We start from the raw sequence: 69,630 nt of genomic DNA on the forward strand, positions 1-69,630 counted from the left end.
GGATGCTGCCTGAACTGCTGTGCTCTTCCAGCACCAATAATCCAGAATCTGGTTTCCAGCATTTGCAGTCATTTTTTTTACCCAGATGATGTGAGTAATGGTGGAGTGATTAAAATGATAGACACTATGAACAGAGGGGTAGAAATCATGCATGGGTAAGAAGTAGCAGGTCTAAATAAGGAGGAGGAATTGGCGCAGGCTTGGTGGGCCCAAGGGCCTGTTGCTATGCAGTATTATTGTTTGGTTGTATGTGCAAGAGGCCAGAATTAGAGAAGTGCAGAAATCACAAAGGATTGTGGGGTTGAAACAGATTTAAGAGATAAGGTGGAATGAGGCCAGGGAGAGACTTTCAAAACCAAGGCATTGCCAGACATAGGTCAGTGAGCACAAAAGTGATGGTTAAATGGTATGTAAATTCAGATTATGGACTGCAGAGTTTTGGATGAATGTTGGGATTTGATTCTGTGTTCGAAGGGCCCCTGTTGGAGACTGTACCCCAACAGCTGTTACCAGATAAGAAAGGCAAAAGGGAACAACAATAAGGGAAACTAAAATTCCACCAAACTCATAGCAGAATCCTTAATGCCTCCCAGACTTGCTTGATTCGTTAGAAATTTCTGTCATTTGCTGCCTAATGTAATGCATGTCCTGCTGCCCTAGTCACTGTCTCCCCATGGGGAGTATGGCAACCTTTCCACACTCTCTGCAAATAGGCCTAAAACAAGCAGTGTTGATAAACAATTCCAAATTCCTCACAGCAAGCCAGTTTGTTTTGCTAGGCTAACCAGAAGCCTCTGGAACCTTTCTTTTGCAAATGAAGCACAAGCTAGACTTTAGACTGTTTATCATAACCTTTGCCTCTCTAGAGTTGCTGTCATTTTAGCCCCCGTGTCCCACCTTGATTCTAGCCTTGCTCATGTTTCACTTCAGCAGGCGTCACTGCACTGAGGGACACAGAGGCCAATTTTTCACAAAGGCCTCAACAGTCACTGTGCAGCAGCTGGGGTAGGCATCGGACCCAAAATTGCTCCAGCGTGCTGACAGCAAAGGCTCAGTGGTTGGTACCTTACTTTCTGAAATAAAAGCAAAATACTGTGGATGCTGAAGATCTGAAATAATAAACAGAAAGTGCCAGAGAAACTCAGTAGGTCTGTTAGCATCTGTGAAGAGAGGAACAAAGATAACAGTCCTAGTCCCGCATGACTCTTCTTCAGAACATTCCAAAGAAAAATCATTTTGGAATAGATGTTGTGAACTGGAGCCGTGTGTAGGCCAGACCAGGTAAGGATGGCAGATTTTCTTCCCTAAAGAGACATCAGTGATCCAAATATTTTTCTTATGACAAATAATAATGGTAATATGTTCGCCATTAGATTAAGTTTAATTCCAATTTCTTTACTGAATTCAAATCTCAATACCTGCCATGGTGGGATTCAAATCCACGTCCCCAGAACATTAGCCTGGGCCTATAGTTCACCAGTCTAGTAACATTACCACTATGTCGCTGCCTTCCTTTACAGCATTAGACATCTGTCAGTTTCTACTTTAAACATTCCCAAGGACTAAATTTCTACAGACCTCTAGGGAAGACAATGTCAAAGATTCACGAACCTCTGAGTTAAGATATTTCTCTTCAGTTCGGTCCTAAGTGGTTTCACCCTTATTTTGTCTGCTCTGATTTCAGACTCTCCAACACAGGGGACCTCTGACCTGCATCAACCCTGTCTATCCATTTAAGTATTTTGTAGATTTAAGTGAGGTTACCTCTCATTTTATGAAACTCCAGAGAATACAGGCTCAGTTTGCTCAATCTCTCTTCCAGCCACTTCAAGAACAAGTCTGATGGCCTTCGTTATACTCCTGCTATGGCAGTAATATTCTTCCTTAGGTAAGTGGACCAATACTGAACACAATATTCCAGGGGCAGTCTAACTAGTGTTTTGCACAATTGAAGCCAGACTCTATTACGCCTGTACTCAAACCATCTTGTGATAAAGGCTAATGCACCATTAGTCTTCCAAATAGCTTCACGTTTGCCTTCAGTGATTTATTGACAAGAACTTTCAGATCCCTTTGCACATCTAAACTTTATAACCTCATATTATTTTAAAAAATACTCTGTACCTTCTACCAAGATGGATGACCTCACGTTTTTCCATGTATATACCATGTTCTTGTCCACTCACTAAGTCTATCCAAATCTCCTGAAATCATTTTGCAAGTTCCTTATGGAATATGTTCCATGAAGTTGGAAATACTAATTTGTTTCCCATGCCCAAATCATTGATACATATTGTGAACAGCTGGGACCCCAAATATTGATCCTTATGGCACCATCTAGTCACAGCCTGCCAATGTGAGTATTACCTATTCGTTCCTACTTTGTCTTTTCCACCTGTTAGCCAAACCTTAATTTATACCAGTATATTACACTTTATCTAACATGCTTTAATTTTGTTAACCAATCTCCCGTGGAGGACTTTACTAAAAGCCTTCTGAAAATCCAAATACATGGCATCACTGTCTTTCTTTTATCAATTCTGTCCATAAGATCCTCAAAATATTCCAACAGGCTTATTAAACATGATTTTCCATTCACATATCCATGCTGACTACACCCAATCAGATTATTATTACCATTTATTACCATTAGGCGGAGGTGGGTACTTCAGATGCTGGAGATTAGAGTCAAGATTAGAGTGGTGTTTTTGCCTGAAACGTCAATTTTCCTGGTCCTTGGATGCTCCTGACCTGCTGTGCTTTTCCAGCACCACTCTATTACCATAACCCTAGTACATTTACTACTTGATTAGATTCTAACATTTTCCCTTCTACCTGATATAAGACGAACAGGTTTGAATTTCCCCCATTCTCTCTCTTCTTCCCCTATTAATCGGTGGGAGACATTTGCTCCCTTCCATCTGCAGGATCTATTCCAGAATCTATCGAATTTTGGAAAATGATCGGCAATGCATCCACTCTCCAGGGAGATTACATAGAAATCCATAGAAGAAATGTCAAATTGGACTCAAAGTATTCACATATGTTGCCAGACCTGCTGCATTTGTCCAGCATTTCCTCTTTTTGCATTTGTCAGAGGTCTGCACTGTCAAGGAGTCTGTACTCAGGGAGTGTTGCACTACTGAAACATCAATACTGAGAGAGCATAACATTGTTGGAGGGTCAACGTAAGATTGTGCAGTTTTGTCAGAAGGTCAGTACTTAAGAAGTACTGCTATATCGAAGTGCGACACTGTCAGAGGGTCTGTACTGAGGGCACGCTACATTTGTGCAGCATCAGTACTAACATAGCTTAGCACTCTTACAAGATCAGTGGTGAGTGATTGCTATATTGTTGGAGTGTCAGTACTGAGGGAGTGCAGCATTGTCAGATAACCTACAGTGAGGGAGTACTGCATTGCTGGAGCATCAGTACTGAGAGAGCTTAGCACTGTTAGAGGGTCAGTGCTACGGGGTTGCTGCATGGTTGGAGGGTCAGTAATGTGATAGTGCTACCTTGTTGGAGGGTCAGTACTCAGGGTTTGCAGCACTGTCTGAGGGTTGGTACTGAGGGAGTACAATCGTGGCTGGAATAATTCCTATCTGATAATAGACAGGATAGAATACTTCACCTATTGTTGTTTGTTTTTTAAACATCTATTTACTGGTGAACTGAGCTAGAGGTGAGGCAAACGATCATAGTATTCAAAAACCTAACCCAACCTGTGCAACAAGATCACACTTAGACATTTGAAATAAAAAAGGGAAGTACTCATCTGTAAAGGCAGATAGATAATGGTCATGCTACCTTCTTGTCACCATAGATCCTGTGTAACCTGCTGTGTTTTCAGCTCTTCCAGTTTTTGTTTTCCAGAATCCAGAATTTCTTTTTGAACATTTGAAAGGAAGAAGGATATGAATTTCTATAGCACCTTTCAGGACCTCAGGATGCCACAAAGCACGTTACAGCCGACGAAGCACAGTCACTGCCATAATGTAGGAAATATAGCTGGAAATTTGCTAACAGCAAGATCCCATAAGAAGCGATGAAATAAATGAACCAATCTGTGCTTGGTGTTGGTTGAAGGATACATATTGACCAGGACACCAGTGATAACTCTTCTCACGTTCTTTGCAATAGTGATGTGGGATTTTTCACATCATCTGACAGGGCAGACATAGCCTCCGTATAATGTTTCATCCAAAAGTCAGTTCCTCCGACTTGTCCTTATTACTGGCCTGGAATGTTAACCTGGACAATGTGCCCGGGTTTCTGTTGTAGGTGGTGTCTGAACCCACAACTGCTGATATTAGAGGTGAAAAAAATTGTTCACTGAACTCATCAGCAGAGACAGAAAAATCAGTCAAGGTTCCTTCGGCTGCTCGTCCTCATTGAAATGTGAGGAATGTTATTTAGAGAACCGAGATTTACTGATGTAGAGCCTTCCACCAAGTGTCACCATACAAGTGTAGTTGGGGCCAACTTCAATTGCTCACACTTTGAATTAATTCCACCACCCAGATAGAGAATGGCTCCAGATCTCCGACCTGTGACTGGTACTGATACACCAAGTTAAGATGTCGCCAGTTAGTTTGCGTGTGTGTGTGTTTAGGACAGGGCTGTACATCAGCACAAACATTGGATAAACCTCTTTTATTTCTCCCCAGTGAGTCCTGGACAACATGTGTGGCATCCGTGCCTGCAGTTGTCACTAAACTCTGGGGAAAAACACTCATAAAACCCACTTAAGCTGAACAATTTCACTGGGTTTTTTTTTGTTCACATCTGCCAGGACAGTCAGGCCATAAAGTGTTGGAACAACACTTTGCTTGTTTGTTGAAGTGCTGACCAACAGTGGGGCCTCACCACACATCCCAGGGGCCAATTGGAGACCCCTCCACTCCCTCCCCCCTTGACATCAGGGAGTCATTAGGCCCCTGAGGAGCTACAGAGGCTGATCCCACCATAAACAGAGAAGTATTATCAGCTATAATTTGACAATGGAAGGTCAAATGTGCATTTATAGAACACATTTCATGACCTCTCAAACTGCCTTACAGCCAATAAAGTACCTTTTTGATGTGCAATCGATATGTTATGAAGCTGATATGTGTGTAGCAAACTCCCACAGAAAGAAACATGATAATGATAAGATACTCTTCTTCAATGCTGTTAGTTCAGGGACAGAGACTGTCCAAGAATCCAAGGATAGCCACATCACCTGTGACAGTAGAGAACATTCTTGGTAATGCACTGTAAGTGTCAGCCTAAAACCCAGGTGATACATCTGAAACTAAGGCCATGGTGTACCAGATAGCAGTGACTCCCTGCTACTCTACAGGCTTGCATCTCAAGTACCACCAGCAATGGGACCTTCACCAGATCCACTAAATCCAGTGTTGAGAAAGGCTATTCAAACAACAGTGTCCTCTCCCAAGCCAACATGCTTAGCATTGAGACAGTAATCACTCAAAACCAGAGTTTTTGGGCAGGACGAGGTGATTGTATGCCTGACACCAGATTCCCAAAAGAACCACTCTACTTGGAACTTGGTTGTGGCAGGAGGTCAGTGAAAAGGTTTTAGCGATCTCGACAAAAGGTTCCTGAAAGGAGCAAACATTTTCCACTGACTCCTGGCTTTTTGACTCATGAAAGTGGAAGACACTGAACTCATCGAAAGACTTCATCAGGAACACACAGAGGTGAAGTCAGGGTGTTGGAGGGAGAGCACAAACCTCCAAACAAAGCATCTGCCCAATTCTTCGAACATTAACTGCCCCATACATGGCAGAGTCTGCAAGTTACACATTGGGCATATTAGCCACTTATGAATGTCAAACTGGAATGGCAACAAGTTATCCTCAATCCCGAGGCACTACCTGGGAGAAAATGTGTGACACACACTTATTTGTGTTGATGTATATTTTTGCAAACAGCCTGTCATTCATTTGTTTTACGAAGGGGATGGCACGATGGCACAGTCGTTAGCACTGCTCTCAGCACCAGGAGCCAGGTTCGATTCCAGCCTCGGGCAACTGCCTGTGTGGAATTTGCACATTCTCCCTGTGTTTGCGTAGGTTTCCTCCGATTTGCTCCCACAGTCCAAAGATGTGCAGGTTAGGTGAATTGGCCATCGGAAATGCAGGGTTTTGGGGGGTGGATCTGGTGGGATGCTGTTTGGAGGTTCAGGGTGGGCTGAATGGCCTGCTTCCACACTCTAGGGATTCTCTGAAGTGACCATTAGTCATCCAGCAGTCTGGGCTGTAAGTGTTGGGGATGGACTAATTTGACTATTGCAGTCCAACGCAGTTCTGTCCTTATTCCTATGCACCACTACATAAAGTTTTCAGGAGCAGAGAAATATATCTTTTTTGCTGTAAGCCACCAATTGGACAGATTTATATCCTAATGTGGCTCACTAGTATACAGACAGCACATTGACAATTATAAAACATTTGCTGTGTGAAGTGGTCATGCCTTTAGTGTACAATTTTAAATTATTGAGTGTTGAGATCACCTTTCAGTCCAAAACAACCACACCAATTCCCCGAGTCCTCACTGTGGAGAATGGTACTTATACATTTGAACTCATTCTATGGTAGAAATTTCAAACTATTCCTTTCTCAACCCCAAATCCTTAAACATACTTTTTATGCACTAGTTTGAGGTTACTCATGTGACCTCAACTCTATCCTATCTTTTCCATTTGATGGGGTGCTGTCCTACAGGCCTCAGCGCTTGTCCAAGATACCTGAAACAAGTTAAAAAAACATTACACTGGCCCAGTTCTCATTCACAAAGTGTATCACAGGTCCCATCTACACCTGAACAGGGCCCTAATTAATGATCTGTTTACAAGAGCTTAGCATGAAATGCTATCAGCATCTCACATACTGTGTGAACTAACAGAGATGTGGCACAACAGCCCACTTTGTCAAGGCTGGGTTACTGTTTGATGTGTTTTCTGAAACAAGATAGTGTCCATTTTGTCGACAGGATTGATCAACAATCAGACCCTGTCCACTATTCTTTTGTCTGCTTGCCCGCCTTGTTATAGCTCTAGGATATTCTCCATCATGAACTGCTCTCTGAAGGGAAATTGGTCGATCTTGGAGACTCATTTACCTTTGAATGTGGAAAAGACAGTCACTTTTGGGAGCCTCATGAGTTTGTTTTCTCTCTTCCCCCACAACAACTTGCATTTACATGATAACTTTAACTGGAGAATTCGTCTTAAGCAGCATTATCAAATATAGTTTCAATCTGAGCACTTAAAAGGATATTAGAACAGGTGACCAAAAGCTCAGTTAAAGTGTTAGATTTTATGGAACGTCTTAAAGGAAGAGAGAGAGAGAGAGAGAGAGAGAAAGAGAAAGAGAGAGAAAAAGAGATAGAGAGAGAGAGAGTGAGAGAGACAGGGGCATAGAGGTTGGGAAGGTGATTCCTGAACATGGGGCCTAAGCAAGGATACCCAGTGGTGGAGCAATTAAAATCAAGGATGTGCACTAGGATACGTCTGTGGGAATGTAGAATTATTGGAAAGATGTAAGGCTCGAGAGAGATAGGGAGGGGTGAGACCACAGAGGAACATGAAAATAAAGATGAGACTTTTAAAATTGAGACGATGCCAGACCGGGAGCCAATGTAGGTCAGTGAGCAGGGAAAGTGATGGGTGCACAGGACTTATTGTGTGTAAGTATACAGGTTTGGAATTGTCAAACGGGATGGGGTTGCAGCAACAGCTGATCTGAGGCAGGAGCGGATTGAGAAATGCACTTAAGGTAGAAGGTGGCCTCTTGGTGATGAAATGGATGCAAAGTTGTAAACTCAGCTCAGGATCAATTAAGTTTATTCCTCCTTGAGATGTGCAATGTTGTGAAATGTCTGACAGCCTCAGACAGTTGGTAACAAGAAGGATGGAGTATCCGGGTGGGAACAGAGTTTATATCAGGGACCAGAAACAATGGCTTCAGTCTTTCCTGATATTTAAATGGATGTTATTTTTAATTGTCCAATACTGAATGTTGGACGAGTGATATGATAAATCAGAGGTGGTGGAGGCATGTGTCGGGGGGGGGGGGGGGGGGGGGGGGAAGGGGTGTAATATGAGGTGGTGATGTACAACAGAGAGCATTTTTGGGAGTTGGTGCTGGGGTATGCTTGCTGAATTTGAAATAGAAGGTTCTATTGAAAAATCTTTTGGGATCTGTGGGTAATGGTGCCAGAGCCAGAGCAAAAACTGTTGCAGATGATATTCTGACTATGTCTGGATTGGTAAAGTTCGCTCTACACTGTACCCATCAAACACTATGTCTGGATCTAACGTGGGGTTAGATACAGAGTGAAGCACTGACCCCCACCAAATACTCCCAGGATAAGAACAGCGTAGGGTTACATACAGAGTAAAGCTTCCTCCATTATTTTAAAGTTAAAGTAAAGCTCCCTCGCCACTTTTCCCATTTAATACTCCCAGGACAAGTACAGTGCGGGGTTCAATACAGAGTAAACCTTCCTTTACCCTGTCCCCATCAAACATGCTACAGTAGGTCTGCAGTTTGTTTGCTGCATGAATTGGTTGAATTACATACTTCTAAGATTTCAATGCAATTTTACTCTCTGATGTTTTCAAAATTTTGAGGGATTTTGAACAGATAAAACTGGAATTCTGATGCAGACTGAAAATGATAGCACGTTAGAAGATGGAGCAAGTGAATGAAGGGAAATTTATATCCAGTGAGTGTAATTTGTTTTGTTCTTTATTGCACCAGATGCCAGGGAGTGTGTATCATTCCTGGGTGTTTAAAGCAGTAAATTCACAGCGAATTAATGCACAGTGTGAAGGGCTCTGTGTATATCATGAAGCGAGAGAGAGAGAGAGAAAGAGAGAGAGTGACTGTGGCTGTCAGATTATAGTGGAGAGCCCTGTTGATTTTCTCAGTCTGCCTGTTTATCTCTGAGTCACAGGGCACAATTAGGTGAGACAACTGGCTGTGAATCTTTCTGTTTTACAGCTCCTGCACATCCCTTGGCTATTATTACACAGAAATGAGCTGGTCCCTTCTTTGGAGTCAGTTTTGAGATGCCGATTGTTGGCATTGCCTAAAGACACCAGCCTGTCTGGAATCTGGTAACGGGAGCATGTGTCACCACTTCCCAATACATGCTCTTCCTTCAAATGCATTCTACTTCCCAACTCAGTCAGCTCTTACCCAAGCTACAAACAAATAAAGCACCTCCAGAATTGGACCTGTAAAGTTCCGTGTATCCTATTCACTGATTGGACAACCACCTCAGCCTATGTTTGAGTTTTGATCTTCTTCTGTCTCAAGGGAAATTAGGGTTTGACATCAAGACCTTGCCAGCAATGCTTAAACCCTGACTATAAAAGTAAACAGAATGAGCAGCCGTTCATCTCATTTGAACTTAAATCTGATCATTCACTCAAGTTACTTCACTCTGCATTCCCATTCCCTGAGTTCACCCAAATCTCTGCTGCTTGTGTCATAACTTGTACCAACTTTCATTCACTTATTATTCTCCAGGCATGCTGCCCTGCGCTGGTGCCCACTCAAACACAACCTCGACTTTAAATTCACAATGTTGTCTTCAAGTCGCTTCATGGCCTCACCACTCATTATCTCTGTAATCTCCTCCAGCCTGACCACCCTCGAGGTCCATGTTACCCTGCAATTGCAGCCTCTTGCACTTCCCAGTTTTAATTGTTTCATCCATTTGTGACTGTCCCTTCTGTTGTCTGGGTACCAAACACTGCAATTCCCTCTCAATACCAATTCATGTCTCCATCCTCAGTTACAATTCTTTTTAGAACCTACGTCTCTGACCAAGCTTTTGTTACCTTCCAAGTACCTCCATGCTTGCTTTCGTCTCAAATTTTGATTTATTACTCTGCTTTGAAGCAGTTTGGAACATTTTGCTATATTATTGGTATCATAAAAATGCATATTGCTCTGGGTGGAGTTTGGGAAAGCACCAGAGGTACTCAATCCGCATTCGGAGATGATCAGAGTTGCCTGGGTAGAGGGGTAAGTATCCCCACTCTTAGCCTTTGAGGAGTTCAGAAAGTTAAATTATTAGCAGTAGGCGAAACACAGTTAGCATTAGGTTATATGTGCCAGACCCTGAGGTGCGGCTCACTGTGCTGCTAATTACAGGATGAATATTGAAGGCAGTGAGTCGGAGAGAGATGGTTCCACTTTGTGACAAGATAGTAGAAAATGAAAGCTTTGGGGGATTATAAGGTACATTGTCATTCAAAAATCAGGTATCTCATCAGTCTTTAAGCCGTCTCTCACCTTCCAGCAATTTATCAGTGTGGAGCTAGAGTTTACAGATAGAGGAATGTGTGATCATATCCAGTGGACTGAAGGCAGTAAACCAAGACCAGTAATTTACACATAAGATTCCTTATACAGACTTCAACCACTAGTTTGAAAGTGTCAGCCATAACTCAGTGGGTAGGACTCTCACCTCTGACTTGTGACTTTAAGCTCACACCTAAGAATTGAGTTTGCAAACAAAGTTGTCAAGTCCAGCTCAAAGAGACCGACTTTAAGAAACCAACTCTAAGGAGATAAATGGAAAGAATTAGCGAGGGAATTCCAGTGCTTAACAACCTTGTTATATCAAGGCAATTGAAATTGGAGATGAGTAAGAAGCCAGGGTTGGAAAAGCACAGGAGGCTGAAGGCTCGTAAGTTACAGAAATAGCGATGAGACCTGGAATTGGAATATCACAACACTCTTGTAAGTTAAAAATCACACAACACCAGGTTATGGTCCAACAGGTTTATTTGGAAGCATTAGCTTTCGGAGTGCTGCTCCTTCACAAGGAGCAGCATTCCAAAAGCTAGTGCTTCCAAATAAACCTGTTGGACTATAACCTGGTGTTGTACACCCCAGTCCAACACCAGCATCTCCAAATCATGACAATGCTGTTGAATTGGGAACCAATATTGATCAGCAACAACACAATGGATGAATGGATGTTGTTGTGAATTGAGACACAGTTGGCAGATTTAGATGAGTTGTAGTTAACAGAAGATATAAGCTGGGAGACTGACCAAGGAAACACCGGAATAGTCAAGTCTAGAGGTAACTACGGTATGGATGTGCTGAGGTAAGGGAGCTGATGAGTTGATAAAGGGTGGCGCTGGAAAAAGTACAGCAGGTCAGGCAGCATCTGAGGAGCAAGAGAGTCGATGTTTTGGGCATGACCCTTCTTCAGTCCTTCAGTAACCCTACATCCAGTCCGGAAGAAGGCTTATGCCTGAAACCTTGACTCTCCTGCTCCTCAGATACTGCCTGACGTGCTGTGCTTTTTCCAGTACCACACTTTATTGAGTCTGACTCTCCAGCATTTGCAGACCTCACTATCTCCTAAGGGAGGTGATGGGCAATGTTATGAAGATGAATATAGACAGTCTTGGTGACGAGTGGATACACGGGTGACGCTCATCCACAAGTCAGAGGACAGATTTGCTTTTTCCATCTCAATCTATTCACCTTGAAAACCCTTGCTCCAATTTCCACACCAATGAACTAAACACCAGGTACAGAAATTATCATGAAAGCAGAAGGCATACAAGAACTGAAAAGGTTTAAAAGTGCAAACATCAAATTCTATCAATTAGCACAACAGCTTAGTATGGATCCTGAGCAATCCATTTAGCTGCTGCTTCCTGGTCTAACTTATACAAGCTAGTCCGAGCAGAGAGGGCTAATGAGTATTTTTGTTAGACTCCAGAGTCCTGTGGGCAGACTTGCCAATCCTCTCATACATTCCTCCCTTCAGGCATCTTAGCTCAGAGTCAGTACTGCAGTAGCCCATGGCTATGGGCTAGCAGTGTGAGGAATCTTATACAATGTCCCTTACCATATTTCCATATAGAGGTGGCTGCTTGTACAGGATAGGATGCACATTGGACGCCTTCTATGATACCAACCTACACATAGCAGAAATGGAGTAATTCTCCCTATCTTCTTCGACTTTTAAAAATTAATTCACAGGATAAAGGTGTCATTGGCAAGACTAGTACTGATTGTCCATCCTTATTTAAACAGTGCCATTTTAGAGGGACAGTTAAAAGGCAATCACAAATAGTCCCGTACCAGGCAAGGATAGATTTCCTTCCCTTAAGGCCATTAATGAACCAGATAGGTTTTTATGCCAATCAATAGTTTCATTGTCAGCATTACTGAGACCAGCTTTTTAGTTCAAGACTTTATTTAATTAACTGAATACAAATTCCCAGTTACTGTGGTGGGATTTAAACTTGCTGGAGATTGCAATTACGAGTCTAGTAACATAACCCTTGTGCTACCTTACCTCCTTACACTTTATCGCATTCCTTCTTTCTCTTTCTCTCCTTTTTTCTATCTCTCCCACAGATTGGAGAATCTTTATAGTCCTGTTGCATTGAAACATGTAGCAGCACTGCCACCATGTGGTACAAGACAGACAGGGCACTTGGCAGATTGGGGAGAGAGCTTAATGAGATTCAGACATTTCTTGGACTGGCGAGGGTGTTGGAAGGCAATTGTGCAAAATATCTTAATGGAAATAATTTAACTGTTGTTACTACATTTTTAATAGACAAATTCTCAGGATGGTGGCAACACTTGAAACAATGGCATTTATTGTTGTCAAGATGATGCTAGATGCAGGTTTGATAGGAACAAAGTTAAAAATCACACAACGCCAGGTCTGTTGGACTATAACCTGGTTTTGTGTGATTTCTAACATTGTATACCCCAGTCCAACACCGGCACCTCCAAATCATGATAGAAACAAAGGGAGCACTTTAGGTCAAGCACATTACTATGGGACTGGAGTCCCATAGTAGACTTGGATAATGGCATAAAATGTCATATATCCAAATTTGCTGATGACACAAAGGCAGCTTTGTAGATAGTGTAGATAGCATAACTTGGTGAATGAAGTAAACTGTGTTAGATGGATTTCAATGTAAGTGAGTGTGAGGTTATCCATTTTGGAATGAAAATGGAACAATCAGGGTACTTTCTACATGATATGAAGTTAAATACAGTGAATGTCCAAAGAAACTTTGGGATTCAGGCACATAGATCTTTAAAATACCATGAAGAGGTGCAGAAAATAATCAAGAAGACTAATATAGTTTTGACTTTATTTCTAGAGGACTGCAGTGTAAGTACGCAGAAGTTATGGTGCCTATACAAAATCTTGGTCAGACCTCACGTAGAGAACTTGTAAGGACATATTAATAGGCCTTGGAGGGAGTACAGCATAAGTTTACAAGAATGAACTAAGGGACACAGTTAGGGCCAGACCAAACAGGAGATACGTTAGGTAAAAGGTAAAGTCCCAGTAGACTACAGGGCTACTGTCTCATAAGGAAGAGTCAACTGGTAGTGGTTTAACCTGATTATGATTAGATTCCTTACAGTGTGGAAACAGGTCCTTTGGCCCATCCAGTCCACACTGACCCTCCGAAGAGTAACTCACCCAGACCCATTTCCCTCTGATTAATGCACCTAACACTATGGGCAATTTAGCATGGCCAATTCACCTGACCTGCACATCTTTGGACTGTAGGAGGAAACCAGAGCACCTGAAGGAAATCCACACAGACACAGGAGAATGTGCAAATTCCACACAGACAGTCACCCAAGGCTGGAACCGAACCTGGGACCCTGGTGCTGTGAGGCAGCAGTGCTAACCACTGAGCCATTGTGCCACCCTTACAAAAATTCATAACGAACCTCCAAAGAGTAACCCACCCAGACCAATTAGGGCGGCACAGTGGTTAGCACTGCTGCCTCACAGCACCAGGGTCCCAGGTTCGGTTCCAGCCTCAGGCGACTGCCTGTGTGGAATTTGTACATTCTCCCCGTGTCTGCGTGGGTTTCCTTCAGGTGCTCTGGTTTCCTCCCACAGTCCAAAGATGTGCAGGTCAGGTAATTGGCCATACTAAATTGCCCATAGTGTTAGGTGCATTAGCCAGAGGGAAATGGGACTGGGTGGGTTACTCTTTGGAGGGTCGGTGTGGACTTGTTGGGCTGAAGGGCCTGTTTCCACACTGTAGGGAATCTAATCTAATTCCCCTACCCTATATTTACCCCTGACTAACATAACTCTCTGGGCAATTAAACGTGACCTGCACACTTTTGGATTGTGGGAGGTACCAAAAGCACCCAGAGGAAACCCACACAGACACAGATTATCACCAATCCTCAAGCGAACAGAGAGGTTGAGAAGGACAACCCTTCATGGTAACCTCAGTCGGTGCCACACAACTGGCATCGCTCTGCATTGCAAACCAGCTGTCCAGCCAACTGAGTTAACCCAATATCCTAGATGTTAGAAAGCACTTCTATACACAAAAGGGTGGCACGGATTTGGAACTCTCTTCCAACAAAGGCAGTTGATGCTAGATCAATTGTTCATTTTAAATCTGAGATAGATAATTTTTTTGTTAAGCAAAGTTCAGGGGCCAAAGGCAGGTATATGGACTTAGGCCACAGATCAGAGTTGAAGTGTGTTGCTGGAAAAGCACAGCAGGTCAGGCAGCATCCAAGGAACAGGAAAATTGACGTTTCAGGCCGGAGCAATGAGGCCTCAGATCAGTCATGATCTCACTGAGTGGCAGAACAGGCAGACAGGAGTGAATTGCTTATTCCTGTTCCTATGCAGACCCAGTGGGTAAGGAAATGCAGATTTCCTTCCTTAAAGAATGTTAGTGAACCCAAGGAATTTTCCTGATAATCTGACAGCTTCTTGGTCACACTGAAATTGGGTTTTAATTTCCTGAATTTCAAAAGTGAATTTAAATTCACAGGCATGCCCATTGTGGGATTTGTTCTCTAGTTTTATAACTCATCATGAACCCAAACAAATTGCAGATTGCTGCAATGACAGAGTCCAAAACTCAAATCATCTATGGGTGTCTCTGCTGGCATTTGGGATGTGTTGGAGTTTGGGGGTTGGGGTATTGGGTTTTAAGAGGTTTATTTGGGCTATATTTTAGGGGGTTCTTGAGGTTTGAGCTGTGACGCATTGAGTGGAGGAATTGCATTGGGTATGTGTAGGGCTTTGGACAGCTTTAGGGTGTCATAGGTCATAGAATCTGTATAGGATGGAAGCAGGCCCATTTGGCCTATCGAGTTCACACCAACCCTCCAAATTACACCCTACTCACTTACCCTACCCTGTAATCATTCCCCATGGCCAGTCCACTTAACCTGAATATCTTTGGATTGTGGGAAGAAATCAGATCACCCAGAGGAAACCTGTGCACACACAGGGAGAACGTGCAAATTCCACATAGATAGTTGCCTAAGAGTGGAATCGAACCTGGGTCCCTGACACTGTGAAACAGCAGTGCCAGCCACTGGGCCACCATAACTCCCTCAAACTTGTGAGTGTTGGGGTTTAATGTAGGGGTTAGGATTTTAGGTGTATTGGGCCTTGGGTAGAGTTTTGGAGGTTCCTCTGGAGCAGGAAGCTGGGATGGGGACTTAGATGGAGGGGGCTGGGGATTTCTGGGTTAATAGTTGGATGTGTTGGGATTTTGGGTTTGGAGGGGGTTTGGCTGGAGTGCTTTAGGCACTCCTCAGAGCAGTATGCCAGGTTGTTGGGGAGGGGGGGGGGGAGAGACGGTGGCGTTGTGTGTTTCAGTGGGGGTAGGATGTAAGGATTGTATTTGGGATGAGGGGCTTGGGGATTCATGGATTGGATTTTGTGGTGGAGGGAGATATCCTTGTGGGAGTCAGGATTTGGGGCTATTGGGGTATGTTTAAGGTTGTGGTTGAGTGTTTTGCTTGGGGAGGTGCTGCTTGAGGTTTCATGGTTTGGGATTTAGAACATGTTGAGGTGCGTGTCAGGTGTTGGTTTTGGAGATGAGTATTGGGGGTGTCGGGGAGAGGGGTGGAGCTGGCTGGGAGATTCTGGGGGGGAGAGGGGTGGGATTTTTTGGGAGTTGTCCAAAAGGTGGGGAAAGTTGGTTTTCAGAAAGTGTAGTGGGAGTGAGATTTGGGAAATGGGGGGCAGGTAAGGTTTGAGGGTTGAGGGGTATTTCAGGAACGGGGAGCTGAAGGTCAACACGGGCCCTTGAGGAGAGTTGGGGATTGTTTTGGATTATTGAGGGGTTACTTTTGAAGGGGGGATTCGGATTTAGGGGCTATTTTTGGGTTATTGAGGCAGTTTTTTTTGGGAGAGGAGTATGGATTTGGGAGCTATTTTGGGGATATTAAGGTGTTTTTGGGAGAGGGACTGGATTTGTGGGCTATTTTTGGGGTTATTAAGGTGTTTTTGGGAGGGGGTATTCAGATTAAGTGGCTATTTTTGGGATTATTAAAGTATTTTAGGGAGGGGGTTTGAATTTTGGGGCTTTTTTGGGGTTATTAAGGTGTTTTTGGGAGGGGTGTTCAGATTAAGCGGCTATTTTTTAGGGTTATTAAAGTATTTGTGGGAGGGAGTTCAGATTTAGCAGCTACTTTGGGGTTATTGAGGTGTTTACAGGAGGTGCTTCAGATTTGGGGCAATTAATGGAGTTATTAAGGTGTTTTTAGGAGGTGGGTTTGATTTGGGGGCTCTTTTTGTGGTTATTAAAGTTTTTTTGGGAGGATGGTTCGGATTTGGGGGCTATTTTTGTGGATATTAAATTGTTTTTGGGAGGGGGGTTTAGATTTGGGGACTATTTGTGGGGTTGTTAAGGTGCTTTTGGGAGGGGTTCAGATTAAGTGGATTTTTGGGGTGATTGAGGTGTTTTCAGGAGGAATTTTGGATATAGGGGCCATTTTGGGGGTTATTAAGATGTTTTTGAGAGGGGGTTTGGATTTGGGGAATATTTTTGGTGTTATTAAAGTGTTTTTAAGAGGTGGGTTCAGATTAAGGGGCTAATTTTGGGGTTTTAAACTGTTTTGGGGAGGATGGTTCAGCTTTGGGGGCTATTGTTGGGGTTTTTGAGACATTTTTGGGAGGAGGGTTTGGATTAGGCACATCATCCCTGTGCCTAAGGAGGCTCATGCAGCATGTCTCAATGACTACCGCCCAGTGGCCCTAACTTCAGTGCTCATGAAGTGCGTCATGAAGTGCTTTGAAAGGCGGTCACTGCATTAATCAACTCCAGCCTCCCCACTACTCTTGACCAATTCCAATTTGCCTATCGGACCAACAGATCCACATCAGATGCCATATCACTCGTCCTTTACTCCGCCCTGGAACATCTTGACACCAATAACAGCTATGTAAGAATCCTACTTATTGACTAGGAGAAAGTAAGAACTGCAGAAGCTGGAGATCAGAGCTGAAAAATGTGTTGCTGGAAAAGCGCAACAGGTCAGGCAGCATCCAAGGAGCAGGAGACTCGACGTTTCGGGCATAAGACCTTCTTCAGGAATGAGGAAGGTGTGCCAAGCAGGCTAAGATAAAAGGTAGGGAGGAGGGACTGAGGGGAGGGGCATTGGGAATGCGATAGGTGGAAGGAGGTTAAGGTGAGGGTGATAGGCCGGAGAGGGGGTGGAGGCGGAGAGGTCGGGAAGAAGATTGCAGTTCAAGAAGGCAGTGCTGAGTCCGAGGGTTGGGACTGAGATAAGGTGGGGGGAGGGGAAATGAGGAAGCTGGAGAAATCTGCATTCATCCCTTGTGGTTGGAGGGTTCCTAGGCGGAAGATGAGGCGCTCTTCCCCCAGGCGTCGTGTTGCCATGGCCCGAAACATCGATTTTCCTGCTCACTGGATGCTGCCTGACCTGCTGCGCTTTTCCAGCAACACATTTTTCAGCTCCTACTTATTGACTACAGTTCAGCCTTCAATACTACTATCCCCTCGAGACTGATTACTAAACTTAGTGATCTCAGACTAAGCCCCACTCTCTGCAACTGGATCCTCCATTTCCTGACCCACAGGCCACAATCAGTGAAGATTGTGGACAATATTTCATCCTCACTAACACTCAACACTGGAGCCCCCAGTTATGTGTACTCAGTCCACTACTGTACTCACTGTATACCCATGACTGCGTCGTCAAATGCCAGCCAAACGCCATTTACAAGTTCACTGATGGCACCACCATAGTCAGTCAAATCTCAGATTGTGACGAAACAGACTACAAATGGGAGGCCAAAGACCTGGAAAAATGGTGCACAGAGAACAACCTAGCTCTCAATGTCAGAAAACCAAGGAATTCATTACTGACTTTCGGTGGGATGTTACTCATGCCCCCCTACATTAACAGCACAGAGATGGAACGAGGAGGGAGTGTCAAGCTCCTAGGAGTGGTTAACAAGAACAAGCTTTCTTGGACTCTTCATGTGGACGCACTGGTTACAAAGGCCCAACAATGTCTCTTCTTCCTCAGGCAGCCGAGAAAATTTGGTATGACGACGAAGACCCTTGCCAACTTTTATAGGTGCACCATCGAGAGCATTCTGTCTGGATGTATCACTATCTGGTATGGCAACTGTACCATTCAAGATCGGAGACGGTTACAGAGAGTGGTGAACTCGGCCCGGACAATCACAAAGGCCACCCTCCCATCTAGAGGATCCATATACCAGGCCAGCTGTCAAGGAAAGGCCGCCAGTATTCTCAAAGATCCGTCCCACCCTGGCAATGCTTTTCTACAACCTCTACCATCGGGGAGAAGGTACAGAAGCCTGCACACATGCACCAGTTGGTTTTGAAACAGTTTATATTCTGGATTAGTGGTGCTGGAAGAGCGCAGCAGTTCAGGCAGCATCCAAGTAGCTTCGAAATCGATGTTTCGGGCAAAAGCCCTTCATCAGGAATAAAGGCAGTGAGCCTGAAGCGTGGAGAGATAAGCTAGAGGAGGGTGGGGGTGGGGAGAAAGTAGCATAGAGTACAATAGGTGAGTGGGGGAGGGGATGAAGGTGATAGGTCAAGGAGGAGAGGGTGGAGTGGATAGGTGGAAAAGAAGATAGGCAGGTAGGACAACCCTACTGCGAATCCTCTTGCAAGGATGCCTGCCTTGAAGAAGTTTTCCTCCTCTCTCTACAAGAATCTCAGGGAATCCCTCTCCCACTGCAACTCCCAGGTCATTTCAGTAACTGTCCCCATAACTTGTCCGGACTTGTCCTACCTGCCTATCTTCTTTTCCACCTATCCACTCCACCCTCTCCTCCTTGACCTATCACCTTCATCCCCTCCCCCACTCACCCATTGTACTCTATGCTACTCTCTCCCCACCCCCACCCTCCTCTAGCTTATCTCTCCATGCTTCAGGCTCACTGCCTTTATTCCTGATGAAGGGCTTTTGCCCGAAACGTCGATTTCGAAGCTACTTGGATGCTGCCTGAACTGCTGTGCTCTTCCAGCACCACTAATCCAGAATCTGGTTTCCAGCATCTGCAGTCATTGTTTTTACCTCGTTGAAACAGTTTATACCCTACTGTTGTTAGAATGATGAATGGACACAAACTCTTAGCATTTGCCTGTACCTGTGTTTTGGTTTTTGCTGCTGTTTACCTATTATTTCCTATCTATGCTATTTAACTCTGTGATCTGCCTGTATTGCTCACAAGATAAAGCTTTTCAATGGCCTCGGTACACATGACAATAAATTCAATTTAATTCAACTTGGAGGCTATATTTGGGGTTACTAAGGTGTTTTTGGAAATGGAGTTTGGAATAAGGGGCTATTTTGAGGTTATTAGAGTCATAGAGATGTACAGCACAGAAACAGACTCTTCGGTCCAATCCTTCCATGCCGACCAGATATCCCAACCCAATTTAGTCCCACCTGCCAGCACCTGGCCCATATCCCTCCAAACCCTTCCCATTCATATACCAGATGCCTTTTAAATTTTGTAATTGTACCAGCCTCCACCACTTCCTCTGGCAGCTCAATCTATACACGTACCACCCTCTGCGTGGAAAAATTGCCCCATAGGTCTCTTTTACATCTTTCCCTTCTCACCCTAAGCCTATGCCCTCTAGTTTTGGACTCCCCCACCCCAGGGAAAAGACTTTGTCTATTTATCCTATCCATGCCCCTCATGATTTTATAAACCTCTATAAGGTCATCTCTCAGCCTCCGACGCTCCTGGGAAAACAACCTCTCCCTGTAGCTCAATTCCTCCAACCCTGGCAACATCCTTGTCAATCTTTTCTGAACCCTTTCAAGTTTCAAAACATCTTTCCAATAGGAAGGAGACCAGAACTGCACGCAATATTCCAACAGTGGCCTAACCAATGACCTGTACAGCCACAACATGACCTCTCAACTCCAGTACTCAATACTCTGACCAAAAGCATACCAAATGCCTTCTTCACTATCCTATCTACCTGCGACTCCACTTTAAAGGAGCTATGAACCTGCACTCCAAGGTCTCTTTGTTCAGCAACACTCCCGAGGACCTTACCATTAAGTGTATAAGTCCTGCTAAGATTTGCTTTCTCAAAATGCACCTCACATTTATCTAAATTAAACTCCATCTGCCAATTCTCAGCCCATTGGCCCATCTGACCAAGATCCCCTTGTAATCTGAGGTAACCTTCTTCGCTGTCCACTATATCTTCAATTTTGGTGTCATCTTCAAACTTACTAATTATAACTCTAATGCTCAAATCCAAATTATTTATATAAGTGATGAAAAGTAGTGGACCCAGCATCAATCCTTGTGGCACTCCAATGGTCACAGGCCTCCAATCAGAAAAGCAACCCTCCACCACCACGCTCTGTCTTCTACCTTTGAGCCAGTTCTATATTCAAATGGTTAGTTCTCCCTGTATTCTATGAGATCTAACTTTGCTAACCAGTCTCCCATGGAGAACCTTGTCGAATGCCTTACTGAAGTCCGTATAGATTATGTCCACCGCTCAATCCTCTTTATTTTACTTCTTCAAAAAACTCAATCAAGTATGAGCTTTTTTGGGAGGAAATTTGGATTTGGGGGCTATTTTTGGGATTATTAAGTTGTTTTTGGGAGAGGGTTCAGATTGTGGGTGGCACGGTGGTTAGCACTGCTGCCTCACAGCGCCAGAGACCTGGGTTCAATTCTCTGCCTCAGGCGACTTCTGACTATGTGGAGTTTGCCCATTCTCCCCGTGTCTGCGTGGGTTTCCTCCGGGTGCTCTGGTTTCCTCCCACAGTCCAAAGATGTGCAGGTCAGGTGAATTGGCCATGCTAAATTGCCTGTAGTGTTAGGTTAGGGGTATGGGTGGGTTGTGCTTTGGCGGTTCAGGGTGGACTTGTTGGGCTGAAGGGCCTGTTTCCACCCTGTAATGTAATCTAATCTAAGTGGTGTTTTGAGGTTATTGAGGTGTTTTCAGGAGACGGTTCGGATTTAGGGGCTAGTTATGGGGTTAGTAAGGTGTTTTTGGGAGGGGGGTTGGGAGTAAGGGTCTATTTTGGGGTTATTGAAATGTCTTGGGGAGGGTTTTTAGATTTGGGGGCTGTTTTTGGGGTTATTAAGAGGGGGTTTTTGGGAGGGAGTTCAGAGTAAGTGGCTTTTTGGGGGTTATTGAGGGGGTTTAGGATTTGGGGGCTATATTTGGGGTTATTGATGTGTTTTCGGGGGTGGGATGTTGGGGAGTGCGGCGATTCTCGGGGGTTTCCCCCGGGAGCAGGAAGCCGGGACTCGGTCGCTCCGCCCCGCGCTCTGTCGTCGAGAAAAAACCCGGAACAGAGAGAGCGGGAGGCCGAGGCCTGAGGCCTAGAGGAGGGAGAGACAGAAACAAAAAGGTAAAGAGAATGTGAGTGAGAGAAATAAAAACAGAGAAAGAGAAAAAACAGAGAGAGAAAGTGAGTGTGTGTGAGAGAGAAAAAACAAGTGTGTGTGAGAGAGAAAACAGAGAAAGTGAGTGTGTGAGAGAGAGTAAACAGAGAGAAAGTGAGTGTGTGAGAGAAAACAGAAAGTGAGTGTGAGTGAAAAGAGAAAGTGAGTGTGTGAGAGAAAACAGAAAGTGAGTGTGAGTGAAAAGAGAAAGTGAGTGTGTGAGAGAGAGAAAACAGAGAGAAAGTGAGTGTGTGAGAGAGAAAACATAAGAGGGTGTGAGAGAAAACAGAGAAAGTGAGTGTGTGAGTGAAAAGAGAAAGTGAGTGTGTGAGTGAAAACAGAAAGTGTGTGAGAGAGAGCGAGAAAAACAGAGAAAGTGAGTGTGTGAGAGAAAACAGAAAGTGTGTGTGTGTGAGAGAAAACAGAGAAAGTGTGTGTGTGAGAGAAAACAGAAAGTGTGTGTGTGTGTGAGAGAGAAAACAGAGAGAAAGTGTGTGTGTGAGAGAAAACAGAAAGTGAGTGTGTGAGAGAAAACAGAAAGTGAGTGTGTGAGAGAAAACAGAAAGTGTGTGTGTGAGAGAAAACAGAAAGTGAGTGTGTGAGAGAAAACAAAGTGTGTGTGAGAGAGAGAGAAAACAGAGAGAAAGTGAGTGTGTGAGAGAGAAAACATAAAAAGTGGGTGTGAGAGAAAACAGAGAGAAAGTGAGTGTGCGAGTGAAAAGAGAAAGTGAGTGTGAGTGAAAACAGAAAGTGTGTGTGAGAGAGAAAACAGAGAGAAAGTGAGTGTGCGAGTGAAAAGAGAAAGTGAGTGTGAGTGAAAACAGAAAGTGTGTGTGAGAGAGAAAACAGAGAGAAAGTGAGTGTGCGAGTGAAAAGAGAAAGTGAGTGTGAGTGAAAACAGAAAGTGTGTGTGAGAGAGAAAACAGAGAGAAAGTGAGTGTGTGAGTGAAAACAGAAAGTGTGTGTGTGTGTGTGAGAGAGTAAACAGAGAGAAAGTGAGTGTGTGAGAGAAAACAGAAAGTGTGTGAGAGAGAAAACATAAAAAGTGGGTGTGAGAGAAAACAGAGAGAAAGTGAGTGTGTGAGTGAAAAGAGAAAGTGAGTGTGTGAGAGAGAAAACAGAGAGAAAGTGAGTGTGTGAGAGAAAATCAGTGTAAAAGAACTAACAGTGAGTGTGAGAAAAAAACAAACTGAGACAAAAACAGGGAGAGTGATTGTGAGAGAAAAAAAAGTTTGTGAGAAAAAAAGAGTGAGTGAGTATGAGAGAAAAAGAGAACCCAGAGGGAGGGAAAGAGAAAACAAGGAGAGAGAGGAAGAGAACCCAGAGAGAGAGAAAGTTAGAAAAACTTGTTGGGAGAGAGAGAATGAGGAAAACCTCAGAGAGAGACAGAGAGAGTGAGTGAGAAAGCCCGGAGAAACAAAATACCGAGAGACAGAGAACCAACCTGGGTGGAGAGAGAAAGTGCAAGAAATCCTGAGAGAAAAAAACCTCAGAGTGAACGAGTGAGGAAACCTGTAGTGGAGAGGAGGAGGAGGAGGAGGAGGGAGAGAGAGCAAGAATGCAAGATAAAATCTGAGAGAGTGTGAAAGAAAATGGAAAAAAAACCCAGGAGAGAGGGAGTGAGAAAACCTGTGGTAGAGAAAGAAAGTAAATTAAAGAGAGAGAGGGTAAGAAATCTTGGGTAGAGCAGGCAGATTGAGAAATCTGGGTTGTTGAATTCAAACTGTTGTTTTGTTGTCAAACATTGTGCCTAATACAGTGACAGATTTGAAACGATTCTACAGATTCACTGTTGTTCTCTTTCTCAACAGATCAGAAGTACTGTCAGGATGAATTCCCTTATTTCAGATACAATGGATCCACTGCAAATTGAAGGGAATGAAGAGCAATTCTTTGAGACAGGTTAAGCTTGGTTACTGGGTCTTGCAAGATGGAGAGTGGCAGGTGCTCTATAAAGGTGCCAGCACTCTTGCATCTGAATCAGCACTTCTGAATATGTGTGCAGTTAACGTAAAATTAAGGCTAATGCTCCAGAATATGAAATGAGTATTTTGTCATGGTACCATGACCAATATTTCAACATCACAGAGACTGATAATCCCATTGCTGCTTATAGGAACTTGCTATGTACAAATTGGCTGCCTCCTTTCTGGCATTACAGTAGCGACCACACTTCAAAAGTATTAATTGGCTGAAAAGTGCTTTGAAGTTTTGTAAAGATGTAAAAGGCATGATAGAAATAAAAGTTCTTTATTATCTTTTTAATTGCAGTTGTGAGAGGAGCTGTAAAACTCTGCTTATTTTTCCTTTCAGAGCAATCCTTGCTGAGTCCAGAAGAAACAGATGAGTCTGGATTTTTTGAGTAAGTTCTGAACTGAGCATTTCTTCAGATATTCTTGTCTGTCAGTTTGTTTGGCTTCAAAGCTCAAAATATAATTCTGAACGTTTAAAATAGTTAATAAACTGACTTTGTTTAACTGTCGTTTTGAATGACAAATCCAACATTACAGAAGATTCTGATGGTTGCTGGGAATCTGGGAGCGATCTGAATTTGGAATTTGCATCTTTAGAAGTAACGGGGTGACACTGAAGACTGATTTATATGTAACCCCTTGGTATACCTATCCTGGGAATGTTTGATGGGGACAATTTTAGAGGGAGCTTTGCTGTGTATCAAATCCTGTGCTATACCTGCCTGGGAATATTTGATGTGGACAGTGGAGACAGAGCTTTACTCTGTGTCTAACCTCATGCTGTACTTTTCCTGGGAGTGTTTGATGGGACAGTGTAAAGGGAGGTGACATCCTTTAATTTCAGTCCCCAGTTCTCATACTCTTAATCTTTACAAATTAATAAGTAGTCATCAAAATATAAATTGAAACATTTTGTTCCCTCTTATCAAACTCCACCTTCAACATAACTGATGCATTTTTGCAAGGTTTGTAGCTCAGGTTGAGGTTTAGGGTGTAGATTTGCTCGCTGAGCTGTAGGTTTGATATCCAGACGTTTCATTACCTGGCTGGGTAACATCAGTGGCGACCTCCAAGTGAAGCGAAGCTGTTGTCTCCTGCTTTCTATTTATATCTTTCTCCTGGATGGGGTTCCTGGGGTTTGTGGTGATGTCATTTCCTGTTTGTTTTCTGAGGGGTTGGTAGATGGCATCTAGATCTGTGTGTTTGTTTATGGCATTGTGATTGGAGTGCCAAGCCTCTAGGAATTCTCTGGCATGTCTTTGCTTAGCCTGTCCCAGGATAGATGTGTTGTCCCAGTCGAAATGGTGGTTTTTTTCATCTGTGTGTAGGGCTACGAGGGAGAGAGAGTCGTGTCTTTTTGTGGCTAGCTGGTGTTCGTGTATCCTGGTAGCTAACTTTCTTCCTGTTTGTCCTACATAGTGTTTGTGGCAGTCCTTGCATGGAATTTTGTCGATGACGTTGGTTTTGTCCATGGGTTGTACTGGGTCTTTTAAATTTGTTAGTTTTTCTTTGAGAGTGTTGGTGGGTTTGTGTGCTACTAGGATTCCGAGGAGTCTTAGTAGTCTGGCTGTCATTTCTGAAACTTCTTTGATGTATGGTAAGGTGGTTAGGGTTTCTGGCTGTGTTTGGTCTGCTTTTCGTGGTTTGTTCTTGAGGAATCTGCACACTGTATTTTTTGAGTATCCGTTCTTCTTGAATATGTTGTGTAGGTGGTTCTCCTCTGTTATCCGAAGTTTCTGTGCTGCAGTGTGTGGTAGTGGCTCGTTGGAACTTTATGCCTCACTGGCATAAAGTTCACCAAGGAGGAAGAAACTAACAACAAACTCGTATTCCTGGACGTCACAGTCGAAAGAAAGGACAACGGAGAACTACAAACCTGCGTATACAGAAAACCGACAAACACTGACCAAACGCTTAACTACACCAGCAACCATCCCAACACACACAAACAAAGCTGTATCAGAACACTATTCTAACGAGCCACCACACACTGCAGCACAGACGAACTTCGGAAAACAGAGGACAACCACCTATACAACGTATTCAAGAAGAACGGATACTCATAATACAGTGTGCAGATTCCTCAAGAACAAACTACGACAAGCAGACCAAACACAGCCAGAAACCCTAACCACCATACCATACATCAAAGAAGTTTCAGAAATGACAGCCAGACTACTAAGACCCCTTGTAATCCTAGTAGCACACAAACCCACCAACACTCTCAAACAAAAACTAACAAACTTAAAAGGCCCAGTACAACCCATGGACAAAACCAATGTCATCTACAAATTTCCATGCAAGGACTGCCACAAACACTACGTAGGACAAACAGGAAGAAAGTTAACCACCAGCTAGCCACAAAAAGACTCGACCCTCTTTCCCTCGTAGCCCTACACACGGATGAAAAAACCACCATTTTGACTGGGACAGGCTAAGCAAAGACATGCCAGAGAACTCCTAGAGGCTTGACACTCCAACAACAACGCCATAAACAGATACATAGATCTAGATGCCATCTATCAATCCCTCAGAAAACGAACAGAAAATGACATCACCACAAACCCCAGGAACCCCATCCAGGAGAAAGATATAAATAGAAAGCAGGAGACAACGGCTTCGCTTCACTTGGAGGTCGCCACTGATGATGATACCTAGCCAGGTAATGAAACGTCTGGATATCAAACATACAGCTGAGTGAGCAAATCTACACCCCTATAACTGATACAGTGAATCTAATACCTGCCTACTTTTCCAACAGGGATGTGATTTCTGTCAGCAGTGGAGAAACTAAGCTCCCCACAGAAACTGAGTCTCTGATTGCTACCGAGAGTGACATAGATCTCACGGCTCAGCTTGTGCCCTCTGGTGGGCTGCAGAGTCACCCCTGTGTGACCACCCATCCCATCAGTGAGACTGGGGCACAGGCAGACTGCAATTTCAAGTATACTTTCTCATGTAGACCCTGCATTTACACAGAAGCTGTTCCGATACACTCTATCCGATCGAGTGACTACAAAATCTCTCACAGTCCCACTGGCCACAACTCTTCAAAGACTCAATATGAAGACGCACCTAGTCGAGGCACTGGCTTTGTCAAGAGCTTAGCATCCAGCACAATCCCCTTCAGTTTAGGGACAAGTCCCAATCCAGGTCTGGTAAAAGGCAGTCTCAGTGCTGGGAACGTACAAGGTTCAGGAGGACAGTTAAATGGGGCCAGACATGACAACACCATGGACAGTGATGACAGGGCACTTGTGCAAGTGCCCACCTCTGAGACGGAGTCCAACCAGAATGAAAGCTTCACCAAGGAGCCTGAGAGGGCTGGGATTTTCTCCTCAGCTCCCAAGTTTGAAGGTTGGTTGGTGGGAGAAAATGAGGAGGATTTATATTTTAAAGCAGGTGACTGCAATGGAGTCGACCTGTACACCGATCCAAATAAAAAGCCAGTTGGAGGGACAGAGGAAGTTTGTGAATGCCAGGATTTACCATCTACATTTTCTGGGGATTTGGCCTGTCAAGAAAACAGCAATGACTCGATGTCACAATTGTTAGCAGACGTGGTCCATTCAGACTGGCCTGACACACCCAGCTTATTGAGAGAATACAAGGCGTCACAGCAAGAAGAGACCACGAAGAGGAAGAATAATCAGCCTCTCTGTTTATCTAACCCATTCATCAGGAACTCCATTGCAATAGCCACCTACAGCCTTAGCAGGGAACTCACCACTCAAGTTCTGGATGAGTTAAGACAAACATTCATTGAGGGCTTTTTGAAAAATGGTCAGTATTTTGACTTGTTGGATTCAGGACTTGTCCTGTCAAATCAAGAGAGGGAGAACCTTGTGGACAGGGTGATTGTTACCATGGTAAGTGGCTGATTCCTTGTTGAGAACCATGCTTGCCGCAATTATACAGAACCTTTGTGAGATCGCACCTAGAATATTGGATGCACTTTTGATTCTGTTTTCTGAGGAAGGATGTGCTTGCGGTAGAGCGAGTGTAGCAAAGTTTTACCAGGCTGATCCCTGATTGGCGGGTTTAACATATGAGGAGAGGTTGAATTCATGAGGAATATGTTTACTGAAGTTCAGAGGAAGGAGTGGGAAATCTCAGAAATGTATAAAATTCTCACATGGTGAAACAGAGTAGATGCACAAAGTATGTTCCAGATGGCGGGCGAGTCCAGAGCCAGAACCAGTGTCACCATTTAAGAATATGGGTTAAACCATTTGGGACTGAGATGAGGAGAAATTTCTTCACCCAGACAGTGGTGAGCCTGTGAAATTCACTACTACAGAAAGCAACCGAGCCTAAAACAATGTAAGATTTCAAGAAGGAGTTGGGTATAGCTCTTGAACTTAAAGAGATCAAAAGAAATGGGGGAAAAGCAGGAACAGTCTATTGTGTTGAATGGTTAGCCATGATGATAATGAATGGCGAGCAGTCTCAAAAGGGCTGAATGGTGTACTCCTGTTTCTACTTTCAGTATGTCTATCACTGTTACTTCACAACTTGGTCATTTATACTTGTTCCTTGTGCGTTGCCTCTGTCAAATTTAAGTTTAGAGAGTATGATGACCTTTGTGTGTGGTGGGGCCAGTGTTTCCACAAGTGGTGGATAAGCTGAAGCAAAGTGCCACCCCAAGGGGTGTGAAGTAAAGCGTGGTCACTCCCTGTAACCGTTGTTGACTCACTGGATAACACTCTCTGGTTCCTGAACCAATAGGTTTGAGCTCCCACCAGGGTATGTTCAGACTGACACTCCTAGAGCCAGTAAATCTCAGTGTTGGTACTATTGGAGTGCTGCAGCATTGGAGGTGCAATCTTTCAGACAAGGTGTTAAACGAGGACTAATCTGTCCTTTCAGGTGGAGTACAGTCATAGGAAAGACAAGGACAGCTCATTCCAGTGTCCTGACCAACATTTGAACCTCAACAGTGTCACAAAAGTGGATGATCTGATCATTATCATGCTGTTGTTTGCATAGCAAGTAACCACACATTTTTAGACTAATGACTACACTTCAAATTGTAGTTTCCTGATTGTGAAATGCTTTGGTACATATTGAGGTTGTGAAGTTCAGTGTAGAGGTTCTCTCTTTCTTTTCTTCAAGCTGCTATATAGCTGAGATGGCTCTGTTAGATATAAAGGTTCTGGTGGTTGTTCTATACATCTGACCTTTGTATTTCCTCCTGTCAGCGAGATGGAGCCAGGCTGGCACTGAGACCAGCCAAACACGGAAACATCAGTTACTACTGGCCCTGTGTGGACTTTCATGTCGTCCAACATTTGGGAAGCAACTGGTTCCGAGTGAAGGACAAGACAACACGGCAACTTCTGATGATGAAAAAGGTCTGTTGGTTTACTTTTGAATACATTTATTTAAGCTTTCCCTTTGCTTGATGGGTGAGTTAGATCAGGAGATAATGGGTAGTTTATGGTAATAAACTAAACAGAATACAAGTTCCCAGTTTCAATCCTATGCACGGGGGAAGTTTTGATTCCTGTCTGAGTCAAGACGGTAGACTCTTCCAGGTTAGTTCTGGAACAGCCAAAAAAATGTGGGAATGATTGGAGTTTGTTCAGCCTTCTGAGAAATGTGTGAGCACGCCTCTATTTATGTGTATACATATTTGTGTTTGCATATGCATTTGTCTACACAAATGACTGTGTATGTCTGTGTGAAAGAATGTGCATACGAATGAATGTGTGTGTGTGTGTGTGTGTGTGTGTGTGTGTGTGTGTGTGTAAGCATGTGTATGTGCATGCATATGTGTGTATTGGTATGTTTATGTATTAGCGTACATATGACTCTGTACATGTTTGTGTACTTGTGTGTCCATTAGTGTGTGTGTGTGTGTGTGTGTGCGTGCATAAGTACATGTGTGTATTTACATTCATCAGAGTGAATGCAATATGCCTTATCCGTGAATCCCAGAACCCTGGATTATCCCCAGTGCCACGTGCTAACCAGAGTCAAAATTGTGTGTGACTTGAAGCTTTAGGCAGGATGGAGGGCTTTAGATTCTTGAGAAATTGGGACCAGTTTTGGAACAAAAGATATTTACTCAAAAAGCAAGTTATACCTCGAGGGCTGGATCAATGTTGAGGGTTTGGGGTGGGTGTCAAATGGGCAAGTAGGAAAGATGAAAAAGGTGCATAAAGAGAGTGTTGGACAGTACTCAAGAAGATAGTAGCATATCAGGTAGGGATGGACTAAGAAAGACAGGAATACTAAGAGAGGATTACAATGAGTGTACATAAGTACACAAGTTTGGTGAATAAGGTTGATGAGCTACAAACACAAATCGTTTAGTATCAACATAAATAGTAGCAATGGAAATATGGCTTACAAAGTTGACGCCTTTGCATTTAATGTACAAAGTTTTGAAATAGAGAGAGGAGAATGGAGAGTTTATGACAGAATTTATTTGGCAATACATTTTAGTATTGGAAGAGAAGTCCTTCATCAAGAACAGAGTCCATTTGGTTTCAGTTGAAAAGGAAATTAGACAAGATCATGCTATTTGGGGAATTCTATAAATCACAGAGATGTTTAAGTGTTGAGTGCTGATACTTGGGGTTTTAATTACCCAAGTATCAATTGGAATAATGTTAGATTAAAGGATAAAGAGGGAGAAGAATTTCTGAAATGTTTTCAGGGGAGCGACCTTGATCTATGTGTTCCTGAGCAGTCTAAGCATGCTGGAATAAAACAGAAAGTACTGGAGAAATTCGAAGATCTAGCAGCTTCTGTTGAGAGAAAAAAAACAGTTAACGTTTTAAATCCGATGTCACTTCTTCAGAAATCTGACATCGCTGGAGGAAACAAAGTGTGCCAAGTGGAACATTTGGGGAAACATTTGTGTCAAAGCAATCATCGTACTGTAGGTTAGGTTAATAATGGAGAGGAGCAAGGAGCTTGTATGCATTATGTCCTTTAGGTACCAGCTATTGGTGAACATTGTAGCAATCAAGAAACAGACAGTTCCAAGGGTTCCCCATACTAGAGTTTCACTTTTGGTTTCTGTCTTCAATTCTGCCTATCAGTAGGGGTGGAGCTTGTTGCAAAATTTTCACTAGGCTACTCAGTCACTGAAGAACAGTTGGACTTTTAAGATAGAGACGGATGCTGGATCCATGCTGAAAAGAATTGCTACTGAAGAGATGACTTAGGGATGCTGGTGCTATGCGGTTGTTGGAACTCAGGAAGATGTTCCAGGAGTTAGTAGATGCATAATTAATAGTATAGTTGGGACCCAGTGAGGAATCAAGAGCAGCTGGAAAGTTTGTACAGAAGGAACTCCGGCAAGATGTTCTAAGATGTTCAGTAGTTACAGCTAAGTGTCGAAGTTAGGGCCCAAATTCTGGGAACTGTAGGAGCTTGAAGGAAGCCATGTGCCACCAGTAGTTCAGTATCGCTGTTAGCCAGGGTGAATGAAACCAACAAGCAGTTGGGGCTTTCTTCATTTGGTTCAACCAATTGGTTGCTTCATGCAACTGAGGCAGTTTAGAGCTTCTGGAAATAATTCCAGGAGGAATGATGGTGAAACTCTCTGCTTGTGAAAAGCTGGAGTTCTGTCTGTGAGTAAGCATTGGAATGCAGTTTCCAGAATCCAGGAGAGAGTAGACCCAGGAAAGGAATGTGAAATTTAGGATATTAGCAGGATCGAGGTAATTTATGAAGGAGCAGTTTCAAAGTGATAGTCAAAGTGAGCAATTGAATTGCTCATGAAATTTTGATGAGAATTGATGACCCACAGCTTCATTAACATTAGAAAAGAAGTGGCATGCAGGGAGAGAGTTGCTGAGAAATCTATGAGATCTGTCTAGATTGTATTTGCTGTTTAATGTGTCCAGTGTTCGATCATAGCTCGTCTGTTACCCATATTTGCCACATCTTAAGTTTGGGATGTTTGAATATAAATCACATATATCTATGTACTTTTGCATGTTTGTTTGAGTAAATGTCATTTTAATAAGCTAGTTTTCTTTGTTGAGGGAAGAAACCCAGCTTAGTTTCTCTGAATTAATACACACCGTGACGTCGAACACTTCTTCCGTCGCCTCTGCCTCCGAGCTTACTTTCACAATCAGGACTCCCGCCCACCTTCCAAGGACTCCTTCGCCCACCTCCAACAGACTGCATCCACCTGGACACCTGCGCTGGCCTATTACCTGCCCTCTGCCTCTTCATTTCCAACTGCCACCGGGACATTAACCGCCTCAACCTGTCGACCCCCCTCCCCCACTCCAACCTCTCACCCTCACAACGCGCAGCCCTCCAATCCCTCTGCTCCAATCCCAACCTCACCATCAAGCCAGCGGATAAAGGGGATGCAGTGGTAGTCTTGCGCACTGACCTCTACACCGCTGAAGCCAAATGCCAACTGAAGGACACCTCTTCCTACCACACTCTCGACCATGACCCCACCCCCATCACCAAACCATCATCTCCCAGACCATACAGAACCTCATCACCTCAGGAGATCTCCCACCCACAGCTTCCAGCCTCATAGTCCGGGAACCCCGCACTGCCCGTTCTACTTCCTTCCCAAGATCCACAAGCCTGACCACCCTGGCCGACCCATTGTCTCAGCATGCTCCTGCCCCTCTGAACTCATCTCTACCTACCTCGACACTGTCCTATCCCCCCCCTAGTCCAGGAACTCCCCATATACGTTTGAGACACCACCCATGCCCTCCACCTCCTCCAAGACGTCCGTTTCCCCGGCCCCCAACGCCTCATCTTCACCATGGATATCCAATCCCTCTACACCTCCATCCGCCATGACCAGGGCCTCCAAGCCCTCCGTTTTTTCCTCTCCCGACGTCCCCAACAGTACCCTTCCACCGACACTCTCATTCATTTGGCTGAACTGGTCCTCACTCTTAAGAATTTCTCCTTCGAATCCTCCCACTTCCTCCAGACCAAAGGGGTAGCCATGGGCACACGTATGGGCCCCAGCTATGCCTGTCTCTTTGTTGGCTACGTAGAACAGTTGATCTTCCGTAATCACACCGGCACCACTCCCCACCTCTTCCTCCGCTACATTGATGACTGCATTGGCGCCACCTCGTGCTCCCGCGAGGAGGTTGAGCAATTTATCAACTTCACCAACACATTCCACCCTGACCTTAAATTTACCTGGACCATCTCTGACACCTCCCTCCCCTTCCTGGACCTCTCCATCTCCATTAATGACGACTGACTTGAAACTGACATTTTTTACAAACCCACCGACTCCCACAGCTACCTGGATTACACCTCTTCCCACCCTACCTCTTGCAAAAATGACATCCCGTATTCCCAATTCCTCCGCCTCTGCCGTATCTGCTCCCAGGAGGACCAGTTCCACCACAGAACACACCAGATGGCCTCCTTCTTTAGAGACCGCAAATTCCCTTCCCACGTGGTTAAAGATGCCCTCCAACACATCTCGTCTACATTCTGCACCTCCGCCCTCAGACCCCACCCCTCCAACCGTAACAAGGACAGAACGCCCCTGGTGCTCACCTTCCACCTTACCAACCTTTGCATAAACCAAATCATCCACCGACATTTCCGCCATCTCCAAAAAGACCCCACCACCAGGGATATATTTCCCTCCCCACCCCTTTCCGCCTTCCGCAAAGACCATTCCCTCTGGGACTACCCGGTCAGGTCCACACCCCCCTACAACCCAGCCTCCCATCCTGGCACTTTCCCCTGCCACCGCAGGAACTGCAAAACCTGTGCCCACACCTCCTCCCTCACCTCCATTCAAGGCCCTAAAGGAGCCTTCCACATCCATCAAAGTTTTACTTGCACATCCACTAATATCATTTATTGTATTCGTTGCTCCCGATGCGGTCTCCTCTACATTGGGAACACTGGATGCCTCCTAGCAGAGCGCTTTAGGGAATATCTCTGGGACACCCGCACCAATCAACCACACTGCCCTGTGGCCCAACATTTCAACTCCCCCCTCCCACTCTGCCGAGGACATGGAGGTCCTGGGCCTCCTTCACCGCCGCTCCCTCACCACCAGATGCCTGGAGGAAGAACGCCTCATCTTCCGCCTCAGAACACTTCAACCCCAGGGCATCAATGTGGACTTCAACAGTTTCCTCATTTCCCCTTCCCCCACCTCACCCTAGTTCCAAACTTCCAGCTCAGCACTGTCCCCATGACTTGTCCCACCTGCCTATCTCCTTTTCCACCAATCCACTCCACCATCTCCTCCTTGACCTATCACCTTCATCCCCTCCCCCACTCACCTATTGTACTCTATGCTACTTTCTCTCCACCCCCACCCTCCTCGAGCTTATCTCTCCACACTTCAGGCTCTCTGCCTTTATTCCTGATGAAAGGCTTTTGCCCGAAACGTCGATTTTATGCTCCCCGGATGCTGCCTGAACTGCTGTGTTCTTCCAGCACCACTAATCCAGAATCTGGTTTCCACCATCTGCAGTCATTGTTTTTACCTGCTCTGAATACAAAACCAATCTAAGATCTATATAATCAGACATTTCAACACCCTGGTTAAATTTTTAAAATTATAATATCGGTGTTGAGTGGGGCTAAAAAAGATTCAGTGCATCCGTCAACCTAAATCATAACAAACTAACGTAAAATTTCTGTGTTACTAACTCAAAGAGAGTGACAGTTTACACTGCATGACAAAAGGGTGCTGACTAGTTGGTCAGTCGACTAAGGACCAAGAAAGAATTGTTGCCTACACTTTTTTATTTGATTCAAAAAAATCTTGCTGTGCCTGGAAACATCCATTTTTCTTGCAGAGGACAGGTCCTCCAAATGAGTTTATAGATACACGTAGCAAGCAATTGAGCCTCATTGCAAACTGTTCTCATATTCTGAAATGTTAGTGTAATTCATAGCATACTAGATTATTCAGCAAGTGCTGTGAAATTGCAGGATCCTACGTAATGTTGGACATTATTTCTGAGTCTTTCATGCACAGACTGATTAAATATGATCAGTAGTCTGCCTATTGTAAACAGCCTAAGGGACATGCCATTTGGTAAGATTCACAGTCATTAGGATGGACAGCGTATGAATCTGGCATCACATCAGCAAAAAAGTTCCAATGCCATATTCCTCGTTTATGTGGTAAGTTCCAATTCTTGGATGCTGCTGTCAAGCCAAAAAGACTTTCTATCTACCATGATAATGGAGTGGTAATGACCAGGATCTTCTTTCCCACAAGGGTGGTGCAAGTGGAAACAATCAATGCTTTCAAATAGAAATTGTACAGATACTTCATGGAAATGATCCTGCAATGCTGTAGGGTCCACAGGTAGGCATATCGACCTGGATTGCTCCATGGAGACCTAGCATGGAATCAGTGGGCCAAATAGCCTTCTTCTCTGCAGCAAGTTACTTTATGATGTTTTGTCTAATAGTTTGCTGATACTCACTGTCCACTCTGATGTACTGATCAGTTAGGATGAATTCCTGATGGTTGAGTGAGACTGTGGGTGATGCAGGAGTTGGGTGGGGTTCAATGGAGAGCTCCCAACAAGAGTCAGGCACTTCTGAATGGAAGAGAGAAACAGTGACAGAAAAATAAAAAAAAAACTCCTCCCTGTTTAAAAATCATTCATTGCTAATAAAGCTTACCTTACTCAACATTGAAGTCATTCATCTCGATTTAGCTGCAGCCTCCAGTAATTCCTTAACCAGGATAAATTAGAACCCTGCCTTTCATCCATACAACACCCGGTGAAGTGGGATCTCTGACACACACCCAGCACAGTTCAGCAAGTCTCTGCCTGTAGTTAGAGACTTATATTTTCTCACTAGTATTAATGGTGATCATTAGCATGTAAACTGGCTGTCACACTCTGCTCAGGATATTGGGCTCATCCTTCTTGTATTCATTTGGGGACTGAAGCTGTAGCAAGGCAGAGACTGGAAAAGTAGCAGATATTGATCATTCTATTCCAACAGCAGTTCGGCTGTTTGGGAGCTCATTGTAATTACAGAGCGTTTAGAGGATTAAAGAAATAATAATCTCTAATGCAACCAGGATTTCAGAGAGGTGCAATGCTAGCTCATTGGTGTAAAGAAAATGAGAAGCTACTAATTGCAGCAATTGTTGTTGATTTTTAATTATCAGATCAGGCATAACGGTGGGTCACAGGACTGGTGAGACGACTGTAATTGTGTAAAACTGGGATACTGTGCTAGTGTGGACGGGGATATGTCACTAACACTGGGGTACAATGCTGGTGGGAACAGGTCTGACACTTTAAGACTCAGGCACACAAGTGGGAAGAGGTCTATAACTGTAACACTGGGTTACAGGACAAGTGGGGACAAGCCTGTCATGCCACAAAGGGTACAATACTAGTGAGGACAGGTCTGTCACTGTCTAACCCTGTGATACACTACTGGTAGGGACAGGTCTGTCAGTGTATAATACTGGGCAGCAGAACTGATTGGGACAGGTCTGTCACTGTAACACTGGGGTACAATACTGGTGGAGACTGGTCTGCCACTGTCTAACACTAGGATACAGTATTGGTAGGGACAGGTCTGTCACTCAGTAACACTGGGGCGTGGTACTGGTGGGGACAAATCTGTCAACTGTATAACTCTGGGGTATTGTAGTGGGAGAGGTCTGTCATTGTATAACATTGAGGTTTAGTACTAGTGTGGACAGATCATACACCGAGTTGGTCTGGGGTTCAGTATGGATGGGATAGGTCTGCCACTGTATAATCCTGGGGATTCTAGAGGGTGTAGATTTGGACTCTTTTTTTCTTGAATATGGTCTGGGTCCTTTTGAGCAAGTGAGTTCTTTTATTGCTTAGAATTTATTATGATCCCCACTGATGGTAATACTGGACAAGTCAGATCCTGGAAAGAAACCCAGAATGACTGAATAGATTGGATATTTAATTCTCTGCAATTTCTTAACAAGGTGGTTAGTCACTGGTACATATTCATACGAGGTTGCAGAAGTATTTAACAACAGAACATGAGTTTATTTTGCAAAAGAAGAAGTCACCAAGACACAATCCAAAAAATGCATGTTTGTATATATTTGATTGATAAGAGTTAACTTGCACAATTGTTCAGGATCTGCCTCTGATTAATGTTGATTTGAACATATCTGAACATATCTTAATCTGGACCTTTCTGTTCCCAGGTGTCAGTTCTCTCAGACTGGCAGAAGAGACTCCAGAACTTCTTGAGACTGCAGCCGGATGCGACCATGCTTATGCCTTATGCTGTGATGTGTGACCGCATCGGATCAATACTTTATTTAACACAGGATAGACCTGTGATTGGTAAGATGCTAAATTATTCTTTTTAAACAAGTACAGTCCCCAGTTTAAAGACTTTCACCTTTGCTTGATTTCCCCCAATTTCTGTCTATTCCTTTTTCCAACCTTGGGGCAGATGCAAAATTGGCTTCCCTGTTTAGAATGAAAACTTGGAAATGTGGGTACACAAAAGGTCCGAGTGGATCAAATAGGAATAGTTTGGGTAACAAAGCAATCCAGAAACAAAAGTAAAATAATTGCAGAGACAGCAAACTTTGTTTTAATCAGCACCTTATGAACCGACACTCAAAATGCCACCAAAAATTATATAGCTGATATAACAGGAAATTTACTACATTACCGCAGTCTCCGTGATGTCCAACTAGTAAGTTGAGTTTGCGAGTGAGAATGCTGCTTACCAGTAAGTTTCAATTAAGGCAAAGTTGCATTATTATTTCAGTGACTTATGTTGTAAATAAAATAATACAGTGATAGGTATGCGTTCTGTTACTCTGTGTGTTTTACATTGATTATGCGTACCTCTTGATCAACCAGCATATTCCTGGTCCCACAGCTATTGGTTAATAAAATGTTTGCTGTGCTGGAAACCTGAAGTGAAGAAAGAAAATGTTGCAGAAGAAAGCAAAGAACTGTTTTATTCTTAAGCAAACCAAGACAGAAATTATTGGAGATACTCAGCAGGCCTGGAAAGAAAATAGAGTTAATGTTTTAAGTCCACATGTGGTTTTATCAGACTTGAAACATTACCTGTGTTTCTCTCTCCAAAGATACTGCCAAACCTGCTGAGTTTCTCCATGATTTTCTTTTCAGTTTTTATTGGAAATAATTTGGGGTTACAGGGTAGTTTGACATAGTACACAGTGCATAACTTCAGCTATCACAGATTCTAGCTTATTGCAGTGCAGGATGCAAAGACTAGATCTTATTTTTCTTCATTTTTGATTGTGATTATAAATGAGAAAAGGACTATTTAAAAAAAAACCCAGGGACTATGTTGGGAATTGCTGCATGTTTAAAAAGAAATTGCTGGAACTCATTGTGAGTTGTGTTTACACTGTTGCTTTGACAGCAGTGGAAGAGGAGAGAAAAGACACCATGGCACCAGGATGTCTGCGCATAATGAGATTCATCTAGAAACAGATTGTTGACTGGATTGTGTAAATATGACCAGTTGTGGATTCTGGAAAACATCAATCCGACAAGAACTCTCAGATTGGCTATTGGCCAGGTGAATTGCTTAGATGTTTACGATGGAGGGAGAGAAGCCTATGAACTGCTGAACGAGCATGCTCTGTGTCTCTATCTCTCTGCAACAAAAATAAACTGAAGCCTGAAGAAAGCCAGTTATTGTCTCCATGAGGTTGTTATAAGCAGTTGCCTTTAACCAGTAACTAAGAAACTTTATAATTTGTTTACTCTGTGCCTCTTTGGAAAATGTTAAGGAATCTGAAGAAGGACATCAAAGAACAGAAGATCTTGGGAAGCAAAAGGAACATCTCATTGAATCCTGTGGACTGGTGCTGTGCTTCCCCAGTATTTTTTACGTTACCCATTGTTGGTCAGTGTCTGTGTTCAAAAAGAATATTACGGTTTCAACAAGTAGAGTTGATAGTTCATATTTTTGTTTATCTATGATTCAAATATTTTTACTTGTAATATGTAGTGGTTCTTGATCAGTACAGGAACTTTGTCTTTTCTGTTAACTTGATTTCATCAGGCAGGTATATTGGGGACTTGGATTAAATCATTATCTGGGGTCACACATTACATTTTCGTAAGAGGGCTGTAACAAGCAATAAATGAATGAAATGAAATTATTAATTACATTCCAGGATTTGGAAGACCAAGAGAAATTGCTCTTGACCACAGAAAGATCTTCAAACGATGTGTAAGGTTCCTGACCTTTTGCTGGCATTGTGGTCTTCATCCTGGGGATTTTGATTCCAATGTTGCCTACAGCAGAGAGGTAGGTATTAGGATGCACATAGGGAACGAGCAGACAGCTCTGAATAATACATATTAACTCTGTGTGTGTTTTCATTTGCCTTTCAGAATATTTACTTTGACCCTACAAGTTTAACTGGACTGGAAGACCTATATACCTTTAACAAGAGCCTGAAGGCTGCCTACACCCTGCTGTTTGAGATTGGGTGTCAGGTACTTAAACTACATACTGATCTTCTTTGTGTGTTAAGTAAGGAATGAGAGTGGGGGGGAATATGATAAATCTTCTGGAATCATGCAATAGGCTGAAGTTGATTAATATTTAGTAACATCTATAATGAAGCCAATTAGTGCAAAGGACTGAGGGAAAAACCAGGAAAGATAGAGCTTGCATTTCTATAGCACCATTCAGGACCTCAGGATATCCCAAAGTGCAAATACATCCAATGAAGTATTTTTAAACCATAACCACTGTTTTTGAAATGTGAGGCACAAGATGTCAGAATCACGAAAAAAAGGTATGGTCACCAAGCAGATCATTTGATTTCAGTCATGTTGATTGAGGGATGTATAGTAGCTCCAGGACACTGAGCATGACTTGAAAGAGATGGTGCAACCTCAGTTTAACATCTCTTCCCAAGAGATGACACCTCTCCTGGAAGTATGAAGCTCCCTCACTACTGCACAGGCCATAATTTTGGACACATCTCTGGAGTGTGACTTGAACCCATGAACCTCTACCCACTGTACTATGGCTGTTACATTTCCTAATGAACGTTCCTAAGGTCATGTGATATAGGGGAAGGCCTCTGTGTGAGACTGTGTGAGTCTTCTGAGGAAAGGTGCAACCACCTGGGGACCCTTTTTAGTGCCACTAGACCCGTTTCTGTCTTTCGAGGGGTGGGGAGCAGAGTGCACCTACTAAAATATCAGTACCTCAAAACTTTGTATTGGAGCAATATGTTTTTTTCTCTCCCTCTTCTTGCAAGGATCTCTCATTTGATTCATTCCTGGATATAATTTGGCAGAGTGGAGAGGAACAGTGCGCGCTTTCTGAGAGACATCAGCTGTTGTCAATCTGCCCAGGGGTGCTCCAGGGTCCTCTCGATGTCCAAGGATTTGGAGACTGAACATAAATGGAAACACTCTTCAGTGGCTGTGAGCGAGCAGAGCACCAGCCCTCTTCCATTCTGTACATTGACTTTGCTATTAGATTTCCAGATCAAATCACCTCATTTGAGTGTTTGGAATTGTACCAAGAGAATCTCTAGTTCCCCACAGAATGTGTGCATTTATTTCTGGGATCCCAATTATCCAATCTTAGTCCCTTTCATTTCTCTCATTTGGATGTTGCTGTGAAAACACTTGGTACAGCTCGGTGTCCACCAAAGATTCGCTTTATCTTCCTACCTTGCTCTCTCTACTGCGTTTGTGACATAAAATACTCAAAGTATCTAGTCTTTGGCTCTCCATTCGCTAGACATTTCTGTAGATTCTGAACTCTGATCTCGAATTTTGATATCCATTACTCACTCTCACCCTGGACCCATGACCCCATAAGTCCAAGTGATACAGATTTGAAAGAAAATAACAGAAAACTGGTTTAACCATCCATTGTCAGAAAATAGTATGGCCTTTCAAAACATTATCCAACTTTGCACGTATCTGCACAAACTGTCCATTGTTCTAGGTTCACCCTAGGAATGTGCAAAAATAAGCCTGGCTTGTAAACTGCCTTGTTAAACCCCTTACATCTGACCCCACTTCGACCTCACTCTGACCCCATCAGCCTCCCCTCCAATAACAAATGTGAAGAGCTCATGGAGATTCTTTATGACTAAAATCGAGACAGCCCAATCACCTGTCTCAGCCATGTCCTTTCCTCACACTCAACCCTCCTGACTAAACTCCCTCCAACTCATCCACCGCCAAACTCCCTCCAACTCATCCACCGCCCCCCCCCAACCCCAAATTCACATTCTTCTCTAGGTTCCCTCTTCTCTCCTTCTCTGAGCTCAACCTGTCCGTTACACCTGCCTCATGTTCCCTCGATCCTTGTCACCTGACTTCCCCTTATAGCGCCCCTGTTTGCCAACATTGTAAACACTTCTGTCTTCAGATTGTTGTCCCTCTCCCTTAACCTGCCAAACTCACTTCCTGCTCACAAATCCAACTCTTGACCCTTGCAGTTTGCAAACTAGTGTCCCACCTCCAACGTCCCATTCCTCACCAAGGTCCTTAAACATGTTGCTGGTCCCAGATCCGTCCTCATATTTCCTGGAATTCAGTCTTTGAATCCCTCCTGTCAGGTTCCGGTTCCTGCCCCTGCCTCAGTACTGAAATGCTTCTCCAATGACATTCTGAGTGACTGTGATTTGTCGTCCTGACACAGCAACTACACCATCCTCCTCCTCCAACACTTCTCCATTATCATCAGCCTGGAAGGGAATGCTCTCTCACCTGGTTCTATCCTTATCTAATCCTAGCAGTGAATCACTTACAATGGTTTCTCTTTCTGATGCTTCTACCTTTGATTTATTCTCTTCTAGTTCTGATTTACACGCTGTCTCTCTGAGACATTTTTATCCAAATGATCAGCACTACTTTTCTAATGTATGTTGACAACACCTCAGAATTACTGCTTTTGATTCCTCTATTGTTGATAGATTATCAGACTGCTTTACAAATTGTTTTTCAAGGGCTGTGGGCATTGCTGGCTGGGCCAGCATTTGTTGTCCTTCCCAATGCCTATGCTACAAGATGAATGGAAACTTCCTTAAAATAAGCAGCATGAAGACTTTGATTCCAATTCCAAACTCCACTCCCGAACTACTGCTTCCACCCCTTTCCAGAGCAAGAGTCTGAGATTAAGCCATTTTGTTCACAACATTGCAGTCACATGTTGCGAATCATCAGATGCTGAAAACATTCATGTTCATATGCAAGACCTGGACAATATTCAGGCACTAACTAATAAACAGCAAGCAACAATTGTGCCACACAAATGCCAGGCAATGACCATCTTCAACAAGAGAGAGTCAATAGCCTGGGAGTTACCATTGACTGAACTAGCCATATAAATATGTATACATACAAGTCAGAGGCTAGGGATTTTGTAGGGGTTAAATTAATTCCTGATTTCCCAAAGCCTGTCCATTGTTTATAAATCACAAGTCAGGACAGTGATGGAATACTCTCTACTTGCCTGGGTGAATGCAGTTTCAACAACACTCATAAATTTGACATCAAATCAGCCCAATTGATTGGCATCACGTGCACAAACATTCACACCCTCCAACACTAATGCACAGTGGAAACAGAATATACCATCAATAAGATGCGCTGCAGTAAGTCATGAAGGCTTCTTTGACAATTGTTTTCAATCAGTGTATCACCTAGAAAGACAAGACCGGCAGACACATGGAAACACTACACTGCCAAGTTCTCACCCAAGTTACACACCATCCTGACTTGGAAATGTGTCACAGTTACTTCAGTGTCACTGGATCAAAATTTGAGAGCTCTTCCCTGAACAGCATTGTAGTTATCCCTCCATGGATTGCTGTGGTTCAAGAAGGCAGCTTCCACCATTTTCTCAAGGCTTTCTAAGGATGGCCGATAAGTACCGATCTTGCCGGCAACACCCACATCCTGTGAAAGAATCAGCAGAAACATTTGACCCGACATGAACTCTGAAATTTGTAGTTGGGCCATCACACACTGCCTATTTTCACCTCCATAATATTGTCCAGTTTCACCTCCATCTCACTTCATCTGTGTCTGAAACCCTCAACCATGTCCTTTTTACCTCCAGGCCCAAGCATTCTAATGCATCTTTGCTGGTTTTCACATTCTATCCTTTGTAAACTTGTGGCCATCCTAAGTCCTTTGGCCTTAAATGCACCTACTGAACTGTCTGCCTGTGCCAACCTGCCTACATTGGTTCCCAGTCAACAACGTCTGGATTTTAACGTTCTTGTTCTAATTTTTACATCACTCCATGGCCACATCCTTCCCTATTTCTGGAATCTCTTCCAGTCACAGAACCCTGTGTGCTTCTCCAATTCTGGCCACCATGAGCATCCCCACTTGTATTCACTCCAACATGCATGGCTGTGCCTTCAGTTCACTGGGGTTCAAGTTCTTGAATTCCCTCCCTCCATCTCTTTGCCTTTCTCTCTTTTAAGATGCTTCTTAAAACCCACCTTTTTCACTCAGCTTTTGATCACTGACTTAATATTTCTTTGTGGCTCAGTGTCATAATTTGTTTCATAATGCTCCTGGAAACACAATGGGAACTTTTTATTATGTTACAGGTGCTATATATATATATATATATATATATATGCTGTAAACCATAGTATATTACTGAATCTTACTGCACTGAAGGAGACCATTCAATCCATCATGATTGTGCTATCCCATTTCTCCCTTTTCCCCGCTCTGCTCTTTTTGCATTATGCTTGGTTTCCTCCTTCAAATATTTCTCTAGTTCCTTTCTGAATGTTATTACAGAAGCTGCTTACACTGATCTTTCAGGCAGTGTGTTCCAGATCAAAGAATATTTCCTATCTTCACTTTTATCCTTTAGCCAAACACTGTCAATCTGATCACCAACCCACCTGCCACCGGAAGCAGTTTCTCCTCAGTTAACCTATCAAAAACCGTTCCTGATTTTGAACATCTGAATTAAATCTCTCAGATCAGCTCCAGTTTCTCCCATGTCAGATGTCTCAGTGTCTTCTTTCCTGTGATCCTGAGTCTTTATGCATCTTCTCTTCATTTGCTTCACTGTAGGCAACTGTGCTTTTAGCTACCTCTGCCATATTCTGTGCACTGCCATCTCTAAACTTCCACTTCTGCTTTAACTTCTTTAAGATGTTCTTTAAAACTGATCTCTTTGACTGAGCTTTGATTACCACTCTGAGTCTGACCTGGTGTCCACTTTTTTGGGAACAAACCTTTTTTTTTCGAGGGGAAGGCAGTCATTTCTTGGTTGTTTTTTTCTTTTTTCTTTTTTTTTAAACCCCCACACTACCGCCTAAGTGCGGTAGTGCTTATTTTTTCCCCAGCACCCATGGTGTGTGTGTGCAGGTGCGAGACATAGTGAAAGACACAAAGTGCACGAATCTTAACAAACCTTTTTGAAGCATCTTGGATGGTTTTCTTTGTTTAAGGTTGTATATAGATTCACCTTGTTGTCCCAGCCTGATCATGCAGGCCTGTAATTAACTCCTTCATTACCAATTTGCGCTGTGTCAGCTGATTTGTTGAGTAACAGTCTTGACTCTGAGTTCAAATCCTTTGAACTGGGTTCTGTTTTCAATGCCAATATTCCCAGTGCATTAGGTCAGAGGGTGTCGTATGGTCAGACAGTCACCACTGTGGGAGTGCTGCACTATTGGAGCTGTCATCTCAGACATTAAACCACTATTAAGTGAACATAGAAAGCATTAAGAAAGGAAAATGTGATATTTGATAAGGAAATAGACATTCACCTGAAGCAGTCTTAAAAATGATTGCAATAATGCCTTGAAATCATGTCAATTTCACCAATAAAAATGGTGTGGAAATTAACTATTTGTACGTGTATGTGAATTAGTAAACAATGAAAAGTTAAGCAGTTAACTTCAGCTGAAAATCAAGAGGATGAAGCTTTTAAACTGGCGAAAGGCTACCCTGGGTGTGTTATAAAGTTCTTCATATAACAGAGATCAATACCATGTCTTTACTTAAAAAAAGCTGTAACTCTCAGTTGGATGTATTGAATCTAATACATTGAAGTTAGGTTACAGCTCGCTAATTATCTTAATTTGTCTCTGGGATCTTTCTGTGTGCAAAATGACTGCCTTTTTTTCTGTATTACAACAGTGACTTTCTGAGGTTGTGAAAGGCACAGGCAAGAACCTAACCATCTCTGCTTGGCCTTCCATGGCATTACTATTGTTGAATCTCCCACTATCAACATGCAGTAGGGGGAGACCACCATTGACGATAAACTGAATTGGACTAGCTGTATAAAAACTGGCTGCAAGAGCAGATCAGAGATTAAGAATCCTGCCACAAATAACTCATCTCTTGATTCTTCAAAGCCTGTCCACTGTCTAAAGGCATACGTAAGGAGTGAAATGGAATATTCCACAGTTGTCTGGATGTGGGCCACTCTTACAATAAAAACATAGGAGTAGACCATTCAACCCATTGAGCTTGCTTTGCCATTTCATAAGATCATGGGCATTTCAATGCTTTCATTGACTGTTCCCAGAACCCTTTACGTCATTGGTAATCAGAAATCTATCAATTTCTGCCTTAAGCAGACTTGGGAAAACATCTTGCCTGCTCAACAAGGTCAACACCATCCTATGAGAAAACAAGCTGCTTGATCAGCACCAATCTTCAACCTTAAGGGTTCGTTTTATCCACCACTGGCTGCATTGCGTAGATCCATTAAATGCCCTGCAGCAAATTGCCAAGCTTCCTTTGACAGCATCTACCAAAACCATGACCTCTATTATCCAGAAGCGAAGGGTGGCCGATACACGGGGCATGACCTGCTGCGAGTTCCCCTTTTATTTTAAAGATATTTTTATTGAAAATTTAACATGTTTTTACACATTTACAAAAGAAAACTAAAAAAAAACCCCAAGTATAAACATTGATATACAATTAAATCTTAAATAAATAATAACCAAAATCTATCCAACAAAAAAAAGAAATACCGAGAAAAATAACAAAACTCAACTAACAACTCATCTAACCTACAACTAACCAGAGTGTATGATTAAAACTCTTACATTATTCAAGAGAAAAAAAAACAACGGATAACACAGAAATTGAACAGTGATATACATGCTCGGAATGTGTTAACATCAGATCACAACAAAACCCATATTTGTGCGGGATTCCTCTCCTAAGGGGCCCCGGACCAGCCAGGTTCACCCTCTCAATTAAATAAAGGCCCTTGTTAGGATCATCGAGATATCTGTATTTGTGTAATTCAAGAAGGGCTGCCATATTTTATGGAGTAATTCGGTTTTTTGGTGCACCATATTTGTAAGGAAGTCAGAAGGAGTATATTCCATAATTATTCTGTGCCAACTTGTAAGTCCACGAGGGCCCTCAGCCACCCAGTTGACCAAAATGTTTCTCCCTGCACAGAAAGAGAGAATGGAAAATAATCTCTTCCCTGTCGTAATTTCAGGTGTTCTTTATCCAATAAATGTGTCTCCTATAGGAGAGCTATATCGATCCTTTCTTTCTTGAGGTTTGATAATATTTTCTTCCTTTTGATTGATGAATTACTCCCCGTGACATTCCAGGTGCACCATTTAATCGACTGATCATCCATAATCACTGGGCAAGTCCAAGACACCCCGGGACAAGAAACCCTATCCAAAACATCCCGAGCATAGAGCATATAAAATTCACAAAAATGAAGGCTCTTTAATACACTCAGATCAATATAATAAAAAACAATTTCTAAATAAAAAAAATAATATGTATTTAAATGGAGATCTTCCCCTTTATTCCCAGGGGGCATCACTTCCTTTCCAAAAATCCATCATAACCTCTCCCAACCAGTGCCCCACCCTTGACCCAGGCACCCCACGATAGGATAAAGAAAATTCAAATATACTACTGAGCTAGAATTAATAGTGCCCTACCCCCACCCACACCAACACCTGGATATATTTGGTAATATTACCAACATATATGAGCATATATGACTATAAAATTACAGTCTCACCAAATAATAATTAAATATAGTAATACAGAATAACAGGGGAAAACAACCCCACTCCTAAGGACAAAGCTAAAATAGGATAAGGTAACCACCTTCCCCCCCATCTACATTAACTAGACCCCTGGCCTATATATATATAAAAAAGAGGGGGGAAGAAAATCGCTAAGTAAAGAATAAATAAATAAACCCCTCTTCCCACCCCCCCTGGAGATAATATTAAACAGTAAGGTAATGAAAGGAAATAAAAAGGGGGTAAACCGGGATGGGGGGAGGCAAAACAACATCAATTAACTCTTATAATTTATCTAAGAGAGTCCCAAAATTCCTTGACCTTCTCCGGTCATGCGAAGTTATACATGGACCCTTCATGGCTGAAGCATAGTGTAGCTGGGTAGCGCAAGGAGTACTGAATGTTTAAGTCCCTTAAACACTTCTTCGCTTCGTCAAACGCCTTCCTCTTTCGGATCAAAGCTGGAGAAAAGTCCTGAAATAACATAATCTTGGATCCTTTATAAATCATGGCTTGGGGATCTTTCCCAAGATTTCTGGAAGCTTCCAAGAGCATCTGCCTCTCCTTTAGCTCTGCAGCCGGAACAGGACCGGGCAGGCGCGCCGGGCCCACGTATTGCAACTCGGTAGGCCCATTCCACCCTTACCTGGCCTGATCCAGCCTCCAGATTTAAAAGATGTGAAAGCCACTGCTCAAGGAACACTGTAAGCTGACCTTCTTCTTCCCGTTCAGGAAAGCCCAACAAACGAATATTTTTTCAATGACCTTGATTCTCGAGGTCATCAATGTGATTCTCTAAGATCCGAACTCGCTGTTCAAGAGTCCGGACCTGATCCATGGCCGATTCTGCGGTAGTCTCAGAGATCGCGGCCTTTAGCTCCGCCCCTCCGACTCGGCACTCAATTTCTTCGATGTCTTGGTTGTATTTTTGTAGCGCGGCCAAGAGTGAATTCCATAGGCTTCGGGACTCTTCAATGAAGGCATCGAACTTTGCTTCGAGTTTAGAGATTATTTCCGCAAGGCTCGCCACCGTAGGTAAATCCCCGGGGTGGCTGCGGATGCCTCTGCTGCAGCTGGAGAGGGTGTGGGAGGGGCTCCTGCTTGCTGAGAACTGTGGGCTCCTTTCCCCCTAGTCATTTTTACATGAGATTAGATGGTTTAACTTTAGTACTGAGCAACTAATTACATTAAGTAAAAACTATTTTAAATGGTTTGGTGAGTGTGGTGGAGGTGGGTGGCCCACTTTGCCCAGGTCTTGGGAGGAGCACTATAGACTCAGACTTGCTGAGTCGCCACCATCTTGGATCCCCCGTGAGTTCCCCTTCAAATCACTCTCCATCCTGCCTTGGCAATATATCACACATCACTGGTGCTGTGTCAAAACTTGCTTCCACGTAGCATTTTGGAGGTGCCAACACCACAAGGACAAAAACTTACATTCTCAGGTTAACTTTAACAATTGGTGTCAGCCCAGATAATGTGTTGGATCTGTTAGCCCCCTGTGTGCTGCTGTCTGTGCCATAATATTTAGACTGATTCTAATCTAAAAAATGAATTTACAGAATCTTACATTGATTCATGCAGTTTTTGAGCAAATTACAATGTGTGTGTGGGATGGATGGGGTGGAGTGGAGCGTTGTGAGTGTCTGTGAGAGACAGTATATGTGTGTGTGAGTGTAAAGGGGTCTAAGACTTAGACCCCTCTACACTCACACACACACATATACTCTCTCTCACAGACACTCACAACACACACAAACCCACATGCACACATACACATATACGTTTGTGGTGTAAATTTGTACTTACAGATTTACATTGTACTTTGCTCAAAAACTGCATAAATCCATGTAAGATTCTGTTAATTCATTTTTAGATTAGAATCAGTCTAAACATTATGGCACAGACAGCAGCACACAGAGGGCTAACACCTTCAATATATTATGTGGGCTGACACCAATTGTTAAAGTTCACTTGAGAATGTAACTTTTAAAAAAAGTTTTGCGATTTACATATGAAAGAAGTGAAACTAACATGGTCATTATAACAGTTGAGAAACTTAACAAACAATCAAGGTATTTTTCAATGTATAATTTCAGTTACATCACACTGTAAACTTTTGCTATAAATTCTGTGTCTTACAATCATGCACTCCACAACCACCTGATGAAGGAGCAGCACTCCGAAAGCTAGTGCTTCCAACTAAACCTGTTGGACTATAACCTGGTGTTGTGTGATTTTTAACTTTGTACACCCCAGTCCAACACTGGCATCTCCAAATCATTCCTGAACCAATGTCACTAAAACAAATAATCTAGTTCCATTACATTACATTCCATTTAAGACAGGATTTGAGGAGCATACGTTGGGAGCATAGGCTGTCACGGAAGGATGTGGTGGAAATGTGGGACTTTTTCAAGGAGCAGATACGACATGTCCTTGATATGTATGTACCGATCAGGCAGGAAAGAAATGGTTGTGTGAGGGAGCCTTGGTTGACGAGGGAGGTTGAATGTCTAGTAAAGAGGAAGAAGGAGGCTTACATAAGGTTGAGGAAACAAGGTTCAGACAGAGCAGTGGAGGGATACAGGATAGCCAGAAGGGACCTGAAGAAAGGGATTAGGAGAGCTAAGAGAGGGCATGAAAAATCCCTGGCGGATAGGATCAAGGATAACCCCAAGGCATTCTATGCGTATGTGAGAAACCTGAGAATGACGAGAACGAGGGTAGGTCCGATCAAGGACAGTGGTGGGAGACTGTGTATTGAGTCGGAAGAGATAGGAGAGGTCTTGAACAAGTACTTCTCTTCAGTATTTACGAACGAGAGGGACCGTATTGTTGAAGAGGAGAGTGTGAAACGGACTGATAAGCTACAAGAGATACCTGTTAGGAAGGAAGATGTGTTGGACATTTTGAACAACTTGAGGATAGACAAGTCCCCCGGGCCTGACGGGATATATCCTAGGATTATGTGGGAAGCAAGAGAGGAAATTGCAGTACCGTTGGCAATGATCTTCTCGTCTTCACTGGCAACTGGGGTGGTACCAGGGGACTGGAGAGTAGCGAATGTTGTGCCCCTGTTCAAAAAAGGGAATAGGGATAACCCCGGGAATTACAGGCCAGTTAGTCTTACTTCTGTGGTAGGCAAAGTAATGGAAAGGGTACTGAGGGATAGGATTTACGAGTATCTGGAAAGACACTGCTTGATTAGGGACAGCCAGCATGGATTTGTGAAGGGTAGGTCTTGCCTTACAAGTCTTATTGAATTCTTCGAGGAGGTGACCAAGCATGTGGATGAGGGTAGAGCAGTGGATGTAGTGTACATGGACTTTAGTAAGGCATTTGATAAGGTTCCCCATGGTAGGCTTATGCGGAAAGTCAGGAGGCATGGATAGAGGGAAATTTGGCCAATTGGATAGAAAACTGGCTAACCGGTCGAAGTCAGAGAGTGGTGGTAGATGGTAAATATTCAGCATGGAGTCCAGTTACAAGTGGAGTTCCGCAGGGATCAGTTCTGGGTCCTCTGCTGTTTGTAATTTTTATTAATGACTTAGAGGAGGGAGTCGAAGGGTGGGTCAGTAAATTTGCAGATGATACAAAGATAGGTGGAGTTGTGGACAGTGAGGAGGGCTGTTGTCGGCTGCAGAGGGACTTAGATATGATGCAGAGCTGGGCTGAGGAGTGGCAGATGGAGTTCAACCCTGCCAAGTGTGAGGTTGTCCACTTTGGAAGAACAAATAAGAATGCGGAATACAGGGTTAATGGTAGGGTTCTTGGTCAGGTGGAGGAACAGAGGGATCTTGGGGTCTATGTACATAGATCTTTGAAGGTTGCCACTCAGGTGGATAGAGTTTGTAAGAAGGCCTATGGAGTATTATCGTTCATTAGCAGAGGGATTGAATTCAAGAGTCGTGAGGTGATGTTGCAGCTGTACAGGACTTTGGTTAGGCCACATTTGGAGTACTGTGTGCAGTTCTGGTCGCCTCAATTTAGGAAAGATGTGGAAGCTTTGGAGAGGGTGCAGAGAAGATTTACCAGGATGTTGCCTGGAATGGAGAGTAGGTCGTACGAGGATAGGTTGAGAGTTCTCGGCCTTTTCTCGTTGGAACGGCGAAGGATGAGGGGTGACTTGATCGAGGTTTATAAGATGATCAGAGGAATAGATAGAGTAGACAGTCAGAAACTTTTCCCCCGGGTACAACAGAGTGTTACAAGGGGACATAAATTTAAGGTGAAGGGTGGAAGGTATAGGGGAGATGTCAGGGGTGGGTTCTTTACCCAGAGAGTGGTGGGGGCATGGAATGCGCTGCCCGAGGGAGTGGTAGAGTCAGATTCATTGGCGACCTTTAAGCGGCATTTGGATAGGTACATGGATGGGTGCTTAATCTAGGATAGAAGTTCGGCACAACATCGTGGGCCGAAGGGCCTGTTCTGTGCTGTATTGTTCTATGTTCTATGTTCTATGTACTGTTCGTGGGAGCATGCTGTGTGCAAGTTGATTGATCCTACATTAGCATAAATGGTGATTGCACCTCAGAAAACTACCTCATTAGTTTTGAAGCACTTTGGGATGTGAAAGGCAGTAGAGAAATGCAAATTCTTTGTTGTGTGTGTGCTTTGTTGAGTTGAACATGAGTTTAATATGTAATTGGCAGGAGACACCAGCAGAGGACAGCAAGTGAACACAGAATTGCTGCTGTTAGTGTAGTCTCTGCTCTTTCTCTCTATTTCTGTCTCTCGTTCTCTTCCTCTATTTTTCTCTCTCTGCAGGGATGCGCAGACAAACTTGTGCTGCCAGACTAATCATACAAGGAACATGTGGCTCAAATATCACCTGAATGCTTTGAAAATATGAGTTCAGTTTTCAAAAAATATGGAAGTAGAAACCAATATCAGTGGAAGTTGTAGGATTGTCATTAATTCATGTTAGTTCACTAATATGTTAGATTAGATTAGATTCCCTATAGTGTGGAAACAGGCCCTTTGGCCCAACCAGTCCACACCGACCCTCCGAAGAGTAATCCACCCAGACCCATTTCCCTAACACTATGGGCAATTTAGCATGGCCAATTCACCTGACCTGCACATCTCTATAATACCATAATGTTTGAGAATATACTTGGATGATTCACAGAAATATTATCAAACGGAATTTGTCAAAGAGTTGTGTAAGGAGACATTGGAAATTGGGTCAAATAGGTTTGAAGGGATACCTTAAAGGGTCACTGTTTAAAAATCAGGATTTAACCATTTAAAATCGAGATCAGGCATTTTTATTCTCAAAAGGGTTGTGAGTCTTTAGAACTCTTCCTGAAATAATGGTGGTTGTAGAGTCCTTAAATACTTTCAGTCAGTGGTGAATAGATTCTCACTACGTATGGGAGATGGAAATCAGAATTTGAGGTTTCAATCAGATCAGCCATGACCTTATTGAATTTTGGAACAGGCTTGAGGGGCTGAATGGTCTATTCCTGATCCTGATTTGTATGTTTGTAGGAAAGAGGAGAGGTTGAGAATCAGAGAGGCTAATGGAAAGAATTTCAAAGCTTAGGGTCCAGGCAGCTGAAGGCTCAGCTGCCAGTAGTGAAGTGATTAAAATTGGGTATGTTCACGAGGCTAGAGCTAGGACAGTATAAATGTACAGAGACAAGCCTCAATCAGCAGCCAATGCACAGTGTGGTTTAAGGGTTGATTTGATATATTTTGATTATGCAATTAGTCTATTTGTAGCATATACAAACTTTTGACTGAAACCACAATTGTGCTTTGACCATTTCGAAGGCTGAGTCCAGAATAAACTCCTGACTGTGGCAAACCACCTGCAATTACTTTTTGTGCCGATCATCCTCCTGTGTTCACTGACCTGCATAGACTCCTGACTCAGCAATTTTCATCTTTGTGTTCAAGTCTGTCTATAGCCTTCCCCTCTCTTTCTGGCTCTGTAACCTCCTCCAGTCCTCCAACCCTTGGTTCTTTTCCCTTGCATTCCTGATTTTAGTCATTGCTGACCATTCCCTTACCTCCTTATTTCTGATGCTGTTTAAAAACTTTGTTAATATCCTTTGTTGTACTTCAGAGTGGGGTAGAAACTTTGATTGGGATCATAAGCTGAAACTTTGGAATCATAAACTCCAGGACACCAGTGGCTGGCATGGAGTTCAAATTGAATGATAATAACTGTATACTTCACTAACAGAGGACCTGCTTGTCCTTGGAGGTCTCCCTTCTCCCCTCACAGTTCTGTTTTCAAGCCTCAATATGAGGTACAGTGGAAACAAGTTGGGGCACACGCTTCTATTTATATAACAAGCTTTTGGTCATCTTATCCTAATAACTCCATATGAGATTATGTGACAGCCACTGTTTGTTAACACTTCTTTGAAGTGCCTTGTTGGGGGAGGAGGGGAGGGGGGGACACTGCTACAATATTAAACACTCTATAAAAATGCTACTTGCTTGTTGAGCATAGCTGGTTCGATCAGCCCCGCTTTCCACTTTTAAGTGACCTGTGTTGGTGAATCTCTTTCCAAATTTAGCCTGCACTTAGGTCTCATGTGCCATTGGCAAATTCAACACATTAAAACCCACCTTGTCTCTCAGCTTAGGTGTCCCCACCTGACAGATTTTTTTTAACACTACCTATTGTAGCTTGAAATTCTTAGCCCAACCAGACTGAGTCCAGTGACCATCCCTGACCTGCCAATGATTCAGTCAACCCTTAAGCTTCTTGATATTGGTGACTTTATGAAGTGGTTTCTGAAAATCCAAATAAAGTTAATGGTAAGAGACTTGAGTGTATATTTCTGCTGATGAAAAGACTGAGTTGGGCTGAAATATTCTCTGACCTTCCCTGGATTTTCTTTTCCAGCTCAGTGGCTTGCACTTCTTGCCAGTCAGTCAGAGGTTTGTGGGTTTGCCCCTCCTATGCTAGTAAATTGTGCACGAAATCCAGGCTGCAATTCCTGGGTACAGCTGTGAAGAAGCACCGCACCGTCAAGAGTCCCACCTTTCAGATATGACTTTAGCTAGGGCCTATCTGTCTTCCCAATTGTATGTGGAAGATCCCATGAACGTTGCTCTTAAGAATAACAAGAGAATTCTAAATACATAAAATGTGGTTTGGTATCACTTTGCTGATTGTGAGATCTTGCTGTGCACAAACTGGCAACTGTGTTTTCTACGTTCCAACAGAGAAGAGAATTTAAGTGGTTGTAAAAACATTTTAGGAATGTGTAAGGCCACAAAAAGCACTATATAAATCTCAAGTGTTCCTTTGGTGAGGTTTGGATGAAAGTGTTTGTGCAATGTTAAACTAACAGACTAACACTGACAACAAAGGAGGCGAAACATTGGAAGTAATGCAATAATTCTCCAGTTATATCATCCCTTCACTTCTCATTGCTGGGTCCCCCTGGGTTTTCCTACCTTTCCTCACTGTACACAATCTCTTTTCTAGCCCTTCAACAGAAATTGAAATGTACTATCTTTCTTCAGTATGATTTATAACTTCCTGAAGAAGGGCTTATGCCTGAAACGTCAATTCTCCTGCTCCTCAGATGCTGCCTGGCCTGCTATGTTTTTCCAGCACCACATTTTTCAACTCTGATACTCCAGCATCTGCAGTCCTCACTTTCTCCTGATTTATAACTTGGCCATTTCTCCCAATTATAGAGTCATACAGCATGGAAACAGACCCCTCGGTCCATATCATCCATGCCGACCGGATTTCCCAGACTAAACTGGTCCCATTTGTCTGCATTTGGCCCATATTTTTCTAACACTAAACCTTTCCTATTCATGTATCTGTTCAGATGTCTTTTCAATGTTGTAACTGTACTTGCATTCGTTCATTCCATTTACACACCATCGTCTGTGTGAAAACATTGTCCCTCAGGACTCTTTCAAATCTTTCCCCTCTCATCTTAAAATTATGTAGTTTTGAACATCCCCACCCTAGGGAAAAGACCTTTGCTATTCACTTTATCTATGCCCCTCATGATTTTATAAACCTCTGTAAGGTCACCCCTCAACCTCCTATACTCCGAGGAAAAAAGCATCAGTCTATCCAGCCTGTTCTTATAATTCAAACCCTATAGTCCCGGTTGCATTCTTGTATATATTTTCTGCACCCTTTCCAATTTACTAATATCTTTCTAGGGATTCTAGAATCTAGAATCTGATCTTCTCAAATCTTACGTGTAAGATCAAATACACAGAGGCTATTCAGCTCGTTGAGATTGTGTTGTGCTTTTGAAAGAACTATTGAAATATCCCCATTCTCCTGCTGTTGCCACATGCAAATCTTTTCTTTGCACATATTTGCCCAACTTTCTTCTGAAAGTTGTACTTGAATTTGCTTCCACTGACCTTTCAGACAGCATGTTCCAGATCACAGCGATTTCTATGCATACGGTAACATAGTGGTCATGGTACTGGGCTAGTAATCTCAAGATATGAGTTTATTAGCCCACTGTGAATGCTAATGAAGTTCAAAATTCAATTGATTGAATAATTCTGGGAGAAAACGAAAGTAGCAGGTAACTATTGGATTGTTGCAAAATTTATTTAATATATTGATGTCCTTTAGGGATGGAATCTGCTGTCCTTACCTGGTCTGGGCTACGTGTGTCTGCAGACCCACAGCAATGTGGTTGACACATAGCTGCCCTCTGAAATAGTCCAGCAAGCCATTAACTTGTCAAAACATGAGGAGTCACTGTGCTGGTGTAGGACTGGAATTGTGTTTTGGCCCAGACCAGGTGACATTGGAACGGTCTCTTCCCTGAAAGACATAAGTGAACCAGTTGGATTCTGAGAACAATCCAGAAATTTCTGTGGTGATTTGTTTTGATGGCAATTCAATAATTACCAAATATATTAAATTCAATGTCACAGCATCGTAATGGAGTTTGAATTCATTACTCTTGTTGCTAGTTCCAGTACATAAACTCAGTACAGGCAGAGCCTGGGTTACGAATATGTTCCATTCTGGAGTCCATTCCCAAGTTGATTTGTATGCAAGTCAGAACACAGGGCAGCACAGTGGCTCAGTGGTTAGCACTGCACCTTCACAGTGCCAGGGATCCGGGTTTGATCCCATCCTTGTGCGACTGCCTGTGTGGAGTTTGCACATTCTCCCCATGTCTGTGTGGGCTTCCTCAGGGCGTAGGTGGATTGGTCATGCTAAATTACTCCGTAGTGTCCAGCGATGTGTTGGTTAGGTGTGTTAACCATAGGAAATGCAGGGTTTCGGAGGTAGGGTAGGCTTGAGCCTGGGTGGGATGCTCTTAGGAGACTCAGTGTGGACTTGTTGAGCCGAATGGCCTGTCCCCACACTGTAGGGATTCTTTAAAATGCAGGATGATATAAAGTAGCTGTCATAAGTGCAGGAAATGTTCGTATGTTGGATATTTAAAATTATACCCCTGAATGGGATTACGTTCGTAAGTACTAGCATTTCTAAGTTGGATGTTTTAAATCAGCCTCCCCTCTGTGCAGATCTCACTGTGTCATGGTAATCAGAACTTGTCTATAAATGTTTGTCTTTTACAGACAGAGAGGAAGAGCAGGGATAGAGAATAGAAGTTAATATCTGACTGATACACTCCAGTTCTCCACTGCCCACTCCAGTGGCCAATATTGATCATTAAGTGGTTTGTCCTGGGTTTAAACCAGTACAGTTTCCCATATTTCCAAATTGTTCTTCCTCTCTCCTTCCAAAAGCCAGTCCAACCCACCAGGATCTCCACTATGGGTAGGGCCAAGGAGACAGGTTCCAAATCAACCCCCTCCCCTCAAAGCTAGAAGGGGGGGGAATTGCCCACCACAGTGCTAGCACCAAACTGATCCACACCGGCTGACTGGCCAACTGGCTCTCCAAAGAGCGCAGGTTGAGTTGCTGTAACAACATTCACTTTATACAATCATATTGTAATCTGGAGCTGTTGGTAGTGATGTTGGAGGGTGCTTTCCCTCACATAGCTGACCAGAAATCTCTCCCACTCTTACCACCAGCCCGTGGCATGTGTAGGAAGGACTTACAAATTGATTCTCAACCAGTTTGTCAAAAGTGAGGACTGCAGATGCTGGAGATCAGAGTTGAGAGTGTAGTACTGGAAAAGCACAGCAGGTCAGGCAGCATCTGAGGAGCAGGAGAATCGACATTTCAGGCATAAGCTCTGCTCCTCGGATGCTGCTTGACCTGCTGTGCTCTTCCAGCGCCACATTCTCGACTCTCAACCCATTTGGCCATGTTATGAACGCACCTTCCCCAACCATCACATCCTGGACTGGGTCTTGAACCCTGATATTCTGGCCCAGAGGCAGGGATTACTCACTGCTCTTTTAGCTCTCCCAAATGCAGAATTGACGAGATTGAAAGTGGCTTGCAAATCCAGTGCAGAGTGGGTAATGACACTGTAGTCATCTAGAAATTGTAGATTATGTATGTCTGTGATATTCAGTTTAGTTTTGGAACAGGCAGTTGAAGTTAAAGACTTTTCTGTCATGTGAGGGAAAGGATTTTGGACCCTCCAATATCACTATCCACAGCTCCAGATTACAATATAATTGTAAAATGTACATGTTGTTACAGCAACCCAACCTGGACTCTTTGAAGAGCCAGTTGGCTAGACAGCTGGAGTTTTCCATCTTGATAATATTTAATACTGACACCAGAAGGCAATAATCTTTGATGAGGTAAATAGCCACTGTCAGATGATTGTAAATAGAAAATGGCTATCACACATCCTTGCTTAAATCTCGGTCTGTATGTTGAAGACCATGATTTCAGATCTCCCACTCAAGACAGTTTGCAGTCGTATCATCGTGAAGTCATTACAAAATTGTGTTAAAAGTTACTTGGACATCCAAATCATTGCAGCACAATCCACAGAGACTTACTGAGTCACATGCTTTAGCCAGGCCAGTGAATGCAATGAAGAGTTCCCTGGTTTTCTTCTTGACATTTTTCTTGTACTTTATTGGTAACAGTGATCATATTGGAGGCTCCTCCAGAAGATTAAAGCTGTACTATGTCTCTGGGAACAGCCATCGAAAATAGGCAATGCAGGAGAACATGCGTCAGGATCTGACTCCTGTGGACAACATGGAAATATCGCAATGGACTCACTTCTTGAAGGTAATTACAATTAGAGTCATAGAGTCATACAGATGTACAGCATGGAAACAGACCCTTCAGTCTAACTCATCCATGCCGACCAGATATCCCAACCCAATCTAGTCCCACCTGCCAGCACTTGGCCCATATCCCTCCAAACCCTTCCTATTCATATACCCATTAAGATACCTTTTAAATGTTGCAACTGTACCAGCCTCCACCACTTCCTCTAGCAGCTCATTCCATACACGTACCACCCTCTGCGTGAAAACATTGCCCCTTAGGTCTCTTTTATATCTTTCCCTTCTCACCCTAAACCGATGCCCTCTGGTTCTGGACTCCCCCACTCCAGGAAAAAGACTTTGTCTATTTATCCTATCCATGCCCCTCATGATTTTGTAAACCTCTATAAGATCACTCCTCAGCCTCCAACACTGCATTCAATTGTTGCATTCAATAGGTTATGGTAGGGGGTGTGGAAATGGAGGAATCCCATTTCCTCTCAGATCTACAAGGTGACTGCATGGAGCCACGATGTGTGCAAGAATCCACTAGTTTTTTTAAACCTCAGCCGCAATATCATCAGGGGGCTGCAAGCTTTGTTGCTTTTCACCCACTGGATTTCTTTCTTGCAGCTGATGCTTCACCCAGTGATTGTGGCACAAGGCACTGAGGGAGAGTCTGGAGTGTATCGGCTGTCATGTGCATTTATGGTCACAAAGTTGTTAAAATATTTTTTCCAGTGTTAAAGGATCATGTTTTCATGCTTAAGAAAACAAATGCCATGATGTGAGTGAAGGCAGTTTTGTCCATTTGACTTTGTTCTATAGATAGCTCTGGTGGCTTCAGAAAACTTTTACATTTCATGATGGTCAGTATATTGTTAATTTCTTTGGCTATTTCTATCACATGTCCTTTGTCTTCTGGATTTGTCTTTGAGCACCAGTATTGATCTGTTGGAAAGCTGCCATTTGACTGGTAACCTTGGGGTTGCTCTGCCAGACCATGAAGGCTGCTTGCTTTTGTTCTAAGAGTCAAATATTTCAGCATCATTTTCACTGAGCCACTCTTAATGACAGACTTGCTTAAACCCAGCGGTCTGGGTCCAGGTGTCTAGTACAGCTGACTTTGTCAGATCTCACTGTTCCACAGCTGAGTTAGATTGTGGAGATAATCAAAATCGGTCGTGTGATCACTCTGGAGAAAGCGAGGACTACAGATGCTGGAGAACAGAGTCGAGAGTGTGGTGCTGGAAGAACACAGCAGGTCAGGCAGCATTAGAGGAGCAGGAAAGTCAATGTTTCGGGCAAAAGCACCACCCTCTCGTGTTTGCTTGGGTTGTTTTAAAGTTGAAGCATTAACTTTCTTCTTCTTACCTTTGGTTCTTGCGATGTCTTTGTGTTCATTGGATATTCACCACCAATCAAACAAGTTGGTGATCTGTCCAGCAGGCATTGATCCAAATACTGATATTTTCCAGGAGGAGACAATGCTTTGATTTACAAAACTGACACATAGTTTAGTATTCTTTTCTGCTGAAAGGGGTATTTGTTACAATGAGGCAATGTTGAGTGCAATTTCTCAGCAGGAGGATGTCCAAGGCATTGACTTGTCCCATCCTAATGGTGGCTCTCCAGTCATTAGAGTCCTGGCTAATTCTGGGTTCAAACCCTCCAATCTCTTTGTGTGGACTTCATTGAGATCAGAATATATTTTTACCTTAACATCTTCATTGTTGTCAGGGACTAGGCCATGAATGATGATGGTATATTAGTATTAGGGTGGAGGACATATTTGGGCAGGAACAGCAGTGCTTCTGGATCTTCAGTAGGACCAGAAGATGGAGCCATGATCATTGGCAGAGCAAGCTATGTGCCATGGCCTGTATCAAATTGAACCCTAACTCTATCATATTCCTTGACAGTAACGGGAGGCTGTCTGGTAGAACAGCCAATGACCCCACGATCTCAATGTGTATTCTCATTCAACACTGTCCTATAAGCCACTATCAGAGTGCTTATCTGAGTCCTCTGCCGGGCTGATATATCAACCATCCTTTCACCAAGGACTGGCTTCAGCTCGCTCATGACTGGTGTCTCATCATCTGCGGATCCCAACTCTGTACAAACTTTCAAAGTGAGCGAAATGCCCTTGTCTGAGTGATTGGTTGTGTGCGTCGGATAAAGGATGAGAGTGTCAGTGCTCGGGCCATTGTTGCTGAGCAGGTGGTGGTTCTTTGGCAGTCTACAAGCAGGGAGAGGAAATTTAACGTGAGAGAGGTACCTGTGGATGGAAAACAGGAGGTCCATGGTGACTCGATCAGCAGTTTGTTTGTCATTCTAGATAACTGGATGTGTGTGTGTGTGTGTGTGTGTGTGTGCGCGCGCGCTGCGAGTCAAGAAAGCAATTGCTTGTATCCTCCACACAGCTTCATCTTTGTGACATCAGCTAATCTGGATACAATCCATTTAATACTTTAGTCTAAGTGATTGATGTCCATCTTTCTTCTCACCTATCCACTACACCCTGTCCTATCACTGTTACACCACACCTGCATCCACCTACTGCCTTCCCAGCTAGCTTTCCCACAGCGCCCCCACCTCCCTATTATCTTTCAGCCCCCTTCCCCCTCCACATTCCTGATGAAAGACTTATGCCTGAAATGTCAACTCTCCTGCTCCTCAGATGTTGCCTGCCCTGATGTTCTTTTCCAGCACCACACTTTTCGACTCATAGTCTGTAATAGGTAATGTCCCAGCACTGATCTACACAGGATCTCATTGGCAACAGCCTGTCAGCCTGAAAATAATCCCTTTAGCTCTACTGTCTATTTTCTGTCCATCTATGCTGACATATCATTCCTAACCCCAGACTTCTTTAACTTGTGCAACACCTTGGGTAGCACAGTGGCTTAGTGGTTAGGACTACAGCCCCTCAGCGCCAGAGACTGGGTAGATTTTGCTGATGGTCTGTGTGGAGTTTGCATATTTCCCAGTCTCTGTGTGAGGTACTCCAAATTCCTCCCAGAGTCCAAAGATGTGCAGGTTAGATGGATTAGCTGTGGTATATGTGGGGTTGCAGGGATAGGATGGTGGGTGGGTGGGTGGGGGGGGAGGGGAGATGGGTGGGATGCTGTTCGGAGGCTCCATACAGGCTCGATGGGCTGAATGGCCTCTTCTCCACATGGTAAGGATTCTATGATTTTAACTTTTTGTGTGGTATTTTCATGTTTTTTACTGCATCCACTGCTCCTCCTTTATCGAGCTTGTTAGTTACAACCTCAAAAAACTTGGAATAGATTTGGCAAAGAAAATTCCTTTGGCTAATATCGTCTGCCTGGTGCTGCTGACAGATACCAAACTCCATATTGAATGGTAACACTGTGACTCCACTAACTGGATAAAGATGGAAATGTAATGTAATTTAAATTACTGTCATCTGTCGAGTGATTAATGTTCCAAACCCCACACTGATGGCATCTCATGTACTTTCCTTTCATTGTACCTGACACCTATCAGGTCCAATCACATTCCTGACAACTCTTTTGTGGAAATCCCTGGAAGGGGGAGGGGTTCTAACCAGGAGCAAGGACGCAGCTTGGGAAATAAGACGTTGTGTCTCAAAACAGCAGGATTTGAATTTGTTTTTGAATCTCTCTTCTATTTTTTTTCTGTTATTTTCACTCTCTCTTTAACTTTTTTTTTGACTGTATCCTTTTTGAGACATAGTTTTTTTTTGAGAAAAGACTCTTGATTAAAATTAAAGCTGGCTTTCTAGCTTGACACATTGTCTGGGGTCTGAGGAGAGAGAGTCAGTCATATTTCCTGGTTCTAGATGAAAATACCTCCTCCTACAATGTGAAAGTGAGTGCGAGAGTGAGTATAGAGCAAAAGTGAATGTGGGTGTGAGGCAATGTGAGAGTGAGTCTACAGTGAGAGTGAGTGTGATAGTTGTGTATATAGTGAAGTGAGAGAATGAGAGTAAGTGTGAGGGTGTGTAATGAGTGTGAGACAGTGTGATAGTGTGACATTGAGTCTGATAGTGAGTGTAGAGTGAAAGTGAGGATATGAGAGTAAGTGTAAATGGTGAGTACAGTGAGTGTGAGAGTGAATAGAAAAGCAAGCGGCTGGAAGTAGGGCAGCATGGTGGCTCAGTGGTTAGCACTGCTGCCTCACAGCACCAGGGTCCCAGGTTCGATTCCAGCCTTGGGTGACTGTGTGGAGTTTGCACATTCTCCCTATGTCTGCGTGGATTTCCTCTGGGTGCTCCGGTTTCCCCCCACAGTCACAAAAATGTGCAGGTCAGGTGAATTGGCCATGCTAAATTGCCCATAGTGTTAGGTGCATTAGTCAGAGGGAAATTGGTCTGGTTGGGTTACTCTTCGGAGGGTCGGTGTGGACTGGTTGGGCCGATGGGCCTGTTTCCATACTGTCGGGAATCTACAACTGACAACCGGAAGCGGCAGAGACAGGCCACTATAAATGGAGGAGGAAACAGCACAGAAGCGCTTCACAGGAGGCTCCCAAGCACTGAGGATGTCACCTAGACAGGGGACGAAACGTTTGCAAGACAAATTCCCAGCTCGGCGAACAGAACCACAACAATGTAGGGAATCTAATTTAATCAAGCCGGTTCCCTACCCTGAGAGTGGGCTGAAAGGTTGGTGAGGCTGGATGTAAAATTGAATGGAAGGTGGGGGGAGATGCTATGATCATTGCCACATGGCGAGCGCTCCAGATAAACCTGGATAGCCTGGCTGAGGGCTTTGAGGTGGGGAGAGAAAATGGGTTGTGTTGGGGGCATGGGAAGAGGAAAATCCCTCATGTTCTAACCCAATGGATGGTGCACCATTCACCCTGCCACCAACTCTCCACTTTACCAAGGTCTGCTTAACTGGCTCTGGTGAAGCTGCCTCACTTGTCATCCAGCCTCCATGGCCTCTCTGGGCTGTGAATGGAGGACCTTTGTCAGCAGCTCAGGGTTGGGGTGAGGAAAACCTCCTTCCACAAGGGACAGAAGATAAAGGTAAAAGGGTGTAGTCTTACTAGACCATAGAGCCGCTCTCTCAGTAGAGAGAAAAACTGCGGGTGGTTTAACCTGAGTGTCACCATGCCTTAGGTGAGGGGAGAGATTGTGAAGGAGAGTCATTCATGGTGATCTCAGCCAGTGCTCCATTTTATGAATGATGTAAAGGCATTAGCAGGAGTGCAGAAAAGATTTGTGAGAATCGTCCCAGGGATGAATGACTTCAGTTCTGTAGGAAGTTTGGAAACGTTGAGACTATTTTCCTTGGAAAAGAGAAAGCTGAGAGGAAAATTAATAAAAACATTCAGATACAAGGAGTCTGGACTGAGTGAATAGAAAAGCACAGCAGGTCAGGCAGCATCCGAGGAGCAGGAGAGTTGACGTTTTGAGCATAAGCTCTTCATCAGCTCATTATCAGGAATGATGAACCAGTTTACACAGAGTCTGCTCTTGACCATTTCTGATGAAAAACTTATGCTCAAAACATCGATTCTCCTGTTCGTTGGATGCTGCCTGAACAGCTGTGCTTTTCCAGCACCACACTTGTTGACTCTGATCTCCAGCATCTACAGTCCTCACTTTCTCCAGAGTGGATAGGGAAATGTTCCTTATGGTGGAAGCCCAGGATTCCCTATGTTTTTATAACCACTTTGTAAACTACCCTGCTGCATTCAGTGATTTGTGCATTTACCTCCAAAAGTCCCTCTGCTTCTGCTACTCCTTACAGATTCTAGTCTTTATTCCACACTATCTATCTTCAATCTTCCTACTAAAATGAATCACTTCTTATTTCCTTGCATTAAATTTCACCTACCACATGTCTGCCTATAACATCTGGGTATATTCTGTCTATATTCTTTTTAAGTCTATCATTATTGTTCTCACTATACTTCCAAGTTGCAAATTTTGAAACTATGTCCTCTATGCATTATTCCAAGTTATTAATGTTTATCAACTGCTTAGTAACCAATTTACACAGTCAGCTCCTGACCAGATAATCTGTTTTTATCATATTGGTTGAGGAATAAGTACTGGTACCCAGGGATAATATTTTACTGTGTAAAATTACCATCAAAAAGAGTTGTTGTCATGTATCGGCTCTTGCCTTTAATGGTATCAAGATGGAACCTGGCATTATAACCAGGGGTTTCTGTGGTTTTGTTGATTTGTGAGCCTGTGAATCTGTGAACTGAGAATAGGAACCTGGCACAGACTTGGTCGCTGTCATCCAGTCTACTGCTCACCTCTTCCAAAAGCAACATGGGGACTTTCCCTATGTTCTTCCAGTTGCTTGAATTGGCTGTCACATTTTCTTTCCACTGGCAATTTCCCCACTTCCCCTGTGATAGAAACTTGCTCTGTTTTGCATCTGCTCGGATCTGCAAGAAATGTTACTCTGTCTTACTCAGTGAATATAGACTGAGAGAATGAAAAACATGTATCAGATTTCACAGTCTAGGGATGTTCCAAAGAGCCTTAGAGTCAATTAAGCATTTTTGAAGTGCAGTCACTATGGTGATTGTGGCAAAAAGGAACAGTGCAGAAGGAAGCTGTTTTGACCCATTGTCACAATGCAGGAGGTGGACTTTCAGCCTGTCTTGTCCAAACTTGCTCTCTGAATAAGCAATTCATGTGTCAATCTCCACCCTCCTTCCCATAACCCTGCACACAGTTCCTTTGCAAGTAACAGTCTGAGTCCTTTTGAATGCTTCAGTTGAATCTGCCTCCACCATTTACTCAGATAGTGATTCCCTTCCAGATCCCAACCATTTACTATGTGATGATTTGGAGATGCCGATGTTGGACTGGGGTGTACAAAGTTAAAAGGAATTTTTAACTTTGTACACCCCAGTCCAACACCGGCATCTTCAAATCATGACTACTATCAACACCACTAACTACCGGCTTAAAGTGGCAATTAAACCTGTTGGACTATAACGTGGAGTTGTGTGATTTTTAACTTTAATTATTGTGTGAAAAAGTTTTTCCCAATATCACTATTGTTTCCTTCAATAATTGCTTTAAATATATGCCCTCTGATTCCCGATCCTTTCGTGGGTCAGAACATTTTCACCCTATTTACTGTATCCAGAGTCCTTATGATTTAATGACTGTAATAATGTAGGAAATGTAGCAGCCAAATTTCACACAGTGAGATCCCACAACCAGCAAAGAGATAATACCCAGATAAACAGTATTGATACTTCTGCTTTGGAATAAATATTGATTTGGACAGGAGGAGAACTTCCCTGTTGTCAGGAACATAGGAATAGGAAGAAGCTATTTTGCAGACAGGTAGTACAGAACTTGAATATTGTTGTAAAAGGGATTTTTTTGTTAAAGCTTTAAAACTTTCCTCCTTGATTTGGTATTCTTGCAAATTGTCCTGATAAATGCAAGTTGAAAAGCCTTGACAAATTGAGTCTTTATTCAGCAATACCTATTTAGTCATTCAATGAGACCAAGCTCCATGTAATCAACTTTGCCAGCTATCCCTTAAGATTTTTAACTGAGAAATGTTTGTCAGTCTCAATCTTGAAATTAAAAATCGATAGAGTATCAATTGCAAGAGAAAGCTCTTCTCTGTGAGATTACATTAGGTTCTTCCATTCCAGCTGAGAGGGCAGTTAGGATTTTATCAGAAAGTGTACACAGCTGAGAGTCCAGTGCTATGGAGTGGGACTAGAACCCACAATCTTCCCACCGAGACAAGTCATGGAGTGCCAGCAGAGCTCAAGCAAGTCAGCATTGGTTGGCGATGGGAGCTGCGACCAGCCAAGGGTTACTGATCAGGTTAGCAGTGGAACTGTTTTTGACTGAAAGAATGGACTTCAGTAAGGCATTCAACAAGATTCCCCATGGGAGACTGATTAGCAAGGTTAGATCTCATGGAATACAAGGAGAACTAGCCATTTGAATACAGAACTGGCTCAAAGGTAGAAGACAGAGGGTGGTAGTGAAGGGTTGTTTTTCAGACTGGAGGCCTGTAACCAATGGAGTGCCAGAAGGATCGATGCTGGGTCCTCTACATTTTGTCATTTACATAAATGATTTGGATGTGAGCATAACAGGTACAGTTAGTAAGTTTGCAGATGACGCTAAAATTGGAGGTGTAGTGGACAGCGAAGAAGGTTACCTCACATTACAACAGGATCTTGACCAGATGGGCCAATGGGCTGAGAAGTGGCAGGTAGAGTTTAATTCAGATAAATGTGAGGTGCTGAATTTTGGGAAAGCAATTCTTAGCAGGACTTACACACTTAACGGTAAGGTCCTAGGGAATGTTGCTGAACAAAGAGACCTTGGAGTGCAGGTTCATAGCTCCTTGAAAATGGAGTCGCAGGTGGATAGGATAGTGAAGAAGGCATTTGGTATGCTTTCTTTTATTGATCAGAGTATTGAGTACAGGAGTTGGGAGGTCATGTTGCGACTGTACAGATCATTGGTTAGGCCACTGTTGGAATATTGCGTGCAATTCTGGTCTCCTTCCTATCGGAAAGATGTTGTGAAACTTGAAAGGGTTCAGAAAAGATTTACAAGGATGTTGCCAAGGTTTGAGGATTTGAGCTATCGGGAGAGGCTGAACAGGCTGGGGCTGTTTTCCCTGGAGCGTCGGAGGCTGAGGGGTGACCTTATAGAGGTTTACAAAATTATGAGGGGCATGGATAGGGTAAATAGGCAAAGTCTTTTCCCTGGGGTCGGGGAGTCCAGAACTAGAGGGCATAGGTTTAGAGTGAGAGGGGAAAGATATAAAAGAAACCTAAGGGGAAACCTTTTCACACAGAGGGTGGTACATGTATGGAATGAGCTGCCAGAGGAAGTGGTGGAGGCTGGTACAACTGCAACATTTAAGCAGCATTTGGATAGGTAACTGAATAGGAAGGGTTTGGAGGGATATGGGCTGGGTGCTGGCAGGTGGGACTAGATTGGGTTGGGATATCTGGTCACATGGACGGGTAGGACTGAAGGGTCTGTTTCCATGCTGTACATCTCTATGGCTCTATGACTGTATAAATGACAACAAATCAGAGTCAAGGAGGGGTTAAGTAAAGTGAAAAGCTGGTATGTGCCAGTTGCCTGAAAGGATATTGCTGGCCTGTGATCTGAACTTTTAATTGATATTATTGAAGCAGGAAGTAGTTTAACTTAAGGGCACAAAGCAACTGACGGTTTCTCAGTGCCAAGCCCAGTTGACCAGGTGTAACTGATAGCCCGTGGCTACCAAGTGAGCCCAACTTGTTCTGGGGCACAGCACAGAGGTACCAATTCTTATGCTCTCCGTGTATGCCCTGAATCTTTCTCTGTAACTATTCATATTGTCACAGGATCTGATTCCATGTGTTGGGTGAGAGCAGTCCCTGAAGCAAAAATGTAAATTTCCCAAGGTTAGTTCAAAGACACTGTATAATGGTTAGGGCTCTGAACACACACTGACAGATGTGGAAACATACACATGTGCACATACATTCCCAAATATATGCACTTGAATGTAGTCTCATGCACACACATACAAACATGCATACATATGAGAATAAGTATGCGTAACTGCACTATCACAGCCTGCAACTATGAATCCATTCAGACCTCACTAAAAGCTTCTGATTCAGTCTGTCTGCTGTTGCTCTGTGCTGGAACTGGACTGCCCCGTTGGTTCCAAGTTTAATAAAGCAGTTTCCAGTTATTTATGGGGGATGCGGACCATGGTGACCTTGTACTCACTCTCAACTGTGATAAATAATGGCTGGTCAGTACGATATAGACAGGAGAGAGTGGGGGAGGGAGCTACGGCAAGCAGTAACTGGCAGTCATATTACTGCTGTCATTCCCAAACTCAAAAGTATCACACTAATTCTACTTAAAGGAGTTACAATTATTGCTGCAAAAAATGCAGAATCAAAGCCAGATTTTAATTGAATTTACCTCCTTGAATATAGGAACAAGAGGCCACTTAGCCCCTCCAGTCTGTTCTGCCATTCATAACATACCGAACCTGAATTGCATTTTAACTCCATCTACTTATATTGGCCTCATATCCTTGTCCAGCAAAAAAGGAATTAATTGACCTTCGGCATCTACTTTTCTTTTAGGGAGCAATTTTAACTCTATGCAAGAAGAAATATTCCTCTCCAGAATGAGCTGGGTTGAATCTTAAATTTATTCTACACTCTTGCACCAACAGAAGACAGGTTCCTCTCGAGTAATCCTATCAATTCCTTTCAAGATCCTGCAAACCTCAATCAAATCATCCCCCCAAAAATCCAAATAGTTCAATCATCCCTTAATCACATATATTCCATCTATTTGATGGGTAATATCTTTACTACAAAAGTCAGTGGCTTGGAAATAACCTAATAGCAGGCTATATATTTAGTAGCCAGTACCTTATATTGGGGTTGGACAGCTCAGTCAGGGTTATATATAAAATGACCGATCCCATATGTGATCACCCTCCAACACCGCTGCTAAGGAGAGAAAGACAAAGTGCAACTGAAATATGTGTTTTACCTTCCTCGATATACAGACACAAGCACACACATATTCACTCAGAAACTCACACAAACGTGCACACAGACACACTCACAAATACACATACACACACACTGATATTCACCCACAAACACATGCACAGAAACAAACATGTCCACAAACACACACATTTATCCACAATCACACATATGTTATTGTGGGTGAATGCATATGTATGTGTATGCTTGTGTATGAGTGTGTGTTTCTGTGCATGTGTTTGTGGGTGAATGTCAGTGTGTGTAAGTGTATATTTCTGGGTGTATCTGCATGTCAGTGCATGTTTCTGAATGCGTGTATATGAGTGTGCTTATGGATGAGAGTCTGTGTGTGACTGTGTGCATGTTTGTGTGAGTTTCTGAGTGAACGTGTGTGTACACGTGTCTGTATGTCGAGGAAGGTAGAGCACACAATTCAGTTGCATCCTGTCATTTTCTTCCTCGCAGCAGTATTGGAGGGTGATCAGATACAGGATCATTTGTCTTATATATAACCCCTGACTGAGCTATCAATCCCAATATGAGACAGGGGAATGTGGAGAAGCATTCTTTTCCATTAAACCCTGTGCTGTACTTGTCCTGGGATTTGATGGAGACTGTGTAGAGGAAATTTTACTTTCCATTTACAAGTGTTGAGGGAGCTTTACTCTATTTCACCCTCTGCTGTACTTGTCCTGGGAGTATTTGATGGGGTCAGTGAAGAAGGAGCTTTATTCCATATCTAATGCCATGCTTTTCCTGTCCTTTCTTTTCATACTTCTGCTTGTTAAGCACAAAGTTCCGTTAAATCAAGACAGAAAATGCTAGAAATCCTCAGCTGGTCTGGTGGCATCTGTGGAGATAGAAACAGAGTTAATATGTCAGGTTGACAACCTTTCATGATAAATGCAGGTAAATATCAATGTTGTGAGCTACAAGTTTTTCGACAAGTCAGCCATGAGGGCCTTGCAGGCTAATTAATAATTTCAACTGCCCTGGGAAATTAATCACAGTAGTTTGACAGTTCCTCAATGGTGTCTCATGCATGACCTGAATAATAGTGAGTCTTCTGAACGTTTCCCAGTCACTGATCAAGTTTTAAACAGACCGGTGTCTTACTGATGAATCTATTTAGCATATTTTCTCCTGGATTTTCTCTCTCTCTCTATGACTGTGATATTGACATCAGATTCTGAGATCGCATGGATGGGAAGCTGATGAATCCAAGACAACCCCAGGCAAAGACCAAGGTCTCCAAGGACATTTTGTGATTTCCAATT

At 43.3% G+C, this 69,630-nt stretch overlaps 1 protein-coding gene across 1 annotated transcript; it reads left to right on the forward strand.

Annotated features, from left to right (window-relative positions):
* The first annotated feature begins 21,551 nt into the window (after nucleotides 1–21,551).
* LOC140463376 (uncharacterized) lies at nucleotides 21,552–44,528 on the forward strand. Its single transcript, XM_072557241.1, has 9 exons — nucleotides 21,552–21,702; nucleotides 23,548–23,638; nucleotides 24,050–24,098; nucleotides 26,471–27,578; nucleotides 28,911–29,063; nucleotides 36,869–37,010; nucleotides 38,840–38,973; nucleotides 39,060–39,164; nucleotides 39,941–44,528. The coding sequence occupies exons 2-9, from the start codon at nucleotides 23,566–23,568 to the stop codon at nucleotides 40,079–40,081; spliced, it is 1,905 nt and encodes a 634-aa protein (XP_072413342.1). The 5' UTR covers nucleotides 21,552–21,702; nucleotides 23,548–23,565; the 3' UTR covers nucleotides 40,082–44,528.
* The last annotated feature ends 25,102 nt before the right edge of the window (nucleotides 44,529–69,630 follow it).

Source organism: Chiloscyllium punctatum, chromosome 38, assembly GCF_047496795.1.
Source record: "Chiloscyllium punctatum isolate Juve2018m chromosome 38, sChiPun1.3, whole genome shotgun sequence".
In the NCBI taxonomy this organism is placed as follows: Eukaryota; Metazoa; Chordata; class Chondrichthyes; order Orectolobiformes; family Hemiscylliidae; genus Chiloscyllium; species Chiloscyllium punctatum.

Bases quoted from the DNA above. Each gene is read 5' to 3' on its own strand.
- LOC140463376 (XM_072557241.1), top strand. From the start codon at position 23,566: ATGAATTCCCTTATTTCAGATACAATGGATCCACTGCAAATTGAAGGG. The intron at 27,579-28,910 runs GTAAGTGGCTGA...TCCTCCTGTCAG, and splicing joins ACAGGGTGATTGTTACCATG to CGAGATGGAGCCAGGCTGGC. The intron at 29,064-36,868 runs GTCTGTTGGTTT...TTCTGTTCCCAG, and splicing joins AACTTCTGATGATGAAAAAG to GTGTCAGTTCTCTCAGACTG.